The following is a 72,089-nucleotide window of genomic DNA, read 5'->3' on the forward strand; positions in this document are numbered from 1 at the left end:
GCTGGGAGTTTGAGGCTAGTCTGAGCAACACAGTGAGACCCCTCCTCAACAAAAATATGAAAAAAACAGCCAGACATGATGGTGTATACCTCTAGTCCCAGCTACTCAAGAGGCTGAGGTGGGAGGATCACTTGAGTCCAGGAGTTCGAGGCTACAGTGAGCCATGATCACGCTACTGCATTCCAGCCTGGGTGACAGAGCAAGACTGTTAAAAAAAAAAAAAAAAAAAAGAGAGAGAGAATGGCGATTGCGGACATGAAAAATGCTTTGAATGTCAAGCAGGAAAGCACTCTGCAAATATGAGCTGGGTGTTTTGGGGAGACGACATATCTGTGGCCAGGTATGTAGATGACCTTTGTTCCTTACACTTCATGGACTCTTATTTCCTAAATGAAAGTCAGGAAGTAACCTCATTTCCTCATCAAATTCACCCAGGTCCTTGTATATGAACAGGCCACAAAGTCTATACACTCAAGTGTTTTCATGCCAGGGGTAGACCTGCCCCACCTTGTCCCAGATGTGCTTAGCCAACTAGCTGCAGAGCATGCGCATGGGGCTTAACAGTGACCTTGACTGGGAACAGGACCCCAAGGCTGATGGTCGGACCCATGCTCTCCATGCAGGTCCTTTGTATCGACTAGGCTTTGATCCTGGAAGGTGGCCAGTTATCTTGTACCTTATACTGTCATCTTATACCTTAGTAATCGCAGCCTCTCCTGATGGACGGTCCTGTTTCCTTTCCTTATAAAATCCATTGTCCACGCAGTAGAGAGAGTGACATCAGATCACGTCACATTCTAGAGTGGCCATTTCCCTCTTCCCTCCTTAATAATCCTCCTGCATGCTAACGAGTGCCCTCGGAGTCTGTTTTCTGGGACTCTTACTTGTGACAACACCACATTCTCTATGTCATTACTCACTCCATCTCTTTCATAACGTGGACCACCTCCTGATACTGTGTTGTTCATTGACTGCCTTATACGTTTGTCGTCTAACTTCCTCCATCTGCTCTGTGAGGGAGGGCCCCTCTTGATCTTATTTGTTGGGTGCCTAGCACTGTGCCTGGCACACGGCAGGTGTTCAATAAATGTCAGTTGGAAGGAAAGAAGGAAGAGAGGGAGGGAGGAAGAGAAGAAGGGAGGAAGAGAGGGAGGGAGGGAGGGAGGGAAGGACTCTGATATGGTGACTTTCTTCAGAAATGCTGATATCCAGTGAGTGGGACTAGAATTCACCACTATCATCTCCAGTCTGCAGTTTCAAAGGAAGCTACATGGGGCTGGGTGAGATGGGAGGGCCACAGCTGGATGGATCAATCACTGTCTAGATGTAGATACTGTCCTCGGTATCTTTATCTGGGCATTTTTTTTTTCATTAAAACTTTTTTAAAGTAATGTATTTATTCTAGGAAATTCAGGTGTAGTTTTCTGTCCTTTCTCTATGCATGCATTAAAAAAATCTACCTATTTGACATTGAAGCACAGTGTAGTTTTTAAGTTTTTCACATCCATGCACACATTTCTGCAGCATCATGTTTAAGGGCTGCACAGCCCCTCTGCTGTGTGGCTGTGTCGTATTTTTTCACTGGTCCTATCATTTCATCATCGTGATTAAGAGAAGAGCATAAATGCCTGAGTTCAAGCCCTGGCCCTTCCGCTTACTCACCGGGGGACCTTGAGCAAGTCATTTAATTCCTTCGTGTTACAGTTATACCATCTCTAAAAATATGATAGCAATAGTATCTACCTCAGGGTTTAAAAAAATTTTTTTTTGAGAATGGGAAGACTTAAAATACATAAAGAGTTATAAGAGGGGCCGGCAGATGATCCCCTAAGCTCTGGCCCCAGATGCTCCTCTCCTCCCTCTCTGTCTTCCTTCTCTAGGTGCTGGTCTATGCCTGAGACCCCAGTGACCACTGCTGCCTCCCTGACTCCCAAAGAGGCACTTCCAGTTGTTCTCCCTTATCTGAGTTTCAGACCCATGTATTCAACTGCATAGTTTGGTTTTCCCTCTGGTTGCCTCTAGTTTATTAACTCTTCCTTTCACCCATCTACCCATCCACCCACCCATCCACCACCCACCATCCACCCACCCCTTCACCCTTCTACTCACTCACCCCTCCATCCACTCATTCATGCACCTGCCTATCGCCCCATTCTGCCCTTCCGTCTGCCCATTCATCCATCCATTCACCAGATTAACCACCATGCTCTACAGCCTCTTGTTGGAAGAAGTTGTATGCCAGCATTCTTTGAATAGATTACAAGAGCCCACATGATCAGCTCCCAATATTTCCTGACTTCATCTCTTGCTACTCTTCTCCCTCACTTGCTTAGTTTCAGCCACGCCAGCTTCCTTGAGGATCCTCAACCACTGTCAGGCACCCAACTGCTGCAGGGACTTTGTTCTTGCCTTTTCCTTGTTTCCTTGCCTGGAATATTTTGCCTAAATTATCTACATAATCATCTGCTCTCTTCCTATAATGCTTTGCTCAAATGTCAAGTTCTCACAGAAGCTTTCCTGACACCCTTCCCCACTTTTTTAAGAAGCAGGGTCTCTCTATGTTGCCCAGGCTGGAGTACAGTGGCATCATCACAGCTCACTGTAGCCTTGACCTCCTGGGCTCAGGTGATCCTCCCACCTCAGCCTCCAGAGTAGAGGTGTGCACCATCATGCCCAGCTAACGTTCCTATGTTTTGTGGAGATGATGTCTTGTTATGTTGCCCAGGGTGGTGTCGAACTCCTGGCCTCAAGCAATCATCTCTCCTTGGCCTCCTGAGTAGCCGGGACTATAGGTGTGTGCTGCCATGCCTGGCTAATTTTACAAAAATATTTGTAGAGATGGGATCTCACTATGTTGCCCAGGCTGATCTCAATCTCCTGGGCTCAAAAAATCCTCCTTCTTTGACCTCCCAAAATGCCAGGAGTACAGGTATGAGCCACCATGCCCAGCCTGACCTCTCTTTTCAAAATTGCAAAGTACTCCCCGCAAACCATATCTCCATTTCTTCCCTTATTGTTCTTCATAAACCCAAACACAATCTGACATGTTGTGTATGTCACTTATGTATCCTGTTCCTACTCTGTCTGCCCTGCTAGAAGGCAAGCCTCATAAGGACCAGGAGTTTTGCCCTTTTTAAAAACTGTTGTTTTTCTGGCACCAGGAACAATATCTGTCATATAGTAGTCACTCAATGAACGAAGGAATGAATGAATTCAGGCAAGAAATGATACCTTAGAGTAAGTTTATGAAACTGAAAAATGAATAAATTTCAGAGATATGAAAAGAAAAGTTTCCCATTGTTGTTTCTTATATTCAATAAACTTTGTCTTTGTGCTTTCCATATTTATGTTTACAAATCCCCCAATATTATGTAAAATTCATTTTTTCCTTCCAGGACTCATATGTTTTCTACACTTAATTTACCAACACATTCGGAGTATATTTTGATGTACAAATGAGATACACATCAGATTTAATATTTTTATCTAGATCATTAAGCACCTTCAAAATAATCTGAATAGCATTTATTGAATAATTCATCTTCCTCCAAACAATGGAATTGCAACCTTTATCACATTGCAGCGTTTTATATCTGCAGGTCTTTTTCTGAACTTTCTATTGAGTTTTCTTGCTTTGCTTCCAATCAGCCTGACTCTTCAGTTATTACAATTCTATGTGTGAGAATACCTGGTACAGCTAAATCCATAATTTCTTTTCTTTTCTGAAAAGCATTTTTTTATGACTTAAGTTTTCAAATTCACTATAGACCATTTCCCTCATGATAATTTCCTGGAATTTCACATTTTATAGATTGAGAAGAAGGAAATAGGTATCAAGTCAATATTAACTACCTATCAAAGAATGTGCTATGCATGTTATTTGATTTTTTGTTTTATGATTTTATTCATATGGATCCCAAAGAGCTGCTATAATGATATCAAAATGTTGTATGTTGTAATTTAAAATTGGATTTGTTTCTCTTAGAGGTTTAACTATCATTCTTTTTGTTTTGTTTTTGTTTTTGCTTTTGTTTTGAGACAGGGTCTGGCTCTGTCACCCAGGCTGGAGTGCAGTGGCACGATCTCAGTTCACTGCAACCTCTGCTTCCTGTGCTCAGGCAGGCTTCCCGTCTCAGCTTCCCGAGTATCTGGGACTACAGGCACGTGCCACCATGTCTGGATAATTTTTGTGTTTTTTGTAGAGATAAGGTTTCACCATGTAGCCCAGGCTGGTCTTGAACTCCAGGACTCAAGCAATCTGCCTGCCTCTGACTCCTAAATTGCTAGGATTACAGGCATGAGCCATGACACCTGGCCACATGCTAATTTTATAGCCCATTGGAATTCTGGACACAATTACAAGCTCCAAAACTTCTTGTAGATTTTCTTGGGTTTTCCTAGTAGATCATCTGCTAATACTCTGCTCAAATTCCCACACCTCTCACTCTCTGCCTGGGCATCCGGGTACTAACCATGTACTGACCTGTGACACTTTTCCCATCACTATCCTGAACGTCACTTGGTGCCACTCTTTCTGTTCAGCAAGTTACAAGTTTGTGTCTTGGATCTCCATCTTGATTTTAAGGTTCTGTACATCCAGCCCAGAGCTGCCCACACTGCAGCCATCTATTCAATAACTACTGGTTTATCTGATTAAAGAGTAAGACTAGAGGTAAGAAATTCATGAGCTGAGTTCTTCCTCTCATGTAATGAGAGCACTCTGAGTACAGATGTGTCACAGGCGATTTTTCAAATAGTAGGCAAAATTTGGAATCTGGCTAAGGGTTCAGTCCTTAGGAACAGCAAGCCTTGCGTAATACTCATGGTGTTCCAGGTATTGGTCCATGGATGTTACATATATTAACTCATTTAATCATCAGAACAACCTGATGGAATAGGTACCATTATCGTACCCATTTTTCATGTGAAGCTTTTAAACACAGAGAAGTTAAATCACTTGTCCTAGGTGACACAGGTAGAAAAAGACAGCCAGGATTCCAACCGAGGCAGTGTGCCTCCCGAATTCACGTTCCTAACTGTGAATTCTCCCGAATTCACACCTACTGTCTCTCGGAGGGACACATGTACAAGTTTTCATGTTAGTCTCGTCAGTACAACCTGTTAGGCAACCTCCTGACTCTGACCTTTTGGGTGCCAGGCAGTTTTCAGTCCCACCCAACATACCTCTTCAATCTATTCTAGTCCCCATTTTATTCTCTCTCTCCACAAACAGCCTAGCCTACCTGGGATGGAAACAAAGACTTTCTCCCGTTTTTACGGGGCCCCATTTCTAAGGCACCAATTGGAGCTGTTGTGTAATTAGAGCAGAAGTTTACCCCGCCCCCACAGAGCTTGGGTCATCCTGTAAAATCATTACTAAATGGCTGCCTTTATAGGGCCCTGGGCAGGAAGCAAGAATTACAGGGTCCTTGTTTATAGGGAAGGGGATGCCAAGCAGCATGGCCTGCCTGCATGTGCAGCACTTGCTTTCATCACCAGCTGATCAACAGGTTGCCAGTGACATTTCTGGTGATGTGATTGATCACAGAGGTGGTGAGTCTCATGGGGAAAGACAGCTGAAATTCCCAGCTGGACTGGTTTGGCTAATGGTTCTGATTTCCTGTTGTAGAAAACAGGAGCTAATCAAAGGCTTGGCTGTTGATGCTTCCAGTTAAGCAGCTTGAAGCACTGGGGAGCATCCCATGTCTCACTCCACCTGCATCAGGGTCTGTCAACCTGGTGATAATCCATGTATATTCAGGTCTTCACCCTGATGCAGATAAACACTGATCTGTGGGTAGCACCCACTTCATCAGCCTGGCTCAGTCAATCCTGAGGACCCTCTTCTATTTTAGAACAATGGAGTAGGACAGGATATTGGAGATCAAGTTCTTCAATCCATATTTTTACCGACAAGCAAAAAGTTGGACCAAATAAGCAGGGATGACGGTAGAGGGAGGGGTATAGAGCCAAACCAAGTTTCTACAATAAGAAATTGGAATATGTAATGCCCAGAGCTGCCCTTCCCAGTCTTTTCCTAAACACATTGGTATTTTCTTTTCTTTCTTTCTTTCTTTTTTTTTTGAGATGGAGTTTTGCTCTTGTTGCCCAGGCTGCTTCAAGCAAAAGGTTCAAGAGGTGGAGGGATAGTCCCAAGATCACACAGTAAACCCATCTGAGAAGATCAGATCCTCTCTCCCTGGGGGATCTTCTCCAAGATAAAGACTTTAAACATCTCCTTTATGCTGACAGCTCCCACATTTGTATCTCTGGCCTGAAATTCCCCTGGATTCAGAACTCATGCACTCAGCTGTCCAGACATATCATGACTTAATCTGTTCAAAATGAAACTCTTTATTTCTGTGCCACAATCTGAATGATTATGTCCACTCCCCCCCACCCAAATTTATATGTTCCAATTTGAACTCCCAAGGTGATGGTATAGAAGGTGGGCCTTTGGGAGGTGAGTAGGACTTGTGAATAGCACTAATGCCCTTATAAAAGAAACTTCAAGGGAGTTCATTCACCCCCTTCCACCAGGTGAGGATACTGAGATAAGGTGCCAACTGTGAACCAGGAGGCCCTGGGGCCCTGTCATACACTGAATCTGATGACACTTTGATCTTGGACTTCCCAGCCTCCAGGATTGTGTGGAAGAAAGTTCTGCTGTTGACAAGCTACCCAGCCCATGGAATTTTGTTATAGAAGCCTGAGCAGACTGAGACTAAATTCTCTGTCTAAATCTACTTCTTCTGCAGCCTTTCCCATCTCGGCCCAAGCAAGTCCATCCTTCCAGGTGCTCAGAACAAAAACCTGGGCTCCATCTTTCTCTTCTTCCTTTCTTTCATATGCCACATCCAGTCCATCTGGAAATTGTGTAGGCTCTATCTTCAGAATATATCGTGAGTCCAGTCACTTCTCACCACCTCCACTGCTCCCACTCTGGTCCAAGCTATTATGAGCTCTCATCCAGTTTTTGCAGCAACCCCCTCACTGGACTCTCACCTCCTGTCCTCCACCTGCCACACCCATCCTGACCTCTTCACCTTGTCAGAGCATTCTGTGTGATACATTTATACACAGAGCAGACTCATGATTCCTCTGCTTATAATGTTCTGCTGATTTCACATCCCATTCTGAAGGAAAGGTGACAGGGGAGAGGAAGAGAGCAATGGGCAAGAGTTCAGAGAACTGGCTCCCATGCCAACTTCATCCTTGACTCTGGAAAAGTGGGCATCTGTCTCCATGACCCAGTTTCCTCTTGATATGGTTTGGCTCTGTGTCCCCATCCAAATCTCATCTTGAGTTGTAATCCCCACATGTCAAGGGAGGGCCCTGGTGGGAGGTGATTGGATCATGGGGACCATTTCCCCCATGCTGTTCTCGTGATAGTGAGTGAGTGCTTACGAGATCTGATGGTTTAAAAGTGTGGCACCTCCTCTCTTGCTCTCTCTCTCCTGCCACCATGTAACGTGTGACTTGCTTTTCCATTGTCTTCTGCCATGATTGTAAGTTTCCTGAGGCCTTTCCAGCCATGTGGAATTGTGAGTCAATTAAACCTCTTTTGTTTATAAATTACCCAGTCTCAGGTAGTATCTTTACAGCAGTGTGAAAACAGAGTAATACACTTCTCATCTAAGATCCCCTCCTGTTTTAAGTTGTTAAATGTGGATATTTTAAGAGGTGGAGGAGTCAGCAGTCTGTGTACCCCCAAAACTCTCCTGCACCCCTCCCTGACTCTGCTTTTACAGGCATGAGCCACTGTGCTCAGCCTGTGAATTTATTTATTTATTTATTTATTTATTTATATTTGTTTATTTTTTTGAGACAGAATCTCGCTCTGTTACCCAGGCTGGAGTTCAGTGGTGTGATCTCAGCTCACTGCAACCTCCACCTCCCAGGTTCACGCCATTCTCCTGCCTCAACCTCCCGAGTAGCTGGGACCACAGGTGCCCGCCACCACGCCCGGGTAATTTTTTGTATTTTTAGTAGAGATGGGGTTTCGCCGTGTCAGCCAGGATGGTCTCGATCTCCTGACCTCGTAATCTGTCCGACTTGGCCTCCCAAAGTGCCAGATTACAGGCATGAGCCGTCGCGCCCGGCCGTGAATTTATTTTCTAACCAGGCTATGCAAGTGCAAAAACCAAGCCAGGCAATGAGTTCACAACATCCTAAAAGTAATATCTGACTATGTGGAAAAGGATTAAAGTCTATATTTACCCAGGATTCCCCAAAACAGATCTGAGGCAGATCTCTGAACCATTACCTCTGGATCCCTCCCACCTGCTATCTACTTAAGTTCTAGCCTCTCTCGCAAGCTCCAGACTTTATTTGCTGTCCATTTAAACCTAGAAGATTCAAACAAAATTACTTTTTCTTTCCCGTCTCGGATACAGCTTCTCCCCAGACTTTCCTATTTCCATGCAGGCCCCACTATCCTGTGAGTTGTCCAGGTTCAAAGACATTCCTGTCATCTGTGGCCCCCCCTGGGGGTTGATTAGCATGCTTTGGGCAGCTGGGAACAGCACCTCCAACCATCAGAGGTCAAAAAATACCAATGCTGACTGGGCACGGTGGCTCAAGCCTGTAATCCCAGCACTTTGGGAGGCCGCGGTGGGTGTATCATCTGAGGTCACGAGTTAGAGACCAACCTGACCAACATGGTGAAACCCTGTCTCTACTAAAAAGGCAAAAAATTAGCTGGATGCAATGGCGTGCGCCTGTAATCCCAGCTACTCCAGAGACTGAGACAGGAGAATCGCTTGAACCTGGGAGGTGGAGGTTGCAATGAGCCGACATCGCACCATTGCATTCAAGCCTGGGCAACAGAGTGAGACTCTGAATCAAAAAAGAAAACAAAACAGTTTTGTTTACACTAAACAATATTTTGTGTCCATATTTATACATTGATAACAACAGTTCACTATCATTCTTGGTATGGCCATATGTAGATGTAAATATTAAATCAATTTCCTACTTTTTATCCAGTTACGGTTATATCACCTATCAGTGATGTTACTTCAAGGTAGAAGTTTATCTCACAAAAACCAAGACTGGGCAGGGCACAGTGGCTTATGTCTGTAATCCCAGCACTGTGGGAGGCTGAGGCGAGTGGATTACTTGAAGTCATGATTTTGAAACTAGCTTGGTCAACATGGTGAAGCCCTGTCTCTACTAAAAATTTAAAAATTAGCTGAATATGGAGGCATGCACCTGTAATCCCAGCTACTCGGGAGCCTGAGGCATGAGAATCACTTGAACCCAGGAAGCAGAGGTTGCAATGAGCTGAGATCACGCCACTATACTCCAGCCTGGGCAACACAGCAAGATTCTATCTCAAAAAACAAAAAAGTAAAAAGAAAACGAGGTTGTCAGTCTAGGGTGGCGTTAGGGACTTTCATTTCCTTCCAGAGGACATTCTGCTGTCCACAGGGTAGAAGCCTAATCCTCAAGGTTCGAGGTGACAAGAATAGCTCCAATTATCATATGCTTATCCCAGGAAGCAGGTCAAAGGATGGAACAACTAAGAAATGACAGTAAAGATATATGTCAGCCCATCTGTGTTGCCTAAAGGAATACCTGAGGCGGGGTTCTTTATAGAAAAGAGGTTTAATTGGCTCAGAGTTCTGCAGGCTGTACAAGCAAGACACCAGCATCTGCTCCTGGGGAGGCCTCAGGAAGCTTCCAATCATGGCAGAAGGTGAAAAGGAAGCAGGTATGTCACATGGCGAGAGAAAGCAAGAGAGGGAGGAGGACGTGCCAGGCCCTTTAAACAACCAGATCTCCCATAAACTCAGAGCAAGAACTCAGTCATTGCCATTGGGACGGCACCAAGTCATTGTGAGAGGGATCTGCCCACATCACCAAAACGCCTCCCACCATGCCCCACCTCCAACATCAGGGATCACATTTCAACATGAGATTTGGAGGGGACCAACATCCAAACCATATCAAGACAGAGGTTATAGAAGAGAGTTTCCAAAAATGCTACCCAACAATTTTATTACCTCCCATTGGCCAGAACCTGGTCACATGGCCACAACTCACTGCAAGGAAGCCTGGGAAAATGTAGCCTGTGTGAGAGGGGAGCACTGGTGCCAGGGTGCGAGACCACCAGTGGGCATTCATGCTTCCAACTTCTTTCTTCTTAGAAAAATCCTTAGAGTTTCATCTTTGCATATTTTTCTGACTATTTCCTAGGGATAAATGCCTATGAATGAAATCTGGGACCAAAAGTTATGCACTTTCATTGGTCAGTTGCCAAATTGTCCTCTAGAAAGGTTGTACCAATGAACTCCCCAAGAGGTGCGGTTCTATTGCATGAAATGTTTCTCCACCCCACATTTCCTTTTAATTTACACCCTTTGGCCTTTATTAGGCTTACACATCTCTTCAGAATCCCCGCTTCCTACATCATAACCTTGGGATTTAATACATGATTTTCGTTCAGGTTATTACTGATATCAGATTTACCTGGCTATGCGTGAACTCAGCCACAGCTTTAGGGAAAGGGATGTACCTTTCAGCGGTGAAGAGAATAAAAATTAATAATCCTCAGACACTTTGAAACTGAAGTGGGCAGGAAAGGGTGGAAAGAACCGATCTCATTCTATGAAGAGCACGGAGGGATTTTCACGGCGCATGTAGTGCTGACTGAGTACAGCAGACCAGGCTCCCAGGGGCACCCAGAGAGCAGCGTTTCCTCAACAGAAGAGGAGTGAGCACTGCACAGAGTTGCGGAAACGGAATCAGCAGATGCAAAGGCCCCACGGCGGGCCCTGGCTTGGCCTGCTGGAGGAGCAGAAAGGAAGCCAGTGTCTGGAGTAGAGGGGACCGACTTGTCCAGGATTACCCAGAACTTTCCTAGTTTTAACACTAGAAATCCCAAGTCCCAGGAAACTCTGAGTCTCAGCCAAGCTGGGATGCTTTGCCTGGAACTGCCCTTGTTATAAAACTGAAAGGTCTGTGCCCCATGGCCCCCCTCAGTCCTGAGCAAGCTGAGGCAGTGGGTCACCCTAGACTGGAGCAACGTGCATGACAGTGCGAAAAGTCAGTTACTCTCTTTCATTTCCTGTCTCCCCTCGATCTCAGGAGTCACCCAGGTGGGCACTGGCATCCAGGATGAAAACTTCCCAGCATCCCTTGCAGCAAGCAGTGGCCACGTGACCAGACAGTGGTCAATGCACATGAGGCCAGTGCACAGCAACTGCCTTTACAGGAAGGGAGGTTTGTGTCCTCTTGTTCTCTTCTCCCCTCCCTGCTGGCTGGTGGTAGATAGGATGGACACTGTGGGGAAGCTACACCCTAAGGAAGCCAGAGCAGCAAGATGGAAGTAGCCTAAGACCCTGAAACATGCACAGAGAAGAATCACCCGACTGGCTTGGACTTTCATGTGAAAGGAATGAACCTCTGTCTCAGTAAAGCCACCGTGATTCAGGGTCCTTGTCACATTCACTGAGGCTGTAACATAATTGTTAGAAAGAACAGGAGCGGGAGGGGAGATGGAGTCGGAGACGCAGGCAGAGGTAGATCATATCGGAACTGTAGACCAAGGCGGAGGAAGAAACAGGCGACACAGGACTCAAGGACCACACCTGCTCCCAGGCGAAGGGAGTTTGCTGTGGGTGCTCCTCCCTGTCCATGTGTCCAGTGTGTGGATATTCTTTATACCTTACCCATATTGTACAAATACTTTTTTCTATTCAATATTTAGAAGACATTGCATTAAATAGCAAGATGGCAGATGAACATCAGGAAGGAACATTAGGAACATCCACAGTGTTCCATCCAGGAACCTTCACCATGGAAACCCTTGTGCTCATGGGCCTGGTCTCAAGACGCAGTCAGCTGTTGGGGATCAGAGGCCATACTCATCGTAGCAGAGAGGCAGGACCAGCTGGGAGAGGGTCCTTCTGTGACACCGACAGCATCACCGGGCTGTGGGAAGTGACTCAGCTGCCAGAACTCACACAATATCATTCTGCACCAAAACCTCACGGGAAAAATGGTAAGTTCTCAGTTTCTCCATTAATAGCACCTCTCAGATGAATCTCTCTCCTCCATCGCTTCTCTATGAAACAAATTTTTATAGCTTTGCTTGGGTCTATTTTCCAATGTATTTTTTATTTTACTAACTGTTTGAAAGATATATATTGTGTGTGTGTAATTTCGTCTCTGCCAGTCAGGATAGTCATAGTTTAATTATTGTTATTATTATCACCAATATCCTTTAGTTTTTTTAAGCTTTTCAATTCCTAAGGGTATCAGTCAGGATCTTTCTGCCTCATGAGACAGAAAACAAATCCAAACTGTGTAAGAGGAAAAAGAACACTCATCACTAGCATTTAGAAGTTCCCAAGCTTAGCTTGCTTGGGGTACAGCTTCATCTACAGTTTTCAGGGTCATCCTGTAACTCTCTCTCTCTACTTCCCCAACTTTGGCTCCATGTTTAGCTCCACGACCCTCAGACTTAAACAGCAGCACTGGCTCCTCCCCAGATCTCCAGCTCCCTGACCCTCAAACTCCAACTCCAGCACCAGCTCCACCCGGGTCTCCAGCTCCACCATCCTCAAACTCCAACAGCAGCACCAGCTCCCGCGTGGATCTCCAGCTCAATGACTCTCAGACTTAGGAGGCAGCACCGGTTCCCCACCAAGACTCCAGCTCCACAACACTCAAACTAGAACAGCAGCACCGGCTACTCCCTGGCTCTCCAGCTCCCTCAAACTTCAACGATAGCACTGGCTGTTCCCCGGGACCACCAGCTCCACAACCCCCAACTTACACGGTTGTAGCACCAGCTCCTCCCTAGGTCTCCAGCTCCACGCCCATCAAACATGAACTGCAATACCAGCTCCTCTTCGGCCTCCAGCTCCACAATCCGCAAACAACAACAGCAACACCTGCGCCTCCCTGAATCTCCAGCTCAACAACTCTCAGACTTGAGAGGCAGCACCGACACCTCCCCAAGGCTCCAGCTCCACAACCCTCAGATTTGAACAGCAGTAGCACCACCTCCTGTCTGGGTCTCCAGCTTCACGATCCTTAAACTGGAACAGCAGCACCGCCGCCTCCCTGGGTTTCCAGCTCCACGACCCTAAAACATGAATGACAGAACCAGGTCACCCCCAGGGCTCCAGCTCCAAGAACCACAGATTTAAACGGCAGCCCCGGCTCTTCCCAGGATCTCCAACTCCATGGCCCTCAGACTAGATCAGCAGCACCGGTTCCTCCCTGGGTCTCCCTCCAGCTCCACAATCCTCAGACATGAACAATAGCACCGGCTCCTCCCTGGGTCTCCAGCTCCACAATCCTCAGACATGAATAATAGCACCGGCTCCTCCTTGGGTCTCCAGCTTCACGACCCTCAGACTAGACCAGCAACACCGGTTCCTCCCTGGGTCTCCAGCTCTACAACCCTCAGACATGAACAGCAGCAGCACCGGCTCCTCTCCCTGTCTCCAGTTCCACCAACCTCAAACTACAACAGCAGTACCAGCCTCTCCCCAGGTCTCCAGATCCACGGCCCTCAAAATACAATGGCAAGACCGGCTCCTCCCTGGGTCTCCTGCTCCCAAACCCTCAAACTTCAAGTGACACACCGGATCCTCCCCACAGTTAAACAGCAGCACAGGCTCTTCCCCAAAGCTCCAGATCCACGACACTCTGACTTAAATGCTGGTAGCACCGGCTCCTCCCTAGGTCTCCAGTTCCACGACAATCAAACTACACAGCAGCACCGGCTCCTCCCCAGGTCTACAGCTCCACCACCCTCACACTAGACACCAAGACTACCTCCTCCCCGCGCTCCAGCTACACGACCCTTAGACTTGAACAGCAGCAGCGGCTCCTCCCTGTACCTCAAGCCCCATGACCCTCAGACTTCAACAACAGCAACACCAGCAACCACACAGGGCTCCAGCTCCACAACCCTCAGCTTTAAACAACAGCAGCACCAGCTCCCCCCGGTGTCTCCAGCTCCACCACCCTCATACTAGAACAGCACCAGTCCTCCCTGAGTCTCCAGCTCCATTACCCTCAGACTACAACGGCAACACCAGCTCCTCCCTGGATCTCCAGCTCAACAACTCTCAGACTTGAGAGGTGGCACCGGCAACTCCCCAAGGCTCCAGCTCCACGACTCTCAGATTTGAACAGCGGTAGCACCACCTCCTATCCAGGTCTCCAGCTTCACGATCCTTAAACTAGAACAGCAGCATCACCGCCTCCCTGGGTTTTCAGCTCCAAGAACCTAAGACACGAATGGCAGAACTGGCTCCCCGCCAGGGCTCCAGCTCCAGGACCTACAGATTTGAACGATAGCACCAGCTCCTCCCAGGATCTTCAGCTCCACGACCCTCAAACTAGAAGAGTAGCACCGGCTCCTCCCCCTGTCTCCACTTCCATGACCCTCAAACTACAACAACAGTACCGGCCTCTCCCCAGGTCTCCAGATCCATAACCTTCAAAATACAATAGCATGACCGGCTCCTCACTGGTTCTCCAGCTCCCAAACCCTCAAATTTCAATTGACACACCGGATCCTCCCCACAGTTAAACAACAGCACGGGCTGTTCCCCAAAACTCCAGATCCACGACCTTCTGACTTAAATGGCGGTAGCATTGGTTCCTCCCTAGGTCTCCAGTTCCATGACCCTCAAATTCCACAGCAGCACCGGCTCCTCCCCAGGTCTGCAGCTCCACCACCCTCACACTAGACACCGAGACTACCTCCTCCCCGCGCTCCAGCTACACGACCCTCAGACTTGAACAGCAGCAGCGGCTCCTCCCTGTACCTCAAGCCCCGTGACCCTCAGACAACAGCAACACCATCTGCCCCCCAGGACTCCAGCTCCAGAACCCACAGATTTAAACACCAGCACCAGCTCCTCTCTGGTTCTCCAGCTCCACAAGCCTCAGGCATGAACAACAGCACCCGCTCCTCCCTGTGTCTCCATATTCACTGCCCTCACTAGAACAGCAACACCGGGTCCTCCGTGGATCTCCAGCTCAATGACTCTCAGACTTGAAAGGAAGCACCGGCTCCTCTGTGGGTCTCCGGAACCACAACACTCAAAACAACACGGATCCTCCCTGGGTCTGCAGCTCCAGCAACCTCAAACTAGAACAAGACCCTTCCTCCCGGGGTCGCCAGCTTCCAGACCCTCGAATTACAACAACGTAACTCCTCCCTGGGTCAGCGGCTCCATGACACTCAAACTAGAATAAGACCTCTCCTCCCGGGGACGCCAGCTTCCAGACCCTCTTACTACAACAACATTGCCCCTCCCTGGGTCTGCAGCTCCACGACCGTCAAACTAGAACGAGACCTCTCCTCCCTGGGTCGCCAGGTTCCCAACCCTTGAACTTCAACGACATTGCTCCTGCCTGGGTCTGTAGCTCCACGACCCCCAAATTACAACAAAACTTCTCCTCCCTGGGTCGCCAGCTTCTAGACCCTTGAACTTCAACAATATTGCTACTGCCTGGGCCTGAAGCTCCACGACCCTCAAACTAGAACTTGACCTCTCCTTCCTGGGTCGCCACGTTCCCAAATCTCTTACTACAACAACATTGCTCCTCCCTGGGTCTGCAGCTCCACCATCCTCAAACTACAAGACCTCTCCTCCCTGGGTTGCCAGCTTACAGGCCCTCGAACTACAACGACGTAGCTCCCCCCTGGGTCTGCAGCTCCACGACCCTGAAACTAGAACATGACTTCTCCTCCCTGGGTCGACAGCTTCCAGACCCTCCTACTACAACAACATTGCTCCTCCCTGGGTCTGCAGCTCCATGACCCTGAAAGTAGAACAAGACTCCTCCTTCCTGGGTCGCCAGGTTCCAGACCCTCGAACTTCAACAACATTGCTCCTGCCTGGGTCTGTAGCTCCACGACCCTCAAACTAGAACATGACGTCTCCTCCCTGGGTCGCCAGCTTCCAGACCCTCGAACGTCAACAACATTGCTCCTCCCTGGGTCTGCAGCTCCGTGACCCTCAAACTACAACGTAACCTCTCCTCCCTGGGTCGCCAGCTTCCCAACTCTCAAACTAAAACAACGTTGCTCCTCCTTGGGTCTGTAGCTCCACAACCCTCATCCTAGAAAAGCAGTACCAGCTCCTTCCTGGACCTCCGCTCAATGACTCTCAGACTACAAAGGTAGCACCGGCTCCACCCCCGGCTGCAGCTCCAACACAATCAGATTTGAGCAGTGGCAGCACCAGCTCCTGTCTGGCTCTTCCGCTTCATTATCCTTAAATTAGAACAGCAACACCATCTTCTCCCTGGGTCTCCAGCTCCACGATCCTCAAACTGGAACAGCAGCACCAGCTCCTGTGGGATCTTCAGCTCCACGACCCTAAGGCATCAGTGGCAGCACCGGCTCCTCCCGTGGGCTCCAGCTCCAGGACCCTCAGACCGGAACAAAAACACCAGCTCCTCCCCATGCCTCCGGCTCCTTGACCCTCATAAACCATCCCTTCTCCTGAAATGTAGCAGTCAGGAAAACTGCAGAGGAAGTAAATAAATAAATGTTTTCCTTTCAAATTGATGTTTCTTTTCTGTTCACACAAGTCAGGAAATTTTCTACTTTCCATCAACCTTGCAGTCTACTTATATTCAATTGTAAGATGGAAATCCACCCTTTGAAATGACCTTTAGAAACTTAGTCATTCTTTTTTTACTATGATCTTATCTCACCGCTCTAGAAACCATCTTTCACTTTGCCTGTGCAGAAGTCTTATGAACATTCAAACTATGAATTTACCTGGTTGAGATTCCTAAAATACACATTATCCCCAAATGTTCCTGCCCTCCTTAAAATCTTCTAACATGTTCCCCTCACCCAAGAATAAATGCCAGGTCCCATCCATAGCCCACAGTGCCCAGCACGGCCCTGCCCTCTGCCCTGGCCTTATGGTCTCCCCTCTGCAGTTACTTTCCTGCCAGACAGGCCTCTGCCACTTCCTCAAACCACATGGACTCAGGCCTGACTCCGGGCCTTTTCCCCTGCTGTGCCCTCTGCGTGGAGTGCCTTTCCCCAGCTCCCCACCCTCCTCTCAACCCGCTCCGCTCCAGCCTGCTGGCCACCCCTCAGGTCAATGAACACACGATGTCCTCCCACCATAGGCCTTTGCACATGCTGTTCTCTGTGCCTGAAACACTTTCCCCAACCATCTGGGCTCACTTTTCTAATTACCATTCATCCTTGGAGTCTCCACTGAAATATTGCTCCCTGCCTGTCCCCACCAGTTGGACTTCACCTTGGTTAGGTTGAAAACCCCCATCTCTTGACTCCAGGAAGCTGGTTGATATCCTGGCACTTGGAACTTTCCCATTACAGTGTTTTGCACACTTGTAATTGTTCTATTAGGTTGGCGTAAAAGTCATCTCAGTTTTTGCCATTACTTTTACCGAACTGCAGAGCCAGCTCCTCCCTGCTTTTGATTTCCATTACTTTGAATGGCAAAAACCGGGATTGCTGCTGCTCCAACCTAATAGTATAATTTATATTTATTCATCCATCATCTGTCTTCCCCTCTAGAAAGTAAGCTCCATGAGAATAGGGACCAAATCTACTCCGATCACTCCACCTTCCTGGCTTGTTGTCAATAATTATTTACCGACTGACTGATAGAGAAATATCTTCATTGTTGCTGGGATGAGCCACATAACATGACGCATCCCTTTGAAAGTCAATGTCATGGACAGTTAGCATTTGCTTTTCATTCTTGCACCCGTGGCTTGGCTGGGCTTAGGCTGATCTAGTCTAGGCTTGACTCCAGGCTGAGGGTTGGAACTCTGAGTGCTCCACACACCTCTCATCCTGCAGCCAGAGCTGAAGTTCCCTGCGGCACGCTCATCTCGTGGGAAAAATCAAGAGCATTAGAGGGCAGGCCTGGCAGTGCCAACACATTCCAGGCTTCTGCCTGTGCCATGTCTATGAAAATCTCGTTGGCATAAGCAAGTCACTCAGACACGAGCAATACCTCCATCTTAAAAGAAAGAAGAAGGAAATAGCAATGTTTTTAGGAAAAGACTCGGAGGGGGCGGTGCAGATCTAGGCATTACACATTCCAGTTGCCTATAGTAGAAAATGGGAGCTAATCCAAGGCTTGACTTCGATGTTTCCAGTTTAGGATCAAAGCCAAAACAAGGAAATAGGGGCATTTCAAGGGAACGCCCTCTTTACATTTGTTCTTTGTATAAGAAAAGAAAACTTTTCTCAGGAGCCCTGTCGTAATCCTCTTAGGTCTTGTGGGCCAGAATGAGTCATAGGGAAGTCCTCACTGCAAAGGGAGCTGGGAAGTATCTGGCAAAGGTGACTGGCATAGCCAAGACTGGTTTTGACCAATTATGATCCATTTCCATTTTGCCTAGAAAAAAATCCTGTTAGCAAGTAGGGTGAAGATGGCTGTTGGGTGAGCAAACATCAGCACCTCCTACTTTATCTTCTTCCACTGCCAGCATCCAATCCAGGGGACAGCCTGTTGTTCCCTCCCTCAGATGCCTCCTCCATTGGTCAGCCTGTTTCCTTCCTACGCCTGGTACCTTTATTGATATTGCACCTTCTCTAGCCTGGACCATAATTGCCCCTAATATCCTATCTCCTGTCCTTTCTCTTCCAAAAGACTGACAGATACCTGATCTCTCAAGTACTATTCTAATTTGATTACTCCAGCACCCAAGTATCTTTGATAACTCTGTCTCATCTACCAAGTTAGATACAAACCTCCTTAGGATGAAAACCAAGGCCTTCCATAATATGATCATTGGTAAGGAAAACAAAACAAAACAAAACAAAACAAAACAAAAACAGGCCTGTTTGCCTCTAGCTTGTGGAGGGAACTGAGAAACACAACCCTCCAGGCCATGATGTTCCTGAGTCGACATGAACCATGCTCAAAGAATATGAACCCGTTCAGACAAGGCCACAAGTTGACTGTGTTTAGAGGTAGGCAGAGACAAGACCACTCTGCAGTCACAGAAATGACTGAACATGCCCCTTTTCTAACATGAGTGACAGCTGCCTCTTTACCAATGACAACTCTAACCTGCTTCAAGCTGGAGATAAAGTATTTAAGATACGCAATCACCAAGTTGCCCTCACTTCTTGACCTTGCCTCCTTAATCCCTTTTTGGAATCGTTCAGTAGAAGCCTAAGTCCTCTTAGAAGCACTGCCCTTCCCTCTTACTGAGATGCCCCCAGGTGGCCATGGGTGTGGAATCTCCATGACTGCAGCAAGCTAAATAAACTGACTGTGACTGCAGGGAAGGTCCTGGGAGTCTTAGGTGGGTGGGCTTTAACATCATGGTCTAACTTTACAACTTTACAACTGTTCCCCAATAGCTTCTTTATAGTTCAGACTTTTTTTTTTTTTTTTCCACAATCACACTTAATTCTGAACAAGTTGCTGGATCCAGCTGCTATTTTGCAAGAAATACACAGGACAGAGAGAGGAATGTGCTGACTGCACCATAAATTCGGAATCGCCAAAATCCAGACTGTGAAAATCTCTATAGGTCACAGGGCTCAGGCACTGTGACAAAGAAGTTCTAAGAAAAAGACAGGCATGGAAGGGAAATCTGGAAATTTAAGAGACTTACCAAGATTTACCAAATGGGTAACATGAACTGTGCTGTTTAGGGAGGCACATGGGGGTGATTAAGCCATGCAGATTGTAGGGAGGTAGTTGACTATGAGAATCAGCATGAGGGTTACTTTTGGAGGGAGGGAGGGAGAGACTGTGATTGGGATGCAGCCGTGGAGTGGACTCCAGCTAGGTGCTTTTTTTTTTTAACTTAGTCATGGTGATAAGAACTTTGTTTATGATATCTCACTAAGCTATACATTTTTTTGTGTTTTTTTTTTTGTACCTGTGTCTGATTTTAAAATTAAAAGGCTAAAAAGAATATCCTTGAAGTTTCATTTCTGTACATAGGAGTCTATAGATGAGGGAAGCAAGAAGTCCAGTGAGAGGGCTGTCGGCAAACCAGGAGAAGGATGAGGGAGCTTGACCCAAGATGGCGGAGGCAGAGACCAGGAGTTGCGTTCAGATTCCAGATGTTTTGGAGGGAAGAACCAGCGAGAGCCTCTGACACATTGAATTGAGCATGGCAGAAGAAGGAGAGGCAATGTCATGCTGTCACCTCTTTTTGACATTATTGTGCACCTGGTGAACATGATGGCCAATCAAAGACATTGGAGTGGATGAGATGAAGGTTTCACAAAAGTGCTAAAGAAACAGCTGTTGTCTGTGGGCAGATGACGCCAGTCCAGGGAGGAAAAAAACGGTATCGAGTAGATGTCCTTTTCCACCAAAATGTATCATTCCTGTTGCGGAAGCTCCTGGTAGATATTAGATGGAAACAACACAGCCCAGAGACATTGGAATACATTTTAGTTGTCTTGAAACTATAATACCCAAATCTGACTATCTGTTCAGTGCTGCAATCTGACTATCTGTCATATTTGGGTATTATAGTGTCATAAGTGAGTGTCATAAAATGAGTTAGGAAGTGTTTCTTCTGCCTGTATTTTCTGAAGGCATTTATGGTCGATGTTATTTCTTAACGACGGCTGAGGTTGTCAACCCAACACTTCAGATATGCATTGTCCCGGGAACTGGGGCATCAAGACCCCGCATCTATTTCACTTCCGAAATTCAATATAAACAAAGCAACCTTTTGTTGGAGCTCACGGCCCATTTGTTGAATGGAGTAATCCATCTCGCCTCCTTAAAAATGTCAGGTTTGGGCACGGTGTCTCACGCCTGTAATCCCAGCCCTCTGGGAGGCCGAGGCGAGCGGATCACGAGATCAGGAGATCGAGACCATCCTGGCTAACATGGTGAAACCCCATCTCTACTAAAAAATACAAAAAATTAGCCGGGAGTGGTGGCGGGCGCCTGTAGTCCCAGCTACTCTGGAGGCTGAGGCAGGAGAATGGCGTGAACCTGGGAGGCGGAGCTTGAAGTGAGCCGAGATCGCACCACTGCACTCCAGCCTGGGGGACAGAGCAAGACGCTGTCTCCAAAAAAAAAAAAAAAAAAAAAAAAGTCAAGTTCATAAAATAAGGAACCAAGACTTTTAAATATTTTATGGGAAAAGATTGTCAATAGCCAACTCTTTTACATTATTTTTATAGGTCACACTTAAATTGGCAAAATAGCAATGTGCAGATATGTGTCTTATGAATGTCTGCTTTTTAGCAATGAGAATCCTATTTTCCTACTGGCTTTTGTTACTATTTCTGACACGTCTTAACTTATTTTTTGCTCTCTCACTAGCTATAGGGTTTTCCAGGTCTGCCCCCCAATATGTAATACAATTTGTATTTATTTATTTATTTTTATTATAGACAAAGCCTCACGCTGTTGCTCAGGCTGGAGTTCAGTGCCACAATCACAGCTGCCTGTCACTTTGAACTCCTGGGCTTAAGCAGTCCTCACACCTCAACCTACCAAGTGCCTGTAGTAGCTACAGGCATGCACCACCACTCCTGGTTAATTTTTTTGTTTTTTTTTTTTATAGAGTTGGGGGTTTCGCCATGTTGCTCAGGCTGGTTTTGAACTCCCGGCCTCAAGTGATCCTCCTGCCTTGGCCTCCCAAAGTGCTGGGATAACAAATATGAGTTACCACACCCAGTCTGTGGTAATGCAATTTTTAAGCCAACATTTTCCTAGACTAAAGGAGCTGTTGAAGTCTAGACTCCTAGGAAAATCCTGATGTCCTGCTTATAAATAGACATCCTATCTGAGCTGAGTTTTTTTGCGGAAGAGCTGCCTGCAGTTTTAAATGGGCTCCCAACCTCGGATTCTGGGAAGTTGGCAGCCAGCTGCACTAGGAGTGAGTTATGATGTCAGCTTTCCAGAATTCCTAATGAACTCCAGAGCAAAAAATGCTGTTGCTCTGCCTCCCCTAGGTCACATTTCTAGTTGATTAATGAGCAAAGGAATAGAAAAATCTATGGCTTTGGAGAAGGAGGAAGAGTGAAATGATTTCTGCTTTAAGAAAGTACAGTGCCCTGATTATTTTATTTGTTAAGAAAAAGGAATTTCATTTTCTATTTATTTCCTCCTTTAAATCTCGATTCAGACCCCCTCTTCCCTATTCCCAGCCATAAAAAGCAGATTCAGCTCTATACCCCTCCCTCTTCCTTCATCCCTGTTTATTTGGTCCAAGATAGAAAATCCAGCCCTGCCCTTTTTGGGGCCGTTGTCTTAGCTCCTTGAGGTCTGGTTAAAATCTCATCTAGTATACATAAAATAAATCTGCAACCCTCCATTAAAAGTCATGGCCTTCTGGCTGCAAAGAGATACATCCAGGTGAAAGTTGTGGTTGGTTATGTCCAGCTCAGCCCTTCTGTGGCCCTGCCCCAGCATGGGCCGCACATCCTCCCACCGGCTGGGACATCCAGGGCAGCTGATCCTTCAGGGGAAAATCGCTCTGTACAATTGCCATGTTCCATATCAACACCTTCTGCGAGGCTGCTTAGGCTAATTAAAAGTCATGCTTCTTTGGAGAAATGTCTATTGAAGTCCTTAGCCATTTTTTAATTGGGTTATTAGGGATTTTTTTTTTTTGCTATAAAGTTGTAGGAGTTCCTTATATATTTTAGAAATTAACCCTTATCAGATACATAGTTTGCAAATATTTTCTCCCATTCTGTAGGCTGCCTTTTTACTCTACTGATTGTTTCCTTTGCTGTGCAGAAGCTGTTTAGTTTGATGTAGTCCTACTTGTCTATTTTTGCTTTAGTTGCCCTTGCTTTTGGTGTTGTATCCATGAAACCATTGCCAAGACCAATGTCGTGAAGCTTTTCCCCTATGCTTTCCTCTAGGAGCTTTATAGTTTTAGGTCTTACATTTAAGCCTTGAATCCATTTTTAGGTGATGTTTGTAAATGGTGTAAGACAAAGACAAGGGTCTAATTTCATTCTTTTGCATATATATATCTAATTTTCCCACCACTATTTGTTGAAGAGGCTATCCTTTCCCTATCATGTATTCTTGGCACCCATGTTCAAAATCATCCTACCACATATTTGGGTATTTATTTCTGGGCCCTCTATTTATTATAATTCCATTCATCTACAGGTCTGTCTTTATGCCAGTACCATATTCTTTTAATGACTATAACTTTGTAATATATTTTGTGATCAGGAAATGTTATGCCTCTAGTTTTATTCTTCTTTTTCAAGATTATTTTGGCTATTCGGGGTCTTTTGTGATTCCACAAAAATTTCTGAATTTTTTTTTGTTTCTGTGAAAATAAAATTCCATGGGATTTTGATAGGGGTTACTTTGAATCTGTAGATTGCTTAGGGTAGTATGGACATTTTAACAGAATTAAGTCTTCCAATCCATGAACATGAGACATCTCTGCCTTTGTTTGTGTCTTCTTTAATTTCTCTCATCAATATTTTGTAGTTTTCAGGGTACAGATCTTTCACTTCCTTAGTTAAGTTTGTTTCTAAGTATTTTTTGATGCTATTGCAAACTGGATTGATTTTCTAATTTCCTTTTCAGATAGGTTGTTGTTAGTATATAGAAACACAACTGATATTGACTTTGTATCCTGCAACTTTACTGAATTTGTTTATTAATTCTAACAGGTTTTTTTTTAAAGAGTTTTTAGGGTTTTCCATATATAAGATCATGTCATCTGCAAAAGGGAAAGCTTAACTTCTTCTTTTCCAATTTAGATGCCTTTTCCTTGACTTGTTGTGTTGGCTAGGACGTCCAGTACTATGTTGAATAGAAGCGGTGAGAGTAAGCATCCTTGTCTTTTTCCTGTTCTTGGCGGAAAAGCTTCCAGTTTTTTATCATTGAGTGTAAGCTGTGAGCTTTTCATATATGGCCTTTATTATGTTGAGTTAGTAATTTTTCTCTATGCCTAGTTTTTGAGTGTTTTTATAACAAGAGTGTTGAGTTTCATGAAATGCTCTTTTTGTATCACTTGACGTGATCATGAGATTTTTCTCCTTCATTCTGTTAATGAGGTGTATCACATACAACAGCTATATGAAAAGATGCTCAGCATCCCTAATCATCAGGTGAATGCATATTAAAACCAAAATGAGATATCACCTCACATCATTTTTTAGGATGTCTATTATTAAAAAAACAAAAGACAACAAGTGTTGGTGAGAATGTGGAGAAATTGGAACCCTGCTACACTGTTGGTAGGAATGCAAAATGGTGCAGCTACTGTGGAAAAAAGCGTAAAGATTCCTCAAAAAACTAAAAATAGAACTATCATATGAACTAGCAATCTCTGGGTATTTATTCAAAAGAACTGAAATTAGGACCTTGAAGAGATCTCAGCACTCCCATCTTCATTGTTTGTAGTAGCCAAGATGTGAAACCAATCTTGATTGATGGATGAATGGATTTTTAAAATGTGATGTAATATATACATATAATAAAATATTATTCAGCTTAAACAAAAAAAGAAATCTTGCAATCTATGACAACATGGATGACCCTTGAAAGCATGATGGCAAAGCTCTGAGAGGGAGGAGAAACCAAGAGCTGGGCATTACTAAGGTGGGGGTGGCAGGGAGGGTGGGGGGCAGTTATTGATAACCTCCCTGCTGTACATACACTGTGGAGGGCAACAGACACATGTCCGCATTCTGAAAAATAGAGGAGCTGGGAAGTTGGAAGTCCCATTTGGCTGGTTGGCTCAAGTATCCATTAGCTGGGGATTCTGGAATTTTCCCTCATTGCAGCTTTGATGACAGGAGTCTGCACACCCCACCCATTAAAGACAAGAAAGACTCAGAGACTCAGGCTCCCATCCACCCCCAGACTGAGAAGTCACACCCTTGGAATTTTGCTTTTAGGCTTATACTGGGCCCAGGGTTGGCTACTGCCGACCTGGCAGAAGCAGAATGGCTACTGCCCAGCAAGGCATGTGCTATTCCACTCAGCTTTGACCACCCAGAATCAAGTGAGTTAGCACAGTGCTTGACACATCCTGAGGATAGCTATTATGAATAGGACAATTTTGTGTTTCCTGTCCTATGTTTTCAGTTTTTGTGAGATCAGAAACTAGGTTTATCTTTGTATTCTAAGGGCCTAGAAAATTTTTGTCCTATAATTTTGGCTCAGTGAACATGTTTGTTGATTTCCTCATGAATGAGATATTCAACAGAGCCCTCTGTAAGCAGGAAAATATTTACATCATTTGGAATGTACTGGGCTGCAGTTTCAGAACACCTGACTAGCTCCATCTTGTGCTCTTTTTGGATAGCATCTTGTCTCATATGAACAAGACATCTGAAGCCTGGAGATCCCAGGGCTGAAGTGGCAACAGTGCGATGCTGCCCATGGATACAGGGTCGTTCCATGTTTCTTCCCTGCCTTCCTCAGCATGTTAACTTTTCATCTGCACGTCTGCATCCTCATGGTCACAAGATGACTGCCAAGCTCCAGCTCTCCCATCCCTGGAAAGGAAAAAGAATCAGGGTTAAAAAGCTCTGTCATGAGATTTTGTCAATTTTTATTTCAAAGTGGGCAACTCCCCAACATACTTCTCTTTACACCTCATTAGCCAGAACAGATTCACATGGCAACTCCTGCACCAGTCACTGGCAAAAGTAAAGGTGAACCACGGTGGTTTTAAGCCAGATTAATCCTCTGTGACTGAAGATGGGCTAGCTTCTCTGAGATCCTGAGATCCCCATCTCTTTTCTTGACACAAAGTTGGGGATCTGTGTGCAGAGAAGAAGTGGGAGGTGATGGCTGTTGTGTAGACAACCAAGAGTGTCAATGACTACTATGACTGCTGTAATTGTTCCTAGAAGATCTTGCTAACCCTATGGAAATTTGACCCTTATGATCAGCTCTACTGTAATAAAGTGGATGATGGTAGGACCAGGAGCAATAGAAGACCTGGGGTATAGTCCTGGCTCTCCCCAGGCTGCAACACAGACGATGGCATTTCTAGAATGTGCTCTTGATCAGAAAGGCTGGACTCCCAGCTAAACCCTACCCTTAAGCCTGGAATCATGGCCCTAAGTGAAAACAGCTGACCTCCTTTTTCCACCCAAATGTTGCCTTTTTGACCTGCCCTACCCCATCCTGTGCCCATTAAAGACTTCAGCTGGCAAAGCAATATAAATGGCCGAGGTCGAGGATAGAAGCAGCTGAGCATCGGAGGTTACGGACAGATGCCACTAACTTCAGACAGTGTGGTTTCAGAGAGGGGCCTGGCCAGAGATGTCGGGGCTTCAGGGACAGATCACTTTCCCTTCCCCTTTCCAGCCTCCCTTTCCGCTGAGAGCCACTCACTGCTCAATAGTCTTCCACATTCATCACTCTTCCAACAGTTCATGTGACCTGGTTCTTCCTGGTTCGCCGGACAAGAACCCGGGTGCCAAGAGGGCAGGGGCTGCTACCCTGACCCTCCACTGAGTCAGTTGGTACTTGGCCATCCCTGGACAGCAGAGCTGAAAGAGCATCGGTTGTAACACGCTTGGACTCTGCTGTGGGGTCTGCACAGAGTCTGCTCCCGCCAGAGAGGAGCGAACAGCCGGTTCCAGCACAGAGAGTGGCCAGTAGTGAGCTGAATAAAACGAGCTGCTCCAGTTCCTGCCTGCGAAAGGAAGAGGTAGGGGCTATCCCAACTCGCTATCCCAACTCACTCTCCCATCTTGCCCTCACTTATAAAATCGATGGACGGTGTGTAGGCCAGAAGAGACCCACCTTCTCAGGGGCTTGTGGAAACATAAGGTGATGTTTTTGTTGTCACAATAACTGAAGGGCACTGCTGGCATTCCAGGGGATGGGGTCAAGGACACTAAGTCTCTTGCAATGCTTTCAAATGCCAATAGCACCTGCTGATGCTCTCTGACGTTTGTTTCAGTTCAGAAAGACTCCTCCATTCCTCCTTCCTCCCCATTCCTCCTTCCTCTCCATTCCTCCTTCCTCTGTGGTCCCAGCTTACACCAGTCATCGCCAGCCACTTGCCCAGCTAGGTTTCTGTGGCAGTCAAAACACCATCTTCATGCCTAGAACCTGCTGAGACTTACCAGAGGCCACCAGGACCGAGAGGAGCTGTGGATATTCTCAGGAAGATGAGGACAATGTCATACCATGTCCTAGCCTGTGACCACCCTCTCTGCTGCTGGACTCAGCTCCTGGCACAGCGGTCACTGGGGTGTTCCCAGCATCTGCCTGTACTATTCAAGGGTTGCAGCAACCAGTTCCAAGCTAGGGCTCATAATTCAGGTCTACGGAGGTGGAAATTCAGTCCTCTGCCTCTCCCTGCTTCTTTCCACTTCCAGGACGCTGAGCACATTCTTACTTATGAACTTTACTCCAAGGTGTGATCATGTAGAAGTTGATCATTTATTCATGAGAGCATATTATTTTTTTCCTTTTTGTTTAGAGACGGAGTCTCGCTCTGTTTCCCAGGCTGGAGTGCAGTGGCGTGATCTCAGCTCACTGCAAGCTCCGCCTCCCGGGTTCACACCATTTTCCTGTCTCAGCCTCCCGAGTAGCTGGGACTACAGGCGCCCACCACCATGCCTGGCTAATTTTTGTGTTTTTAGTAGAGACGGGATTTCACCGTGTTAAGCCAGGACAGTCTCAGTCTCCTGACCTCGTGATCCACCTGCCTCGGCCTCCCAAAGTGTTGAGATTACAGGCGTGAGCCACCGCGCCTAGTGAGAGCAGATTTTTTTAAACATGAAATTTCAAAATCACATTTGAAATATATTACAAATAAAGTTTACCATTTCTTGGTGTTTGCAGAGGCAGCAGGATGATCTTCAAGTACATAGCTAGGGTGTGGAGGGAGGGGGATGCCCCAGTGCAGAACCAAACTAGGGGATTCAGCATCCACCAGCACAGGAGCACCATGCGCCCCAGTTCCTGACCAGTGTTCTGGCTGGTCATGACTGTGTTGTGTGGATATTTGAACACTGTCCCTGCAGACATCTCCGTGTATTCCAGGGTGTACAGGTGATACTGTGTACCCGTCACTACCCCCAATCTCTGTGCTTTTGCCTGGCATTACTAAACCCTGCCTGAGATGGTGAGTGTGATCTGGGGGAGGGGGTTGCTGGGCATTGTCACCTTGTCCCACCAGGCCCACTCACCCATCCTCCATCCTGCTGCCTGCCCTGGGAGGCTGATACATATGTCCCACAGCATGGCCCTTCTGGCCTCTGGCTTCTGGGTGTGGCTGGTGGGGGCTTTGCAGGTGGTTGCAGGAGGGGCACAGAGTTCACTTCCCAGACTCTGTGCCTGTGGAGTAAATATGGCCTGGCTATGTCCCTTGATTAGAGACCCCAGCTGCCTCCCAGGCCAGCTTCTCCACTTGACTCTCCTCTCCCAGCCTACATCACCTACCCATTCCTGGGATCCTTTGCACCCAAGCGAGCAACAGCCCCTACCTCTCCTATTCCTGGTCCCAGGCGCTTGTGCTCCCCCTCCTGCTGAACCCCTTACCACTCGCTAAGCAATCCCCATGGGCCTGTGCCCTCCGCTTCCAGCTGGAGTCCTGGTACGAAGGGGAGTTCGATACTGACTGAGACTGAGCGTCCACCAGAGACAAATGGGGACCTAAAGTGAAAATTCAGTTGAGTCACAGAAAAGCTGAGGAGTGGGGTTTCCAACGGGCCCAGGGTTGGGGTTGGATTCACGCCCACTGCAGCGGTGTCGCTGTAGAGGCTCTGAAGACCAGCATCCATTCCTTTATTTGGAGCACATCTAGTGGGCAACTTGACTGCACCTTGTCATCTCTGGGAAGCTTTAAAAATGCTGATGCCTGCGCCCCACCGCAGAGAGTGTGGGCTGCAGCCTGGGTGTGGGATCAGGGGCCCCCAAGTGGTGCTAAGGAGTATCCAGGGCTGAGTCTACCAAGCCAGACGCTGGGGCTCTAGAGGCAAACACAGCCTGGCCTGTGCTTAAGGACCCCACAGTCTGAGGAGGGAGGCCAAGAAGTCACTCATCGAAACATAACGTTACCAGAAAGGGGTCCCAATGCCCCAAGAAAGGGTCTGTGGACCTCATGCAAGAAAGAATTTGGGGCCTGTCCATAGAATAAAGTAAAAGCAAGTGTATTAAGAAAGTAAAGATATAAAAGAAGGGCTACTCCATAGGCAGAGCTGTGACGTGGCTGCTGGGCTGAGTATACTCATAGTTATTTCTTGATCATATGCTAAACAAGGGGGTGGGTTATTCATGAGTTTTCTGAGAAAGGGGTGGAGATTTCCTGGAACTGAGGGTTCCTCCCATTTTTAGACTGTATAGGGTAACTTCTGGATGTTGCCATGGCATTTGTAAACTGTCATGGTGCTGGTGGGAGTGTCTTTTAGCATGCTAATGCATTATAATTAGCATATAATGAGCAATGAGGATGACCAGAGGTCACTTTTTGTCCCCATCTTGGATTTGGTGGGTTTTGGCCAGCTCCTTTACCACATCCAGTTTTATCAGTGGGGTCTCTGTGTCCTGTATCTTGTGCCAACCTTCTATCTTATCCTGTAACTAAGAACGTGTAAACTCCTGGGAATGCAGCCCAGTAGGTCTCAGCTTTATTTTACCCAGCCTCTATTCAAGATGGAGTTGCTCTGGTTCAAAGCCTCTGACAATCATGGGGCAGGTGTCCAAGTGGAAGGAGGCTCTGGGGCCTCTGAGAGCCCTGAGAGGTGCTGGCCCTGTGACATGGAGAATGGGGTAGGCAAAGCTTCTTGGAAGGAATGGCATCAAGCCCCGTAAGCCAGGTGAAAGGGGGAATGGGGAAAGGCACTTCAGGCAGAGGAGACAGGAAAGGCAGAGGCCCCCAGGGCTGGGTGAGAACTTTCTGGAATATCCGTAGACTCTGCTTAAAATCCTGCTGGGCCTTCCCAGAGTTCTTAGAAAAAAAAAAATCCCAGCCACAGACAGCCACGGCGTGGCCATTGCCCACCTCTGGACCTCCTCCCCAGCCACAGAGCTCCACCATGCACACCTTGTGTGTGTTAAACACATCCCAGCCTCAGGGCCTTTGCACCTGCTGTTCCCTCTGCCTGGAGTGCGGTCCCCTCCTGTACCCCCACCTCACTCCAGCTAATTTTCAACATTCAGACTGGTCTCAGTGTCTTCCCTCACTGAAGGACACCACCCCACCGCCTCACCACTAAACTCCTCCCCAATATTTTTTTTTAAGTTTTGAGACAAAATCTCAGTCTGTCACCCAGGCTGGAGTGCAGTGGCACAATCTTGGCTCACTGTAACCTACGCCTCCTGGGTTTAAGTGATTCTCATGCCTCAGCCTCCCGAGTAGCTGGGACTATAGGTGTGCCCCATCACACCTGGCTACTTTTCCTGCCCAGTCTGAAAGTGCCTCCCCACCACCCCCACCCTGTTACCGTTGGCCACATCTCCTTGATTATGTCCTTCAGAGCATGAATGTCTCATAATGCAAAGTCACGCTCTCCAAAACAAAAGAGCATCCAGGGAGTATCTCCCTAATCCAAAGGGATGCTTTGTGAAGGTAAGTTTTGAACGGTGTGGCTTTGTCAGGGGCATTCTGAGAGCCTGAGAGCTCTTCTGCAGCACCGCCTGAGGGTCTCTGGTCATTGTGAGGCTGTTCTTTACTGGACAGCAGATCGTATGATATGACAAAGAAGGATTTTGTTTTTTAACAATGTGCAGTGACAGGTTTGTCTAGTGGGTAAAATAAAGGCCAAGTTTTGCACTTGACTTTGTCATTGTTCCAATTCATGGTTGTTTGGCTGCCAGTGAGAGAAATCTAAACAATGGCCAAGACAATGAGGGTTTCACTTTGTCTTCCAAAAAGAGAAATCTGCAGTCATCATCCAGGGGTGGTATGTAGACTCCATGTTGCCAAAAGGAAGATGGGCACCTGCTCTTGTTCCACTCAGCCTTGCTATGGGCGTGTTCCTCATGAGTGTAGGTGGCTGCTGGTGCGCATGCAGCTGAGTCTGCCCACTTCACTTGGTAACACTCACTTATGTTTCCTCAGTCACCTGCTTTGACTTCAAAGACAGCAAGGCTCTTTACAAGCATGCCACTAAAACCACCTTTGCAAAAATTGAGACAGTGAGAAAATGTTGACAGTGAAAGAGATCTGACCTAACCAACCTCATTGTTAACCTCCAAACTGCTCTTGGTCATTCCTGGATGTGGGACAAGCTAACTTTGGGAGAAATTTAGTTTGTAGTTTAACCTTAAAGCCAGGATGATAATAGCCCTTCCCAAAACTCAATCATCAGGTTAGGATTACGAGAGGAGCCTGAATCCTGCTAAGATGTAGGCATGGTTAAAGGATACCCACCCTTGTTCCAGAGGTCGCAAGATTCGTAACTTCCCCAGTTACTCCTACAGATAACATGACTATTGTAGAATCTAAGATTGGCCTTTTGAGACATCTTTTCAGACTTGTGCATTTCTGAAGACCTGATGACTCTGCCTGGACCCAAGACTTGTGACCCACTGGGTCCTGTGGCCCCACCCACAAGCACTCAGCGCACCAGGACCGTTTCCCACGCCCCTATGATTGCATCCCCAACCAATCAGCAGCACCCATTCCCTAACCCTCTCCCCACAAACTATCCTTGAAAATCCCTAACCTCGGAATTTTCAGGGAGGCTGATGTGGGTCATAATACAACTCCAGTCTCAGCTGGCTCTGCATGAATTAAACATTCTCTATTGCCATTCTCCTGTCTTGATAAATCAGCTCTATCTGGGCAGCCAGCAAGATGAACCTGTTGGGTGGTTACAATACTTAGATTTAAATATCAACATATTCAGCTAAAAGAGTTGAAAGCAACTGCCTGAGTGTGGGAAAAAAGGCGGGGAGGGCAAAGAGAGTGTGAAAATGCTTTTTTAGTAACAAACCTTATAGAAGTATTTGCTAATTTAATCTGTTTGTTCATCCCTTGGATTAAAGAAACAGAAAAAAAAAAAAGATTGAAGTCATCTGTGAAGTGGCTCTGCAGCCAGCCTTGTCCCTTCCTCCTAGGGGATGGCAGCAGCTCAGATCCAGGGCCCTCTTCCCCACCTTCCTCCCCCTCCTCCCTCCTCATACACAGTCTGACTGCAGCTTCCCAGCTGGAGCAGAAAGCAAAAGAGAAGTGATTGTACCTAATCACCTGGGTCATTTTCTCAGAAATTGCTTTCTTTTTCACCTTTTTTCATGAGGAACAAAAAGGAACAGGAGAGGCAGCCCAATTGCTGTTCCTGTGAGCTCTGGCTCTCCGCAGGGGGCTGGCCTGAAAGGGCAAATGCCTTTGGAGCAGGCTTCAATCTTCTCTCCCTCTGGAGAGAAGCCCGCCTCAATGTCACTCTACAAAATGAAATGGCCACTTGGGGGGAGGCAGATAAGTCCAGGCAAAATGCTTTTCACATAAGCATGAGAGAGAAAGAGAGCGCGAGCAAGAAAGCGCACAGCTGCTAACCCGGGTGAGAAGCCCAGATCAACTTCCATTAACTCCTGTGGCTCAAAGTCTTTGAAAGTGTATCCAAGCTGGACTCACATGGTGAAGCCGAAAGATGACTCTGAGGACTGGAGTTTGAGCCCAACTGGGGTCTGACTTGCTGTGCGGTCAGGGAAAAGTCACTTAACCTCTCTGGACTTCATTTCTGCATCTGTCGAAGGAGGTGGAAGGATTTCTACCCTGAATGCTGAAAGGGGCAATAGGAAAAACAGATGAGACCATTGTAATCCACCCCCATTTGTAAATTTTGTTAGGGGATATTTCTTGGGCTTTCTGTCTCAGACAACTGTTCTTTATGTCAGCTCTTAAATGAGGCTGATCTGCTATAATCATTCCCTTCTTGTCGGTGGTGTACATGGGGTGATAACCGTGTAACTGAGCATGGTGGCTACTCCTTGGGGAAGGAGGGACATGCACTTGGGCGCAGGCACTCCGAGGGTTCGGCAGCACACACACGGAGGGCTTCAACCCTCTCCTCATGTCTGGAAGCTAGAAACATGGATATTCATGATAATATTTTTCATGCCTTTTGTATGTCTACACTGGAGTCGTCTACACTGCAGTCTACCAACCTCAGCACTGTTGACATTTTGGGCTGGTCGATTCTCTGTGGTGGGGTTGTCCTGGGCATTGTAGGATGTTTATCGGCATCCCTGGCCTCTACCCACTAGATGCCAGTAGCACCCTCCCCTTCTCAATTGTGACAAGCCAGAAAGATGTCTCCAGACGTTGCCAAGTGTCCTCTAAGGGTAAAATTACCCCCAGTTGAGAACCACTAGTCTAGAGAAAAGATGACCTATGGCTCAGAAATATTAGATGACTTCTCCAAAGTCACAGAGTCAGTAAATGAAAGAGACGGCTCCAGCAGGCAGGCTTTTCAGTCTCAGCTAGCGCTCTTTCAGATCTCTCCGAGTGCCCTCAAGAGCAGATCGTTTTATTGTTGGGATTACAGTGGAGTTGCCTCAGACGTAAATACAACGGAATACACTTGACAGAAAATAAAACATGGGAAGATTATCTTTAGTTTTATAACAAAGAGGATAGTAAATATATGCTAATAATGAAACATAGAATATGTAAATGTATGTAAATAATCCAGCCGAGGCGTGCCCCTCTTTGGGCACCTGCTGGTGGGAGGGGGTGGTGGCAGATGGAGCTGCAATTCTGTCATTGTGTCTCCGTTGCCAAGGGCCACTCGAATGTGCTCATTTACCCATATTGAGGATGATCCTGGGGTTTGAATATCTTCAGCTGTTTCTACATCTGATGTTGGCCTTGATTAGTAATTTGAGATCCCGAGCCAACATCAGGTGCTACCCTACCGTTTTTCAAAGAGGTGGAGGCTGCTGGCACCATGTCCTCATAGCAGAGCAGGGTGGCAACTGGTTGGTTGGAACCCACAGGCCCATTGTGGGTAAGAGGAAATGAAAATCCTGGAAAGGTGAATAAATTGTAAGCAAGTACCTCATGGCTTACATAACGTAATTGAAATTTCAAGAAGCAGATGGGTGATGCCCTAGATCCAAAGGCGCAGTAACTAGATGGTTTTATGACAAGGGCGGCTCATCAAGTGTCAGGGACGTTCTGATGCAGAGGTGCAGATGTCAGGGCTCGGGGGGGCAGCTGGGTGATGGGGACTCTAATACCTCTTCCAACTCATTGCTTTTCATTAAGTTATTAGATATGAAAAAAAATACTTTTAGTCCAGACTGTCGTTTGGCCTTTTAGTGGACCTCTGACTATGTCTCTGACTGCATTTGAAACTGATGGTCAGCAAGTGCATCCCAGGTATGCGCCCTGGGAGGAAACAGTGGGTAATCGTGCCACACTGCATTTAACTCACCAACAAATTCCCCTGCACATTGAGGAGGTGGTGAGATGCAGAGATGGGCTTGACACAGGGCAGGAATTCAGCTAGTCTTTGGGCTCAGTAGAGGGAGGCCCCGGGCACTGAATGCTGTGATGTCTGAAAGTCCAGAAAGCTTGGAAAACCTATAGAAAGAATGTGAGAATGATTCGAAGGGGCTTCCCAGGCATAAAACAGGGGGGAAATACTGCTCATTGAAGTGGCCCCTGCAAGCTTCCTCAGTATCCTTGAGGAATCATTGGCTAAAGAGCCTTGGCTACCCGGTGGTTAGGAGGACATACGGTTATGGGCTAGAGCCAGGCTGCCTGGGAGTGAGGTGTAGCAACCTCACATGGTGCTGTGCAACACTGAACAGGTTAATTAATCTCTCTGTTGTTTTGTAATTTGTGTGTGTGTGTGTACAAAATGGAATTACCATGAAGATAAATATTAAGTTCAGCTATGTGAAATTGCTATTCCCCACAGGAAATTGTCAACTATAGGCAATTTCATATGATTCAACCTAATATTCCATAGGGAATGAAGTTAAGAGTTGAAAAGTTCTGACCACAGTGCCTGGCACCGAGTAAGCCCCAGGTAAATGCTGGTATCTTACTTACAAAGGTTTAGAGAAATGTACAGCATCTTCTCTATGTGTTTGTGTGGCGTGCTTCACACTAGTGATCTTCAAACTCTATCACGACCCACCTCTATTAGTCAGGGCTCCCCAAAGAGACAGAACTAACAGGATATATGTATACATGAAGGGGAGTTTATCAGGAGAATTGATTCACATAATCGCAAGGTGAAGTCCCACAACAGGCCATCTGCAAGCTGAGGAACAACAGAGCCAGTCTGAGTCCCAAAACTCAAAAGTAGGGAAGCCGACAGTGCAGCCTCCAGTCTGTGGCCCGAGAGTCCCTGGCAAACCGCTGGTTCAAGAGTCCAAAAGCTGAAGAACTTGGAGTCCGATGTTCGAGGGCAGGAAGCATTTAGCACGGGAGAAAGGTGGAGGCCAGGAGACTCCGTCAGTCTACTCCTTCCACGCTCCTCTTCCTGCTTTTATCCTAGCCATGCTGGCAGCTGATTCGATGGTGCCCACCCAGACTGAGGGTGGGTCTGCTTCTCCCAGTCCACTGACTCAAATGTTAATCTCCTTTGGCAACACGCTCGCAGACACATCCAGAGACAATACTTTACATCCTTCAATCCAATCAAATTGACACTTAATATAACGATCTCACCATCAGAGGGTTGTGAGCTGTTAATAGATTAAGAAATAAAATCAGTGGGTCAGAATTTTTCCCAAGAGGATGGAATAGGGGAGAAGACAGTAGGATATTTTACGCATCATAAAATAAATATTGCTTTAAGAGGCTTGTCAATTCCATCACGTGTGTCTGTCCACGTGTGTGTGCCTATGCACGAGTGGGTACCAGATCACAGGGAAAGATACATTTCATGCTGCGCGTCAGAGTTAAAGTTTTAAAGTCAGTGCACTCGACCATATATACCGGACCTTATGAGTACTTGAGGGAATTTTTAAGACTAATTTTGACGGTGCTACTCACTGATCTGTGGTCTTGAGCGAGTTACTGGGCCTCTCTGTGTCTCAGTTTCTTAATCTAGAAAATGGTGAAGACTCTTGCACCGGCCCCCCAGTACTGAGGTGAAAAAAGAGAGTAAGAGGCTTGGCGTATTTCCTGGCATGTAATGAAGAGTCCAATAGATGCTAGCCGCTGCTGTTTTGTTTGTTCTTTAATTTCCATGGCACGAATGGCATTGCAGAAGGTGAGGCTCTACTGCTACAGGAAGAAATTGATTTATCCCTGATTTTGGGGAAAGTTCACAAGGCAGAACATTCTTGGATAAAATAACCTAAGAACATCAAACAGCAAACAATTACCCTCACGTAAACAATTACACTGCACTAAGTAACTCTGATATAGAAAGATGGCATCACTGTAGTGAGAGATCAATCCAGGAGGACTTCCTGGAGGAAGAAGTTCTCAGCTGATCTCAAAAAAGATTCGGGGGTGGGATTGGAGGAAGGTTGGGTCAAGGACATCTGGGGAGAAAAAAAGATTATGGAAAGTTCAAGATGTGATCGATAAATCATGCACTAATGCCGGGATCAAGAGCTGGGCCCACCTCCTGGAGAGGGACCATGGTCAGACAAAGCTCTCTGGGGTCCACAGGAAAGGGACAAATCAGATATCACGGGAGCTCACTGTTGCTGACATATTATGATCATGTCAGGGCCGGGCATCTGCCTAAGTGCTACAAATGTTTATGAATATTAATAAGCATTTTGTTCCCAAAGGACCACAAATCAGTTAATTAGGGCCCTGTCAACCTGTTTATATTATCTATAAATGAAAACCCGTCAGCAGCCAAACATGAAATTAAGTGAGCCGTGTGTGGGCTGCCACCATCTCTGGATAAACGACACTGCCAGTTCCCGTGTGAGCCCCACCCTCGGCACAAAGGAGGATATTCTCACCACCCTCATTTTAATCAAGGCAGTGGTTACAGGAGGCCCATGATAGACGGTGCCTCGGGTTTCACCACTGCCTGTTGGGGGATGATTTAAGACTGTCGGTAAATTAGCTGCAATCTGGAGTCTTGGAGGAGAAGAAGAATTACCTATAAATCAATGTTCCATGGACAGGTAATCAGGCCCCCATTCCAAGCCCTGATTACGCTGGGCCCAGTGGTCCATCTGTCTCGTCTTCCTGGTGTGATGGGGCTGGGATGGGGGCACTGAGTCATTGGCCCACCTGGATCGTGTTCACGTCTGGACAGGTCACTGTCCTTGAGCCCAGGTGTCTTAAGTGTGTTTCCTGGAACAATCCTCAAGAAGTCGCAGGGCCCTAGAGGCAGAAGCAGAGAGAGAGGGATGGAGGGATGGAGAGAGCGGCATGGACTGAGGAAGACAGAGATTCATTCAACAACAGTGTGTGCCGAGCACTAGGCTCGCAGCCCGAGATAGACACATCAGTGAGCAACGAAACAGACAAGAGAGGTGGCAGGCGACAGAGGAGACCAGAGTATGCCCTGAACTAACCAAGGCGTGATGCCCTGTCCTCCACCTCATGACACGGGTAACTCCTTCCCGAAAACCTCCTTCCCAAAAACTCCTTCTGGGGCAAATCTTTGTTAATATTTTTTCCTCTGGGCAAAATACTATGGTTTCTTAACCATATTTATGCTGAAACAACAGTAAATTCCAACAAGTTGCGTGAAAATGGGCACAATGGCTTGAAGAATTAGGATTAACGATCAAAATTCAACCTAACAAGACACGGTCCCTGCGGTAGAGAACTGGGGTAGAAAATACAGATCCTGGAGCCATCTCCCTGGTTCGAATCCAGGCTCTGCCACTTGCCGGCTGTGTGACCTAGGGTAAGTTACTTACACTCTTTGTGCCTCAGTTTCCTCATCTGTAATATGAAGATAATAACAGGATTGACCATGTGGCAGGATTGAAGGAGTTAATATATGTGAAGTGGAACATATCAGCTCTCTAGTAATTGCCTGCTTGAGGGGAAATAGGTAAAAACATTTAGGGCCCGCAGCCTAGTTGTAGCACAAACCAGCTGTGCAACCTTGAGAGGTTACTTAACCTCTCTGTTCTCTCATACTCTCTGTTTCCCCTTCCTGTGAGAGTAAAGTGGATCTACTTAGCCGGGTTTGCTCATGAGGATGAGAACCGTGCATCTGTGTTGTAGGTTTGGTTACTTGGTTCTTGCCGCTCTCCCACCAAAAGGTAAGCTCTGGGGTAGGGATGTGGTATGACGTGTTCCCTGCTCCCTGCTGGGTCTCCAGGCCCGGCGTCACGGGCGTGTGACCTGTGCAGTCTCCCATGCTCAGAAGAGCCTCCCACTTGGCTTAGTGCTCTATTGTCACCATCTTAAAATTCTTAAATGTCTTTGAACAAGGGTCCTCATATTTCCGTTTTGCACTGGGCCTGCATAGCAGGGATCTGGTCCAGCCCACACACATGTACTAGGTGCGATTCTGGTGGATGAATTGGGTCGAAGCAGGAAGGCTCTTGCATCTCTTCCTAAACATGTGAACATCATTTTCTCCCTTGAACCCGCTGCTGCTCTGTGCCTTTCTGTGGGGATAGGGGAACCCCCTCCCCCAGCCCTGGAACTCCAGGTCCCGGCACTGCTTGCCCTAAAAAGGGCCCCTCTATCTCTCACAGGTGTGCTGGGAGGTGTAAATACAGTTTCCCAATTGAGAAGTGTTCCAGAGTCACCCCGACATCATGCCCAGCACTGAGCTGGGTCAGGCTGGAGAGAAATGGTATTGGCCACAGAATCTGCCATCCCATTGCTATTAGTGTCCTGTGGCTGCTGTGACAAATCACTGCAAACTGCAGGGCTTGCAACAACAGGAATTTATTCTCTCGAAGTTCTGAAGGCCAGGAGTCTGGAATCAAGGTGTCTGCAGGGCCTCGCTTTATCCAGTGTCTCTCAGGGAGACGCCTTCCCAGCCTCTGTCGGCTTTGGGTGGCCCCAGGTGTTCTTGGCTTGTGGTGGCCTCACTCTAGTCCCATCCTTCATTTTCACAGGTCTTCCCCTCTGTGCCATTGGCTCCCTCTTCTGTCTCATAAAAACACTTGTCAAGGTTGTAGGACCTACCCGACTAATCCAGGATAGTCTCCCCTCAAGAGTCTTCACTTCATTATATCTGCAAAGACTCATTTTCTAAATAAGGTCCCATTCACAGGCACCAGAGGTGGAGGCCTTGGACATATCTTCTTGGGGGCCACAGTGCAATGCACGCCATATCCAAGATAGGGCAGAGAATGCCATGAGGGCAAAGGAGGGCAGGAGCATGGCAGTAGCAGCTTATCCGCGCATAGCTCTTCTGTGTGCCGGGAGAGGTTCCAGTTGCCTCGCGTGTTCATTAACTCATTTGCTCTGCATATCAACCGGTGCTATGACTGTACCCATTTTACAAATGAGGAAAGTGATGCACACGCAAAACCAAGTCATTGCTTCAAGACATCCAGCAAGGACAGGTCAGAGCTGGCAGTGGAAGCTGGCAAGTCATCTGTCTATAGAGTCTGAGCGCCAACCCACCTGCTCCACTGTGGGCTGGGCTCTCACATGTGGGCTGGGCTCTCAGATGTAGGTGGTCTGGGGCCAGGCAGGTGACATAAAGAGTGAAGGGGCCTCCAGAAAGTGGCGAGGGCTGGGGCGAACTGGCGAGGTAGGTGGGACGTCGTTCCTCAGCACCAGCCAAATGCAGTGCTTTCAACTCTCCCTCTTTTTTAAAAAGGGAGTAAAAATCCAGACTTTTATGTGGAAATTCCCAACGATCAGATTTGGTGATTGATTTATTTTTTAAAAGCAAAATGAAACTCAACAGTAGTCTGTAAATGAGCAGTCAGCTACCACCTCCAGGGTAAAGGAGAGAGTCATTAATTCTGACTTTGGGAGTCAAGAATACAAGAATGGCCAGCGCTGATTTAGGGGACACAGGGTCCTTCCGTGGGCACAGCCACGCTTGGCAGAGCCGCGGGCCCTTGTGGCTCCCTGCGATTGCTGACTCTTAAGTCCTGCTCTCATCTGGCCCTAAAGAAGCCATCAGCAGGAGGTGACAGTGACCGTAATTCTGTTTTTATGATTACCGAGCGATGGTCTTTTCAGGCTGAGTGGTGCTGAGTGATGGGTGGTGATTTAGGCGCCTTACAGAGGGATTAGGGAGGTGAAGCTAAATGCATTTTCCTCCGAGGCCCAGACTGGCTGCAAACAAGTTTCCATGGAGGATGCTGATAAAAAGCAAATTATTTTATTCTGTTCACAATCAATTCCAACTCCAGACTGCAGACTCCCCCAAGAAATAAAGTATTAACACTTATCGTATGGAGCTGAATTCTTTGAGGAATAGTAATCCTTAAACAGACAGAGGCAACATAGTTTTAAACCATTAAAATCCAGTGTGTGCACTCGCTCATCCTTCTTCTTAATGAGCCTTGCACTGTCTCCATGTATTTGGTGTAAGAAATGAATTCAAGTCACATTTCATTGACAGGGAAAGGGGTGCCCTCAGGGGCATTTACTAGAAATAGACATTTTTGCAATGGGATCGTTGTCTTGTGTGGTGGGCGCTGGGTCTTTCTGACTGTTCAGCAGCCATTCCCCCATTCTCTGGCCCTAGGTGTTCTTGGCTCACAAGCTCAATCCTTGTGCTTTGGGTGGATCCAGGGCCAGCCACGTGACCCAGGCCTGGCCCTTCCATTGTCCAGCCTCAATCACTGGTAGGGGTGGGGATGGGGCTGAAGATGTAACCCTGGTTGGTCCAATCAGAGCCGATCCTGGATCGTTGCTGGCACAACAGGGACTGAGGCCTCTCCTGATGTCACAGTTGCCGTGAGGGCAGGATAGCGGCCTGAGTTTGCTGCTCATCATGACTTTTATTCCTGCCAGCTGAGAGTGGAGCCAACTTAGAGAACAGAGGAACTGAGAGAGAGAAATGGATGAGTGTTTCCAGAGTCCAGAATCCAAGTCACTTAAACCCTGGATCCAGCTGCATCTCAGGCCATAAACCCTTCAAGCTTTCATTTACAGAAGTGATCATACTCCTCTTTACTTTAATCCATCCAATTTGGATTTCTGTCACTTGCAACCAAAGAAGTCCTGGCACACACCTCCTTGTGAGACACCATCTTCTCCAGAGCACTGGTCTCGCCCATGGTTTTCCCCAAAGGTGACAGCACAGAGACAATGCTGCTCTCTCTGCTCGGTCAGACATGCACTGGCCTGGGGTCCTCTGATCATTTTCATTCCTTCTCTTAAGGCCCTGTTCCAAACACGCAAATCACGGATCCTTCCTTGGTTAATCTCTCCTGGGCAGAGGTTGAGGGCAGGTAGAGGTCACTGGCACATCGTTCATTTGCAACTATGTGCCCATGATATCTACCTTCCCTCAACCAATGCACGCTCAGGTTGGGCCCTGGCTATCTAACACTGCAAAGAGCCTTCGCCTGCCTAGAGTGATTCCGGAAACACCAAGAAGCATGCCCTCCCCCTTTCCCCAAATCCTTCCCACACCATCGCTGCTGCCTGGAATGCCAGCATTAGAGAGTCTCGTTTTGAATTTCCAGATGAAGAAAATCACCCTGGAGAAAAGTAACACTTTAAACCTCACATTAAAGCTTCTCTGATGAGAACATGAGAATCCGTTTTCCACGAGCAATTGTTGATAAGAAAGAGGTAGAATTTGTGGCACGGTCCAATCTTAGTCCCAGCATTTACGATATTTTGGGAGCATGAAAATCTCTGGAGATGCGACCTAGTGGAGTAGAAAGATAACAGGAGGCCCGGTTTCTAATCCTGCTGGAGATTCATTTACCCAGCAAATACTTACTGAACATTATTACATGACAAGCTCTGTGTAAAGCACCAGAACATTGTGAGTTGTGAGTTGTGTGACTTTGGGCAGTTTTCTGAGTTGCAGGGGTGAGGCCAGAAACTGTGAAGATGCGGACATTTGGACACTTTCCCTTCCTGCACCATGGCAGGCGTTACTAAATGATCAGGACACTCCATCCCACTGGGGGTTTGGGTGGGTTCTTAACGGGTGCCAGGTGGCTGCATCAGTCAGAATGGGCTAGATTATGCTGTGTAAGAAACACACAAGCTGTTTCATGGCTCACAAGAGCAAAACTGACTTTTTCACAGGGCTGCAGGTCCTCCACAGCTGGACTGCCACTCAACTCCAAGCCACCCGCCATCCAGAACCCCAAGCTCTGTCACAGGGCTTCCCAACCTCAGCACTCCTGGCACTGTCTATCGTGGGGGCTGTTCTGTGCATGGAAGGATGTTTAGCAGCATCTGTGGCCTCCGCCTATGTCAGGGGTTGAACTGTGCCCCCCAACCCATTTCATATGTTAAAGGCCTAACCCCGGATACTTCAGAATGTGGCCTTATTTGGAAATGGGGTTGCTGCAGGTGTAATTAGCTAAGATGAAGTCACACTGGAGTAGGGTGGGGCCGTAATCCAAAATGACTAGCGTCCCTAGGAAAAGGGGAAAACTGGATGCAGACATGCGCCCGGGGAGAACGGCATGTGAAGATGAAGGCAGAGGTCAGGGTGATGCTTCCACGAGCTAAGAAGCACCAAAGATGGACAGTGACACACCGGAAACTACAGGAGAGGCACGGAACAGATTCTCCTCACAGCCCTCAGATCTTGATGTGGGACTCCGGAACGGTGAGCCTGTCTGTGTCTGTTGCTGAAGCTGCCCGGTCTGTAGACCGTGTTACCGCAGCCCTAGCAAACAAATTCAACCCACAAGGTGCCCGTAGCACCCTCCCCCCAAGTCATGGCACCCACAAATGTCTCCAGACATTGTGAACAGTCCCCGGGGTGTCAGATTCCTCCTGGGCTGAGGACCATGCTCTACCAGGAGCATTTCCGGGGACTGGTGGGGCAGGCACAGGTGGAGCTTCAGCTCAGAAGTAGCCCGTGTCACTTCCACTCACTCCATTGGCTGAAGCCAGTCACCAAGGCACGCCTGAGTCCACAGGGTAGGGGTTATGGCCTTCCCACGGAGCGGGGCATTGTACGGTGAACAGTCACCCATTCTCCCCAAAATCACCACCTAAGGGGAAGAAGTGGTAGGTGAGCCCATGGCCTCTCCCTCCCCTCCACTGGGCCTTTGCTCACTTGCCTCCTTCTCCAGGCGGCTTGCCGGGGCTGCGCCCTCTACCACCCTCTCGTCCACTTTCCTGCTGTACATTCCTCTGGTTCTTGCCCCTGTGCAGCACATGGATTCCCTCTGGACACATTCTGAGTGTCCTCTGGTCCCCTCCCAAATGCCAGCCCACAAGGACAGGCCATTTTTGGTGTTACTCACAGCTCAGCCCCTAGCAGGTCTCCTGCCCAGCGCAGATGCTCCATGGATGTTGGTTGAGAGAGTGAGTGAATCCAAGAGCGAATAAAACTGTTTCAGGACTAGGTGATCTCCAAGGACATGCTGCAATTCTGCCATTCCAGCAAGAATTGGAGGCTGTTCTTTCCTGTCCCTAAGCCTACCCACCCCATGGTATCACTTCCTGCCAGAATAACAGATCCTGTCACTTATGCCAAGGGAGTAAATGTCTGTCCCTTCCTCATAGTTGGCTAGTTTTGCGCCTAGTCAGTAGCCCGCAGGAGCAGGGTGTTTGGTAACCAGGAGCTCCCAGCTGTAATGAGGACACCTGCCGAAGCCAGGGCCTCTGCTGGTTGCTATGGAAACTCTGCAAAGGGAAAGTCAGCCTTTCTTCATTAGAGCTATGTGGAGACAGATGCACGTTGGTGATCTCATTAGCCCTTCCAACCAGTGGCCCCTGGAAGTTTCCTGCTTGCACCCTCTCTGGCCCATCCACTCTCTCCCTGAGCTCTGGAGATGAGAGCAAAGGTTGTCTTGGGGTCCTTGGCCTTGTGGGATTTTACAGTCTATGCAATATAATCTACAAGCATTTATTGAGCATCTGTTATGTGCTTGGGCCCAAGTGCAGCCTTTTCCCCCCAAAGAGAAGACATTGAAAAACCCACAGCAGAATGGCCAAGGCACACGTTCTGGAGCCTGACTCTCTGGTTCAAGTCCCAGCCCTGCCATTCTCTTGCTATGGGTGGTGCCTTTAAAATACATCTACATTTCTTTGACAGTCCTTCCACTAGATTTATTTGTGTTTCTCTGCTGTTGACAAGGAATGAGTCGTCCTCACGGACAGCATGTGGGGGAAGTGGAAACTGCAAATTCCCAAGGCTTGGTCATAAAAGGCAGTTCAGATCTTGCCCCTTTCTCTCTCTCTCTTTCTCTCTCTCTCTCTCTCTCTCTCCCTTGACTTGTTTCTTATGAGCTCTGGCCCAAGGTGTCAGAACTTTGACCACCCTGAAGCAAGGCTGGAATGTCACGATGAGAGATTGCACAGAGACAGACAGAGATGATGGGGGAGCCTTAGCTCCTGGCCTCAGCATCGCTGTGGGTATGAGGCTCAGGGGGGTAGACATGCCCCAAGGCTACCAGGCAATGCCTTATCTGCAGGGGTCCCAGAATGTGAACTTGAGCCTCCTCCAGCTAACACAGGCTCCCTGCTCCCACGGGGTGGGAGGGAGGAGGCAGAGCCCAGAGGGGAGACAATCTGGTTGTGCAGAGAGGAACACTGAGGGCCGTGCTCTGAGTGGCAAGGCTAGGGGCAAGGCCAGCCATGGGCAGAAGTTGGGGCTGAGCACCATTTGCACAGCTCTAGCAAGTTCTAACTTCTTCTTCTATAGTTTTTTCTATAGCTCCCGAGACACTGCTCTTTGTGAGTGGTGGTACCAAGAAAGAGACAGAAGCAAGACACAGGCAGAGAAAGGTAGAGACACAGAGAGACAGGGAAGTGCCCAGAGGAAGATGGACTGAAACAAAAAGAAAAAGAGAGAGCGAGAGAAACTGAGAGAGAGAGCAAGGGAAAGACAGAAAGAGAAACAGAGGCTGGATGGATTCCAAGAGCTACAGAAAGCGGGGAGGCATTAAGCTCCAGGTATTGAGAACCCCGAGTCTGACCTCATGGAAATCACTGCTTCTGCCTCCAGGGAACAGGCTGGCAACTGTTCTTGCTGGACCCCTACTCCTCCATTCCTGGTCCCTCCACCCCCAGACGCACAGGACAGGAGCTCCGTGTGCTGCCGCAGGCCTTTGTTTCCCCGAAGGTCCACTCTGCGCCCGGCCCCGTCTCTGCCCTGACTCCCAAGCTGCCCACCTCCTGGCGTGAACAGATGCTCCCTTCTTCTTGTTTTCCCTGTGGACAGAGGGGACCCAGCCTGGGCTTCTCCAGGCCTGGGCATTGTGGATTCAGGGCAGACGCCCTCCCTGGGAAGTCAGAGGGAACAGATGTGCTTCTGCGGTCTCCATGGAGACCTGCCAGCCGGGCAACATCGATGGGCAGCCAGGCCTCCAAGCTTTTGTCTTTGCAAAGCCTTTGCTGAATGCGAACATTAAAAGCAAATCTGCCAGGCATCCAGAGAGACTGGAGCTTCCCTCCTGGCCTCTCAGGGCCTGGCTGACTAGGACACCCCAAAGCAGGAACAGACGCATGGGAGCACTTGGTGAACTCTCAGAGGACCCCAGGCACAGGCTCTGGTTAAATAATGCTCGGCTCCACCTGCTGTTGTTGAGACATGCCAATGCCCACTCCAGTTGCAGTACAATGGCCCCACAGATCTGCCCTGGAAGAAAGAAAAGAACAACCCTGGCCTGTCTTGAATGGATATAAAAAAGCGTGTTTAAGAGGTGGAGGCAGATGACTAGAATATTTCGTGGCCAATTGTTTATTCATTCGGCAATGGACTAGGGTACAGGCAGTGAGCACCCCAGACACAGATTGTCCTCTCATGGAGCTGATAGGAAGTAGAGGAGGTGGACACTCAACACAGTGACAAATAAAGAAGAAGATTCTAGCCAAGGAAACAAGAGCAGATCGAGGGCTAGAGAGTGAAGAGAGTGGGTGAGGCCTATATCATGGGGCACACAGGGAACGTGGTTCCAAGCAGGTGACATGAGAGCACAGACCTGAATAAGATGAGAAAAAGTGGCCCAGAAGGAGGGCTCAGAGTCCAGTGCAAAGGCTCCGAGTCCACCTTATTCAGAGGCTAAGGCACTCGCTAATCAGAATTATTCCCACCCACTCAGGATGCTTCCTGGCTTCATGAAGATGGAGGTGCAGCCTCTGCCCCAGCAAGACCTTGTACGATCTTCTTCCTCTCCCAGAGGGCAGGTCAGGTAGGGGGTGCAGGGAGCTCCAGGGGGCTCCCCTTTTCAGGTTACCCTGTACGTGAGGCTGATGATTAGGTGCTGTGGGACCTTGAAACCACAGAGCTGGAAGGTTCCTTTGGGGTCACATAACCACCCACTGGGTTCTCCTTGCTTGCTGCCCAGACGGAGCCAATTTATCAAGAGAGGAAAATTACAATAGAGAAAGAGTTTAATTCACACAGTACTGGCTGAATGAGACAGCAGAGTTTTATTACTCAAATCAATCTCTCTGAAAATTCAGAGGCCAGGGTTTTTCAAGGATAGTTTGACATGCAGGAGGCTAGGGAATGGGCACTGCTGATTGGTTGGGGATGCAAACATAGGGGTGTGGAAAACAGTCCTTGCACTCTGAATTCACTTCTGGGTGGGGCCACAAGGACCAGTTGAGTCAAAAGTCACAGGTCCAGGTAGAGTCATCCAGGGGGTTTTCAGGAATGCAAAAGTCTGAGGAGAGATCTCTAAAGGACACTCCTAGGTTCTACAACAGTCATGGTATCTGCAGGAGTAATTGGGGAAGTTGCAAATCTTGTGACCTCCAGAATAATGACTGGCAATCCTTTTTGCCTACATCTTAGTAGAATTTGGCCTCTCATCCTTCTAACCCGGTGTCTTTCATTAGGAGGTTTAGTTCGTGGGAAGGGATATTATCATTTAAACTATACACTAAATTTCTCCCAAGGTTAGCTTGCCAAGCCCTGGAATGACCAAGGGAAGTTTGGGGGCTGAAGGCAAGACAGGGGCTGGTTAGTTCAGATGTCTTTCACTGCCATAATTTTCTCACTGTTATAATTTTTGCAAAGGTGGTACTGTCAGAGGGGAACCAGGTGATTCCATTTTGAATAGGGGCTAGATAAAATGAGGCTGAGACCTGCTGGGCTGCATTCCCAGGAGGTTAGGCATTCTTAGTCACAGGATGAGATAGGAGGTCAGCACAAGATACAGGTCACAAAGACCCCACTGATAAAACAGGATGTGATAAAGAAGCCGGCCAAAACCCACCAAAACCAAGATGGTGACCAAAGTGATCTCTGGTCATCCTCAATGCTCACTATACACCTATTATAGTGCATTAGCATGCTAAAAGACACTTCCACTAGTGCCATGGCAGTTTACAAATGCCATGACAACATCAAGAAGTTACCCTATATGCTCTAAAATGGTGAGGTAACCTCAGTTCCAGGAATTGCCTGTCCCTTTCCTAGAAAACTCATGAATAATCTACCCAGTGTTTAGCATATGATCAAGAAATAACTCTAAGTATACTCAGTCAAGCAGCCCATGCTGCTCCTCTGCCTGTGGAGTAGCCATTCTTTTATTCCTTTACTTTCTTAATAAACTTGCTTTCACTTTACTGTATGGACTCGCCCCAAATTCTTTCTTGCATGAGGTCCAAGAACCTTCTCTTGGGGTCTGGATCAGGACCCCTTTCTGGTAATGTTTCCAGTCACTTAGGCCAGCATTTCCCAAACATCAGCTTCACGTCCACCAGCACCATCTTGTACCTGCATCTCACCTGGGCAAAATTACATATGTCCCTTCAAACCTGCTTTCCATCCACTCTCTTGTAAGAATCAACCTCATCCTTGGGAATAGCAATTATCACAATATTTCTTGTTCTTTCTATTTCTTGATAAACAGTTATTAAAATAGAAACATGCATGTCTGGGTACCAGCTGAAATCTGCCCACTGATGCCACTTTGGGCAGCACTGTTCTAGTCCAGTCTCTGAGTTTATGCACAGCGGAGGCCCAGAGACATGAGAGGATTTGTACAAAACCGCAGGATTAGCAAGCTCTTCATTTCCAACTCCCTGTCTGTCCTCTGGGCTGGCTCATTCCCAGCTGACATTCAGAAAACAAGCCCAGTGACCCAGGTCACCCAGTTCTCAGAGGATGCCAGGTCTCAGCGCTCTTTGGTTTCTTTCTGAATAAGCTGTCTCTTTCCTCCTTAATCTCTCCCTTCCATCCTTCCTTCCCTCCCTCCTTTCCTCCTTCTTTCTCCCTCCCTCTCCACTCTTCATAGTTCTGAAGTCACCAAGAAGATTGTGGAACCTTAACTCTTCCTAACTCACTGATTCCAAGCTACTCTTTCCAGAGAAAGCACCACTCATTTCACCCTCTTCTCCATAAAGGGGCAAAAAGATCCTTATTCCTCATAAACATTTTGAAACAACCTATCACATGAAATAGGAGTCCAATCACCCCCAACAGAATCCTTCAGGGGGGATTAATGGATACATTCACTGATTCAACAATTTGTATTCTTATTTATTTATTTTGCTACTTTTAAAATATGACATTTATTGGTTAGATGGTTTGATACAGAACAGCTTTCCTTTCACTCTGATTTTGAAAGTTCTATACAACTGAATACAAAGGGGAACAAGAAGCACCAAAATCAAACTTGTGATTCCCTGTCCATGTGGCATTGACCCATTCTGTGTGTAACAGATAGCGGCAGTTTTTAAGTTTCCTTTAGAAAAACACGAATTCCACACATTTGCTATTGTTTCCTGTCTAATGCATGGGCTGAAATCACTGGGATCAGCTTCCTTCTTGAAGAAAAAAAGGAGAGGAAAGAGACCACCATAGGGTCAGAACGCATGGCAAATCTTTCTGAAGCTGGCATCTGACTGTCGTGTAGCTTCCCCAGAGCTGCTGGAAAACAGCCCTCTGTTTTTTTGAAAAACAGGTATTTCGTGTAGCAATTGAATCTCAGCGTTTCAACAAATATTTATTAAGAGTTCAAATGTGAGTCAGACCCTGTTCAAATCACTGGAAGCAAAGCAATGGGCAACAGAAAAATCCTGCCCTGGTGGAGCTTCTATTCTGCTTGCGGAAAACAGGTAATTAACCCACAAATAAATAAAGGTATCCCTGAAACAAAAATGAGTGAATGAATGAATCGTTAGTCTTCATGCGAATTCCTTTCCATCCGTCAAGACCTGGCTTAACTCTGGTTTCTCCTGGCAGCCCTCCCAGCTCCAGAGCATCTGGACGCTCTGTCCTCTGCCCCCCACGGCACACGACACGTGGCCCTGCAGCGAGCCACCTGCAGCTCAGGGGATGTTCAATGAATGAAAACAGATGAATGAGCACGTGCTTATGTGCAGAAAGCATAACTGCCGATGTGCTTGTGTTTACATGCATTGGATGACAGGTGGGTGTGTGTGTGCATGTGTGCTAATGGAGGAGGCTAGGTATGTGGGCGTGTGTTTGGGTGCAGTGAATTGTATTTTGTAGATTGGAATGAGGTTGTATTCAGCACGAACAAAGATATATTATATAATATCTGAGCAGGAGGTTTTGTGGTTCACAAGAGTGTGTGTATTTATCATATATGTACAAGAATGTGTGAGTGTGTGTTTTATAAGTGCATGTGTATGTGTGTAACAGAGTGTGTGGGAATGTGTGTGTGTTTGCAAGTGCATGTATATGAGTGTGGGTAAGAGAGTGAGTATATTTGTGTGTGTGTTTGTAAGTGTGTGTATGTGTGTAAGAGTGAGTATATTTGTGTGTGTTTGCAAGTTTGTGTGTGTTAGTGTGCGTGTTTGCATGCGTGTGGTAGGCACAGACACATGCCTAACAGTTCCTGCCTGACTGGCAAGTGTGGATCACAGACCACACTGACTTCCTGGCAATCCAGAAATGCAGAGCAGGGATGGATTTCTGTCCAGGACTCAGGAAGAGAGAAGAGGAGAATGACAGCGGGGTTAGGCACAGTGGCTCACGCCTGTAATCCCAGCATTTTGGGAGGCTGAGGTGGGTGGATCACCTGAGGTCAGGAGTTTGAGACCAGCCTGGCCAACATGGTGAAACCCCGTCTCTACTAAAAATACAAAAATTAGCCGGGTGTGGTGATGTGCGCCTGTAATCCCAGCTACTCAGGAGGCTGAGGCAGGAGAATCACTTGAACCTGGGAGGCAGAGACTGCAGTGAGCTGAGATTATACCATTGCACTCCAGCCTGGGCAACAAGAGTGAAACTCCATCTCAAAAAAAAAAAAAAAAAAAGGAAGCTGGTAGAGATGCCCAGGAGCTTGCATCCCGTCTTCCAGGTCTTCTGTACCATCAAGAAGGGAAGCGAAGGGCCAGGCCTATGTGCGATCACCTGTGTATGCCAAGGGTGCACCTAAGGCTGCCCAGGCTTGGTTGCTTCCATGTTCCCTCTAAATCCCCTTCTCTGTGACGACAGAGACCATGGAGCCTCTGCCTTTGAAGAGCCCATGCCTGTCTGAGCTGAGCTCCTCTGTAAGAGGTGGCCTGAGTGTGGGAAGAGCCATCAGACCACTGGGCCCACACCGACTCCATTGCTATGAGCTCCATGGTGCTGGATAAATGGCTCCATTCCTCTGCTGCCTCATCCACATCGCAGGCATAAAAAACCCACCGGGCTCAGGGGACGGAGGAATAAAGAAGGATGGTTCCCACACAGTACATAACCAATGCCATTCTCGGTGGCATTGCCTGTTCCTCTCATGGGGCAAAGCTTCCGCACAGGACCCAGGCCAGCAAACACCAGAACTGCCCCTCCACAGTCACCCACCCTCATGGCTCCTGCCTGGCTGCTTGGGAGCTGCCCCTGGGGTTCCCCAGGGCTGTCCCTTCTCCTCCCAGGCCTCCTGACCATTTCCTTGGTCAGGTCTCTGTTCCCCCACCCCTGCCGCCACTGAGGACTGACTTTGGCCTCTTCTTGGAGATCCCAGAGACTCCCCAGGGACCACCTGTTTCCCCCAACCCAACCTGGACACCCTGCCTGGCTGTGATCCTGTGCCTTTCTCCTCTCCCTTTACCCTCCTACTTATCCAGCAGGAGCAAAGCTCTACCTGCTGTCTTCTGACTCCCCGGCCCGCATCACTGCACGCAGGAGCCCTGGCCACACTAAAGTGGCCTCACATTCCTGCCCCCCCACTCACTCCCAAACAAACTCCCACTCCCTCCAGAGAGAAGGCAGGTGTAGGAAGCAAGGGTCTAGAACTGGGTCTGCACAGCTGAGTTCCCCTCAGGACCCTCCCAAGCACCTCAGAGGGTCCTGGCTTGCTCGGCTCCACGTGCCACCCATGAGCCACGCTGGGCAGCTTACCTTTCCAGCCACCCAAAGCCCAGGACTCCAAATCTCCCAGATGGCTTGTCAGCCAGAAAAGCCCTCCTGTTGACTTCTTCGCTCCCCTCGCTGTTCCAGGGAACGGTAGGCCATGTGGATTTATTCTCCATTAAATGATACATGCTGATCTACGCACCCTCGCTGTAGCCAGAGCCGCTGCCGCAGTGCAGAGCTGTCAGTGTGGCTGGGTGGTCGGAGCCAGGGCCTCAGGCTGGGAGGACTCAACCCCTGTCTCAAGGTCCACCTGGGTCCCAGCCACAGCTCAATGGAGCTTCTGACTCCTGTGCCCTTGGAGGAATGGGATGGGGCTTAACCAGAGAGGCCTGATGCTGCCGACCCCCCATAGCAAGGACACCAGATGCCTTCCAGGAAGCCAAAGGCCCTGCCACCTCCAACTTCATCCTCAGGTCTCCTGCAGATATCTGTCACAGAATTCAGCCCACGGAGACCAAGAGCTTCAAGGGTGGTCGATCAGGCCTGACTGTGCCAGGGAGCCCAACCCCATCTACCGCTTGATGACAAAATCTTCAACTGCTCAAGATGCCTGCACAGAAGATGCAACATGCGGTCAGCATCCACTGGGAAACCATCACTCATGCTGGGGGTGGCCTTAGAGCAGAGCGCTTAGAGCAGAGCCCGGCCCGTAGTAAATTCTCAGCAAATGCTGCTTATTTTTAATATCCTCCCAAAAATGCAACCACCAACTGATGGTTTGCCAAACTTCAGTCATTTACACCTTAGCTTCGTGTTTTTTTGTTTTTGTTTTTGTTTTTTTGTTTGTTTATTTTTGAGACAGGGTCTCTCTGTCACCCAGGCTGGAGTGCAGTGGCTCGATCTTGGCTCACCGCAGCCTCAATCTCCCCAGGCTCAGACTCCTGAGTAGCTGGGACTACAGGCGTGAGCCACCATAGCTGGCTAATTTTGTATTTTTTGTAGAGACAGGGTTTCATCATATTACCCAGGCTGGTCTCAAACTCTTGGGCTCAAACGATCCACCTGCCTCGGGCTCCCAAAGTCCTGGGATTACAGACATGAGCCACTGCACCCAGCCAGTTTCCTGGTTTTCATGATAGCAACACCTGTCTCTAGTTTTTCCTAGATTTTTCAAAGGGAGACATATTCTACTTAGGCACAGCTATTTATTACAGACATCACACACTCTCTCTCTTTGTATTTTGACATTTAAAACCAGTGCCATAAATAGAAGATGCTAATAAAAGGAAATACAGTGTGAGTAGTATCACAGTGGCTTCCAGGCTCTGAGCCTGAGGCCTGCTCCACCACAGAAGGATGAGCAAGTGATGGTGAAGCATTCAAGGCAGGTTTTCGAAGGGCGGAGATCTGGCCGGGGGAAAACAGAGGGATAGAAAGAGATTTGCACCTGCGAGTCCATGTTGTTGCATGTGATATATCAACCTGCCACTGAAACGCCTTGCATTTGTCTGAACCCCCCACCCCCGCCGCTTTCTGTGTGGCTCACACGTCCTGCACTGTGGGAAACACGGAGCCCCCCAAGCAGCCGGGCACCATGGCTGGAAGATCAGGCCTGAGCCCGGTCAGCCCATGCGCTCCCATCTGGCTCAAGTCAGTTTGTTTACCTGCGAATGGGAGGAGATATTAGACTGATTTCCCTAAGGTCCCTGCAGCTCTGATCTGCTGAGAATTCTAACACAACACATCCCTGTGATTTTCCAGAATGTTTAAGAACATCAGGAGACCATCAGTTAAGACAATCTGGGGTCATCACCCAGTCACCCCTGGTTGCTCTATTGAGCACTACCCGTGTCCAGAGCATGGCATAGCATAAATGAGGTGGGTTAGATGATGTGGTCACAGCCTCTCTTAATGGAGAGCAAACTTGCTAAATAGATGGAGAGAACGCACCGCCCAATTGTGAGCAAGCTACCTCCTGGGCCAATCATTCCAGCCCAGCCCGGCATTGCACAGCCTGCTCTCAGCCCTTATGTGTCTCCCCAGCCCTCATCACTACCTGGTATTCCCTGTACATTTCTTGTCAGTCTCCCTGAGTGTAATTCCATAAATTCCGTAAGGGAAGGGATAATGCTCACCGTGTATCCTTGGAGCCTAGAACGGTGCCCGACATGTAGTAGGATCTCCATGCATGTTTGTTGAATGAATGATAGCCCTTATCACATTGCCTTGTGATTATTTACATTGCAATATGATTAATACATTCGTTTGTGACTCATCTCTTTTTCTTTCTTTCGATAGCCCCTGTGGACCTCTCAGCCAAAAAAGAATGGCAAGGTGACTTTCTGTCCTTTGGGAAGCAAACCAGGCCTGGGGGCTCTGAGTTCTGAGCCCCTTTCTGTCTGAGTTTCAAAGCTGACACCTTGTGACCACCAAGTAATGATGGTAGCCAGGTGACATGGGAGGGAATGAAGGTTGACTGGGGGTTACAGAGAGGAAGGAGTTACAGAGAGGAAGGAGTGGGTCCTGCCCGTTGGTTCCTAAAGATGGGCAGAAAGGGTGGGGTTTGGTGACTCGAGTCACATGGAAGGAAGGACCTTTGGGGGGATGGCTCTGGGTGGGTTTGTGGGAAGCCAGGCTGAGCGCACAGAGGGAGGAATGTTTCTGCCGCCCAGCGCCGCAGCAGAACTCGGCCTTGACAATTGCCTGGAGGGCGGGAGGAAGGGCTGGAAGGGTTCTAATAGCAACAGCTATTATTGTTTCCAGCGTTATTAGGCTAGCTGGTGCGTATCGAGTGCTTACTATGCCAGCAATGTCCTCAGTGTGTCCCACATATTGAGAGATTTAGTGACCACAACAGCTCTGTGAACAGGGACTGTTATTCCCCTTTTACAGATGAAGAAACTGAGGCAAAGAGTGAGGCAGTGACTTTCCGAAAGCCACACAGCTGCTAAGTGACAGAGCCAGGGTTCAACTCAGGTGGTCTGGCTCCAGAGACACAGTTCAACCAGTCTCACCTGAGGACAGGGGGCCCTTTTTCTCGGGCTGGGTCACCCCCTCCCCATCCACCCTAAATCATGGATGGGCAAGAAACCCCCAAAATAATGAAGATTCAATTTAAAAATGAGGAGTTGACACATCTTGGGGGAACAAGTCCCATTTGAGCGTTTCTACCTCCCTTCCCACAAAGGTGCAGACATTGTACCTGCTCCCCCCGGAACGATGACAATACGTAAGCAAACCTCTAACCATGAAACGCAAGTCCTGGGCATCCTGGTGGGCAAGGTCTTTGGTCCTCCACAGGGACAGGTCCTGTGAGAGGGTGGCATTCTCCTGGGTAGGAACATCCTCTGTAAATGCAACTCCCAGAGTATCCCCCCAGCCACTGACTGTGCCTTGACTCTGGGATGGGAAGACCCATCCATGGGAAGAAGCAATAGTTCAGGGTAAAGCCCTGGAGGCAGTCAGGGTTCCAGTCCCAGCTCTGCCAGTAAGTAGCTGTGTGACCTTGGGCAAGTTGCTTGGCCTCTCTGTGCCTCAGTGTCCTCCTATGTAAAATGGGCATGAAGGTAATGGCCCCTCCCACAGAGAGGACTTGGGGATGAGCTTGGTCAGCAGGCATAATGGAGCAGTGCTGGACACAAGGTAGGCATCCTGCAAAGTCAGATGTTGTTTCTACTTGTTTGTTTCAGGCTTCTAATCCTATCCCAGCCAGAGCCTGGGAAGAAGGAGATGAAACCAAACCAAAAAGAATGTGGCTGCTAACCAGAAACAGAAATGCTCCTCCAAAGCAGCATTGACCATCTGTGGTCCTCTCTGCAAGGTGAGGGAGCCGAGTTCTCTTCCAACAGGACAACCACCCAGGCCATAAACAAGCCGCGAAGATCAAAACCTGGTCTTAACCTCAGACCAGAACGAGGATGAGCAAATCTCACTAAGCAAACGAAATTAAACCCCCAACCACTGCAAGTACAAACACATGGCACTTCCCTCTGTGGAGTGGGGTCAGGGCTCATCATTGGACGCTGAGAAGAAAACGATTCTCTTTTCTCATTTTAAGGGTGATGGAGAGAGGCTGGGGGCTTGAGAAACATCTTTGGGAGCAGATTTCAGTGGGCAGCTGCAGGAACACAGCTTTCCCTGGGATTCAGAGTAAGTTTTCCTTGCTTTGAACTTTCATTTACAAAGTGCAAAAAAAAATCACGTTCAAGAACTGAGGCTAGACAGCTGGCTCTGGGGCGTGGACCCCTGGGAAAATGGGAGAATCGACCTCCCTTCCTTCGCCTTCCCTCAGCAGCCACCCTGCTGGGGTTGCTTGGCACAGGCCAGGGACAATCTTGCAGTTATGGAGAAAGTTTTAGTCTCAAGCGTGAGCGTGTGGTCACACAGTCATTGGAGGGAAATCAGGGATCAAGGTTGAAGAGCGAGGCCACCACTCTGTCGGTGGAACCGTTGTTTTGTGAAATGGAACGCATATTCAGAAAAGTGCGTAATACGTATTTGTTATTATTAGCAGATTGTTGTAAATTGAACATTCAGGTACCCCTTCCACTGCATCATGATACAGAAAGACACTCTGGAAACTTTCTATGTCTCCCTGTCCAATCACAGCCTCCTTTGCTTCTTAAAAGTCATCGTTCTTCTGACTTAGGGCACTAGCCTCCTTCTTCTCCTCTGTTTTTACACTGCCTAAGCCTGATCCCCTGAACACACAGAAGTTTAGTTCTCCCTGATTTTGGACTTTTGTGTCTGGTTTCTTTTGCTCAGTGGCATGTTGGATGCAGCCTCATTCTTCCTTGCGCTGCTGATGTTCTGCCTTGGGGTGAGCCCACCGTGAGGTGCTTATCCTTCTGCTGCTGATGGCCGCGGGGGTCATCACCAGGGCACAGGGGCTGTTCCCCATGCTGCTTCGGTGGACGACTTGGACATGTGTCCCACTGCACACGTAAAATGCATTTCTGCTGGGGATCTACCAAGTGTGCAACTGCCAGGGCCAGAGAGCCTTCACATCTTCGTCTCCATTAGACAATGCCAAACTTTCCAAAGGGCTGGTGTCAGTGTCTACGGCCCCCAGCAGCGTGCGTGAGTTCTGGTTGCTCCGTGTCCTTGCTGGCACGTGGCACTGTGGGAACATCACACTCTTGCTTGGGTGCCTGCCCCCGGCCAGAGCCTGGACCTTTATCGGAGGAGGCCAGTGCACGGTAAGAGCCTCCAAAGCAGAGTGGGGACCGTTCACACCTGGACATGACTCCTTTCTGTCCTGTGGGCAACGACTCAAGATGGCAAAGGGACACAGACCCTGGAGCTCATGGCCCAGCTGCCCTTCTTGGCAGCTCTGTTATCTCAGGTAATGTCAGTAGCCTCCTGAGCCTCACGTTATTGGATATTGAATGTGGGCAATCACATGAACCTCATTGGGCTATTGTGAGCATTAATGAGTCAATGCCTGCAAAGCATTTAGATGTGGCAGGCCCACAGTGAGTGCTCAACAGCTGCCAGCCAGAACTGAAGCCGTCCCACGGTTCCCTGCCTCAGGCCCCCAGCACACAGTGAGGATTATGTTGGATTCTGAGGATGGAGTATAAGACACAAACGGCACAAGAGCACCATTGCTGGTTGAGTTTGGTATATCTGGACACATCATTTCTTGGTGAGTCTGACATAGCGTTTCCCTCCAGCGCTGAGACACGGCATCCATTTTTTCTAGTTCAGTCCCAGATGAACGAGTTGGCTGACTTTAGGGGCCAGTCATACGGTAGGAAAAATTAAAGAGCACAGTTGCATTTGCCTGGGTGAGATGTTCAGGCAGGAGCAGAGCAGGGAAGAGCACGGAGACCAGGAGGCTGGGCATGGGCTCCCATTCCATGCTTGTGTGGGGCCCAGCGCTTGGAGAGGGCTGAGATGGCCGGTGCTGTGTCCACACAGATGAGATTGTCCAGGGTTAAAGTGCAGCGGAGGACTTCATTGTCTTCAAGACAGGGTCGGGGGGTCCAGGAAACAGCACTGGATATATTGTAGCCCACCCAGAAATGGGCCTTTTAAAATTCATTTTCAACCTTCTGATTGCATCGAGGAGAAAGTTTCAAGTTCCTCATAGGGAGGTCCTTAAGCACTAACGAGTGCTAATCTCTCTCTATTCTATTTTATTTTATGTTATGTTATTTTATTTTATGTTATGTTATGTTATGTTATGTTATTTTATTTTATTTTGAGACAAGGTCTGGCTCTGTCACACAGGTTGAAGTGTGATGGCATGATCTCAGCTCACTGCAGTCTGGAACTTCCAGGCTCAAGCAAACCTCTTACCTCAGCCTCCCAAGTAGCTGGGACTACAGGACAGTGCCAACACACTCCACTCATTTATTTTTTGTAGAGATGGGGTCTTGTTATGTTGCCCAGGCTGGTCTCAAACTCCTGGTGTCAAGCAATCCTCCTGCTTTGTACTCCCAAGGTACTGGGATTATAGGCAGGAGGCTCTGTGCACAGTCAAAAATCTTTTCTTTTCTTTTTTTTTTTTTTTGAGATACAGTCTTGCTCTGTCACCCAGGCTGGAGCGCAGTGGCACAGTCTCAGCTCACTGCAACTTCTACCTCCTGGGTTTAAGCAATTCTCCTGCCTCAGCCTCCTAAGTAGCTTGGATTACAGGTGTCTGCCACCATGCCTGGCTAATTTTTATATTTTTAGTAGAGACGGAGTTTCACCATGTTGGCCAGGCTGGTCTTGAACCCCTGACCTCAAGTGATCCACCGGCCTCAGCCTCCCAAAATGCTGGGATTACAGGTGTGAGCCACCGTGCCAGGCCAAAAATCTCTCTTCTGAGAAAAAGGAAAGCCAGCCTCACGGACAGCCTCCAGGGCTCTGTATCTTCCCGGAAGGTACACATCGTGTTTGTTTTTTATGTTTAGGATTCCTGGCTCTTTCTTCTGGCCAGCACTGGTGAGCTGGTGGCCAAGTATCCTACCTGGGGCATGAGCCTCTGCTGCTACTCTGAAGGTGAAATCTTATGGAGTCAAAATCCACCTTGAAAACCCTGTAAACGTCCCGTAGGACAGTGCCCATGACCTTGTGTATTTACCCTGTGCATCCATCGCATGTGCACCTGCACAGCAGACGCAGGAGTGCTCAGCGTCTAACAGAGTATATGTGCCAAGCCACGTGATGGTGCTTCTTAATAACGTCTTTATTGCCATATAACCCACACACCATAAAATCTATCCTTTTAGAAACAATTCCTTCTTCTACCTCAGGATGCACGCCTTGTGCATGGGCCTTAGAGGTTTCAGAAGAAGCACAAAGTTATGAAACCATCGCCGCGATCTAATTCCACAGCATTTTCATCATTCCCCAAATAAGCCCCACACCTGTTAGCTGTCAGGGCTCTTCACTCTTCACAATCACTAATCTACTTCTGTCTCTAGGGATGTGCTTATTCTGGACATTTCATATAAATGGAATCATACAAACATACAAAATGTGGCCTTTTTTTTTTTTTTTTTTTTTTTAAAGAAATGGGTCTCATTCTGTTGTTTAGGCTGGAGTACAGTGGTGCAATCATAGTTCACTGCAACCTCGAGCTCCTGGGCTCAAGCCATCCTCCTGCCTCTGCTTCCCCAGTAGCTAAGACTACCAGTGTGAACCACCACATCTGGCTAATTTGAAAAAACATTGTAGAGACAGATTCTTACTATGTCGGCCAGGCTGGTCTCAAACTTCTGGTGTCAAGCAGTCCTCCCACCTTGGCCTCCCAAAGCGCTGAGATTACAGGTGCGAGCTACTCTTCCCTGCCTGGCTTTTTTGACTTAGTATATTTTTAAGGTTTTTCCATGCTGTAGCATGTATCAATATTTCATTGATTTTTATGTCCAAATACTATTACATTGTACAAGTATCCCACATTTTGTTCATCTGTTCATTATGTGATGATATACTTGAAGGAGAGAGAGAAGCAAAAAGAGATGGAGACAGAAAGAGTCAGAGGCAGAGCGACAGAGATAGGCAGAGAGAGAGAGAGAGAACCCAGGGGATCCTGATACTGGAATTGGTAGGGTCAAGAGCATGTCTGGGGTAACACAGTAGCCAAATGGGAACCTGGGTCAGAGCGCCAGGCTTCTTGCCCTCACTTGCTGTGTGACTCCAGGCCAACCCCTTACCCTCTCTGAGTATCAATTTGCTGATAGAGAAGAATGCTGTGGATCCCCCAAAACTCTAAGCTCCCTTTCTTGGACTTTCTACCTTATTGGCAATGCTGCGCTGAGGGGTGACACAGGAAGGCTTATCAGCTGTTGCCACCTGGCTGGAAGAAGTTTACAGCGTCATTTCCTGAAATCCGATTTTGACGTGGTGGGGGTAGGGTGCTGCCTAAAGAGTCCATAGGAGCCTTTTAGTTTGACAATGCAGTAGCACAATTCAAAATGGCTTAAGGGAAAAAGAAACAAAGAATTGATGGCTCAGTCACTGAAAAGATACAGGGAATGTCTAGCTGCCAGCCTGGGATGGGGACAGCCACTACCACTCTCATCTCTGAGGTGCACGGAGTGAGTGCATGTGCCTCACTGCAGCTGCCCCTGCATCTGCCGCCATGTTGCCATCTGATGGCAGTGATTGGAATCAGGGAGACGGAGATCACATGGGGCCCGGGGGTCCGGAGGACTTGTCCAGGGAGGGGAGGGGCAGGACCAAGCATGTGCCATTGTCTCACTGGAGTTCGCCAACAAATCACAAGCTCAAAGATAAAACTATTAAGAATTTCAAGACAGCGATGGCAGGGTATGAAACGCCTTCTGAACTTGTGCCCGTCCTGACTGTTCTTCACAGGCAATGACAGGTTGTCAAGGGTAATTTTAAGCAGGCACCCTGTTTACCTTCATGTACCATCTTTAGAACATAATCCTCTTTGCGCCCTCAGAGATCCAGAAGAAGGTGGGGTCCGTGTCCGGGTGCCAGCAGAGCTGGCATTCACATTTTCAATTATGATTTCCTTTTTCTCTGTATATCGTTCTTTCTTTTCATCTCTGTGTGTCTTCAGTTTTGCTGAGCACAGGCAGATGGGGTCTTGGAGGTTAACCCTGCCTATTGTGTGAGTCCACAGAGTGGGCCCCGAAGCCCTCCTGCTGGACCCAATCCCAACTGTGGCTCAACAAATGCATGGCCTTGAACCATCCAGCCACCAGCTGTTTCTTCATCTGTGAAACAAGAGGGCAGGGCTGAAGTGGGGCTGGCTCCTCTACTTTTCAGAGTCTGAGAATTGCAGGATATCCTCTGATTAATTTCCCCTACCTCCTACCCCACCCCTGCACAGTCCTGACCCCCATATCCATCCCATTCTCTTCTCCTTCTCCTTCTACATCCTGCTGCCCAGAATCTTCTCTCTTGTCCTAGCCCTGAGTTCTAACAGAACCCTGTGGCAGGATCTCTGGGAAGGGCCACCCAAAGGCCCCATTCCAAACCCTGCAGATCCTCTGGGCAGGGAGTGGGGAGCAGATCCTCTGGGCAGGGAGTGGGGAGCAGTGGGGAGCTGACCACCCCAGAGACAGCAGAGAGGGACACATGCTGGGAGACACATGCTCCATCCGTGTGACTTTCGCTTCTCGGACCACGTGACGCTGAAATGTGATTCATCAATATTTTGTGCCCAGAAGCCATCTGCAGAGTCTAACAGCGAGGAGCTTGGTGCAACGTGTGACTTCGGTGTCTGCTGAATGTGTGCTAACTCCCTTTGTACCCAACACCTCTCCAAAAAGAAGGTGTCAGGTGGGGGTGAGAGCTAAGGGCTGGGAGGCAGCTTCCTGGGAGACTGCAGCAGAGGCTGGCCACACCACGGGCATGGAATGAGTGAAATTGCAGTCTGGATGAGTGAACTTGCCAGGACTCCCGGGGATCCCTGGAAATGGAAATTGGATAGGAGCTCCAGAGAGGGAGGGAGGAGCTGGGATCAAGGGGATCAGCGGAGACTGCAGACTGAAAAACACCAAACAGAATGAGCCAGGCAGAGAAGGAGAGGCTTTGGTGTGAAAGGCCCAGCCCCAGTCTTCAGATGCCTTCAATATATATGTACCAAGAACCTACTGTATGCCAGGCACAGTGCCCAGGCCTGGGCATACAAGATTCCCAAGGCCCCTGCTCTACTGGGGCTGATGCTCTAGCTGGGGAGGGGTGATGGATAGTAAGCAAGAAAACAATAGTAAACAAGAAATCCATATTATGATTGTGTGTTGTCAAGATGATTAAACAAGGGCATTAAGTAGAGAGTGTGCTGGGAGTGGAGGGGCTGCTTTTGCTTGGGTGGTCAGGGAAGGCCTCATCATAAGAATGCATCACATCAAAACAAAACATGCTGGTCACTGTCCTCAGCTCGTTTACTGTTGTAGCAGACACCAGTATGTCCTTATTAAAGCAGCTTCCTCTCCCTCCTGGTCAAACAAAACGACCACATTTCCCAGTCTCCTTTGCATTTAGGTGCTTCCATGTGACTTAGATTCAACCAAGCATGTGTGGCTGGAGGTAATGCAAGCTTCTTATAGGCCTGGCCCAAAGAACTGCCATATCAACATCCTCTTGTTCCACGTGCCAGCCAGAATTACAGAAGCCAATGGAGAAGGTGGTGGAGCCAAAAGAAAATAGGAGCCTGGATCCCTGAGTCACTGCATGGAAGGCAGCTGCTCAACAACCATGTGAGCCGGAAATCAACTTCTATTATGTTAGCCATGGAGATTTAGCAGGGTAACTGTCAGTTCCAGTTTGCCTGTAATTGCCCTGGTTTTAACACTGAAAGTCCTGCATCCTGAGGAACTCCTCAGTCTTAGGCAAACCTAAATCTAATCACCCTAGATTTGGAGCTCATTGGTATAGCAATGAGCTGCCCTGACTGGTAGATTTATCACACACCAATCTTATAAGATGGGTATTATTATTATCCTCATTGTGTAGATGAATAAACTGAGGCTGGGAAGAAGTTATTTTTCAAGGTCCTCTTCCAGAAGGCTACTTAGCTTGTAGGGAAGCCAGGAATTACCAAGAAAGTCTGTTCCTGAGTTTGCACTTCAAACCATAAGGCTGCACTTTCTTTTCAGGGTCCTAGTGAAAAATGAGAATGGAAAAATCTGGTGGAAATGCTTCTCAAAGGCAACCTGAAAACTCCTACTCATACTTCAGAATCCACCCATCACTTCTGTGTCTATTCATGGTTCCCTGATTATCCAAGGTTGAGAGAAGCATATCCCTCTCTGGGGAATTCTCAGAACATCCTCTCCCTATAATATCTGCAAGCTGTATCTTAAATGAACTTTTCCACGGTGGAGGGTGGATTCCACAAAGATGGAGATGCTGTTGTTTCAGATTTATATTCCCTGGAATCCAACATTACCTCCAGCCTATAGTAGATGTTTAAGAAACGTTTATTGTGAGACCCAAACGTTTAACAAGAGCTGAAGGACAGTGCAAAGGAGAGTAACAGAGAGACGTACAAACCAGAACAAAGCAGAAGAGATGAGTGGAGAGGCAGAGACAGACGTGGCAGAGAGCCATGGTCATCCCAACCCCTCCGCGTCCTTATCTGTAAAGCGAGGATCATGATCTGGCTCTCTGCGGTCTAACAGACCAGCCTGTGAGTTCTTCCCTGTCGGGTCTACCGTGGTCAGAGACAGCTCTGAGCCAAGTGCTGCTGTTCTTGGTGGGAGAGTGACGACGGACATCTCTAACGAGACTTGGTGAGCTCAGTGTTCTAATTTGGATTCTTCAGGAAACATCTGATTACTTGGCACAGGGAGAGGCACCGCCCAGCCCAAACCGATGTTTTTCCTTTTGAACAAAGGTATAAGTCACCGTGATCCCCTGTTAACTGCCTGGCAGGATTCCTTGGGTGTCCCAGGGAGTTCTCCATGCAACTTGGGTATCACTGGGAACTCCCCACCTTCCTGGTTGGAATGAGTCCCTTTATTTCCCCTGGGAAAGGATCCCAGAAAAGGAGAACCTGAGCTGACTGGACATGAGGAGGAGAAGGGACGGGCTTCATCATCAGACGCAGAGACCCCTTTCATTTCTGGAGGTGCAATTCAATGTGGCAGACTGTGGTATGGGATAGGGGTCTGGCTTAGCCCTCTCTTCCATTTCTCCCAGTCCACTGACTGGTTCATGGGTGAGCACTGGACCCAGGCTGATCCAATCTGCGAATCCTGAGACTTTTGTAGATTCTTGCTGTCAATACTGATCTGGTAGGATTTCACCCTTGAGGTGTTGGGTACATCTTTATCAGCACAAAGGCAGAGCCTGCCAGACAATGAAGCCAATACAGAGGGAAGCCAAGAGCTGGAGGGCTTCCTGAGCACATTAAGCCCTTGGATCTAGCTGTACCTGAAGCTGGAATTCCTTGGGCTTTTTTGTTACGTGAGTCCCCATTTGTAGTTCAAGTCAGTTTGAGTTGGAATTCTTTTATTTCTCACATAATGAACTGGACTGTATATTTTTTCTGTTAATCAACACTACCAAGAAGCTAGCATAACTGGGGAAAAAATAGCTTATTCTAAGGTGGGTTACTGGGAGAATTATATCAGACAGTAGAATTCAGAAATGCACCTGAGAAACCTTCTGCTTAGTCAAAGTCCAGCTTCTAGGAAGGCCCATTATTTAAACTGTCTCGAGCTCTCTCTGTGCTGGTCTCTGGTTAATGGTGCATTTGTCCTCAGGCCCACTGCCTGCCCTTTTGCTGGGCTCTGTCCCAAGGAGCCTGGCCTCAGCTTCCCCAGACTCCCTTGTCTTTGGGCTAGGTTTGGCCAATCCAAGCCACTGCTGGGGCCATGGAGCATGGAAGAAGGGAGAAGTCAGGGTTTTTCTCACCCTTTTTTCTGCCAGGGGCCAAGGCTGTGCCTTTTCTGTGGCTCTGGCACCCTCTGTGGTCTCTTAGGCCAACCTCAGGCTTGCTGGCTCGCTCCACACCAGTCTTCAGCCTGGCTCGCCAGCCGGCCGCTACAGGGTGATGAATTACTTTCTTCCCTGGGAAAATGAATGTTAAGGTTACCTGTTCATCCTTTGCTGCCAGCTTCAGTGTGGTTAGGAGAAAACAGTTAACCCATTTAAGAGTAAATATTTTGAAGTTGAACTTACCAGAGACAGAGCCAAGCAGGTTTCCACCCCAAGAAAGCAAACATGGTTCAGTAGCGTCCCCACAGACCTGCCATTTCGCTGCTAAATGGGAAAGTATCTGCTAATGATATTGGCATTCTAGTTACTGGAAGAAGTCCTATTCAGGAGAACACCAGGACAAAGTTCCCAGTATTTTGGTTAATATGCACGTAATAGATCAGCCCAGGACAAAGTTTCTAGTATTTCTGTTCATATGCATGTTATAGATCAGTTACAATGATCTATTTACTGGCTGGGATACAAGAAAATGTGTAAAATATGTTGATTTCTTATGCCTGTGTAAGGTTAATGGCCTAAGCCAGAATAACTCAAGGGCTTTTCAGGGAATCTGTGTCCTCATATGCTCTGCTCGCTATGCTTAGATTCCAAAAAGATTAAGTACAAGGAAAGGTGAGGTGAGATGCACAGTTTTTATTCCAGAACAATCCTCTGGTCGTGAATCCCAGTACTTTTTACTGCACTGATAAACTAGATGGGCATTTACTGCCTCCTCTTTGCAGTGTGGGAACACAGGCCTAAGAAGAAAACAATAAAGGAGAGAGGAGGGATGAAGAGGTAAGCGGTAAATGTCAAAGTCGGCCTGGCCCCAACCCTGTGACATGAGACCAGCTTGTGAGCAGCTCCAGGTTTCAGGAGGAATCTGTCATTCATTTCTAGGCATCCCATGTACTTGCAATGTCATTGTCTCTCACCTGTCTGGGGGAGCTGAGCAAGACTGAGGCTCATGTAGGCTCCTCCCTTTCCCCATTCCCTGTCAGCCATTGTCTACCTCTGTCCCCAGCGGAGGAAGGTGACTGAGGGGTGCAGCACCCACTTGACCCTCTCACCCTGCATCAGTCAAGTGGGACGAGAAACAGCTGGATGCCAATGGCCAAAGGGAGCTCTTGTATGGTCCACGTGCCATTGAGGTTTGGCTCTGCCGGGAGAGTGGACAAACCTGGGCTTGGTCCTAGCTGTACCTGCTGCTAGCATGTTCTTTTCTGTGGCAATAAGATTAAGAACGGACTTGGGCAATCTGCTAAGACGGGGACTCATTTCCAAGTCCTCACCTGAAGTGCACTCAGAAAGAAGTGAGGAAGGCATGCTGCAATACTTCAAGGCGATTTCCAGACATGCCACCTGGGTTGGTGCAGACTCCACAAGCCCAGGACATGGTCCCCAGCAAGACTGCCTTCCCTTCACACACCAGCTCCAAGTCTGGCCACCCACACTTTTGACCACCTGGCTACAAATCAGGGATTCCTACAAGTCACTCAGGTTTCATAATTCACTAGAACAATGCACAGAACTCAGGGAAGCGCTACATGGATGGTTACAATCTTATTATAAAAGTTACAAATCAGGACCAGGCAAATGAAGAGGCACAAAGGGTGAGGTCTGAGATGGTCTCAAACAGAGAGTTCCCATATTCTTCCCTCGTGGAATCAGGAGGCGTCACCCTCCATACACATGGAGGTGTTCACCAGTCAGCAAGCTCCCCCTAGGAACCCAGAACAAAAGCCAGACATATTCCTTAACAGGAAAACAGGTGGTGGACACAATCCTATTCCAGCCACACACCAACCCATCCTCCCCTCTCCTACCACCCAGGGGTCTCCTCCCAGGTTAGGGACCAAAATGCATCAGAAGAAAAGCCCAAGTTAATAATTTGAGTGCGCAGAAGTCGTTTTGCCTATGCTTTATCCATTTCTCCTCTCTTTGAGGTCGGAATGTGTGTTTTTCTTGGGAAACCACCCGTCTCTCACTCTCACCCTACTGGGGTGTCCTGGGCTGACCCTAGGTGTGAGCAGGTGACCCAGGCCTGGTCAATCAGAGCATCGGATTCACCAGCTGCCTAGCTTAGCCCCCAGTCGGTCCACCGAAATGCAAGTCTTCAATTGTCACTGAGATTGTGAAACAGAGAGACATTCTTCGTATACTGGATTTTATGTTGAGATGGTTAAACAGAGAGATATTCTTTTTTATGCTGGATTTTACGTTGTGATAACAGAAGCTGAGAAATGCTTGGAGACACCATATAGAGGTAATTTGCCTACATAGGAAGCCACACAATGCAAACAGAGATAAGTGATTACAAAGCCAGGGAGGGCGAGTCCTGATAAAAAGATTTAAGCCCATGGATCTAGCCAGGACTGAAATCCATCTAATCCCCTCTGGACATTTCAATCATGGATCCAAAGAATTTGTGGGGTTTTTTTTTTTTCTTTTCATTTTCTTTAAAGTCCAGCAATTTTACTTGAACTTGGTGTTGGTCATGATGGGTTACTATTCACGGGATGCAGCCTGCTCTGTCAACAAATAATTTCCAAGGTTTTTGTTTTAAGAAGTTATTTTGAATTATTATTTTCAGTATTTGTATTGCTCCCTTGCTACGTTGTCTTTTTTTTTCTTTTAGGGATTCCTTTTATCCGTAAGTTGGTTCTTTTCTCTATCAACACAATTTTTTACCCTCTCTCCTAATTTTTGCTTCATCTGACCCTTCCGTCCACTATTATCTTCTCTGCCTCCTAAAATCTTTTGAGGCAATTACGTTATCAACAGTCCCCCCCTTCTCCCTAACATCTCCAGATGACTCTCCCAGTGCCTCCACCGACCAGCCTTGCCTGTAATCTGACTCTCTCTGAGGACAAGCCGCCCCTCTCCAAGGAAGCTCTCTGTTTCCCTCACAATTCAGGTGCTCCAGGTCTAGAGGCAGGGTCAGTGCCCTCTCTGTTTTTCATGACAATCAATACATCGCTTTCCTTCTTCCTTTTTCAAAAGCACATCTTGCTTGAACCTCTTGCCATGTGTCTTTAACACCTATCCAACATTCTCTGCCCCTTATCTGGAAGCATCCCACTCACTCCCCTTTATTCAGTAAACACTAAAGCTCTTGGCTCACTCTTTTTTTTTTTTTCTCAATCTCATCTAAGGCCCTAACATCCACTCGGGTTCCAATCCTGGCTCCATCCTTTATTAGATGCATTACTGTGAGCCAGGTGCTGAATTTGCTTGTGCCTCAGTTTCCTCACTGGCAAAATAGGACTAAGTGGTCCTTACATAGTTGTCGTAATGATTGAATTAAAGTACAGAAATGCTTAGAACAGTGCATGGCACTAAATGTAGGCTGCTGTTATTATTATCATCATTTAAATTTTTATCTGGCTTGGCTGGAGGAGCATAAGTAGGCCCTTAGCTGAAATGTGAAGACTTTTTTAAAAACTCTGTGATTTGATTTTGGTGTCCCAGAAGGTAGCACCCTAGAGGTATTAACTTATAAACCATTCAAAGGAAATAATGATAAAATGCAACTCCTTGCAAGAGGGCTTATTTATTTATTTTATAAGTAGACTTTACTGCCTCCAACTACTGACCAAACCAGCTCGCCATCAACTCATGATAAAAAGTCCTCACTGCTAACAATAGGGGAGGAAACAGGAGCATTTCCTGCGTCCACCTTGTTGATTAGCAATGTGTGAAACCTTTGCAGCCCCATGGATGTACCAATATCCTCCAAGGGTGTGTTGGCGTGGCCACCTCCTCCCAAGACCTCCCCACCCCACACATCCCCCACCACCGGCATCTCATGACCACACCATCTGATACGGTTTGGCTGTTTCCCCACCCAAATCTCATCTTGAATTGTAGTTCCCATAATTCCCATGCGTCATGGGAGGCACCCAGTGGGAGATAATTAAATCATGGGAGCGGGTCTTTCCCGTGTTGTTCTCATGACGGTGAATAAGTCTCACAAGATTTGATGGTTTTATAAAGGAGAGTTCCCCTACATAAGCTCTCTTGCCTGCCACCATGTAATACGTGACTTCACTACTCATTTGCCTTCCGCCATGATTGTGAGGCCTCCCCAACCATGTGGAACTGTGGGTCCATTAAACCTCTTTCCTTTATAAATTATGCAGTATTGGGTATATCTTTATTAGCAGCATGAGAACAGACTACTACACACCCTCTCATCCTCTCTGAACTTTCCACCAGCATATTCTATCTCTGGATTTCACATAATCACACAAGCCATTTTCTGAAAACTCCTGTCACCTCCTCCTAAAGTGATTTGTCACCAGCAAATAGAGTGATGGGAGGAGCCTCTTTATTAACCAAGAGATGATTCATGGGGCTGCACACAAAGCCTGTGAAAAGCAATGTTTATTTTCTTGAAATGACATAAAACCATCATTAATCATCCTGCCCAAACTGTCCTGAGTGACCTCCTCGCTTGTTTTACTTTCTACAGATTAATGTAAATCACTAGATTCAGGGTACATATCTGGAGTGGAGGGTCAGAAGAGCTGCCCAGAAGACCTTTGCTTCTGTTTCTATAAAACATCATACGCTAAGAAGAAAACACAATTCCATTTCTTTCTTTCCTACAATTGGGCAGGGGTCTTCCAAACTCGAGTCTGCTCTTTGTGAACCAACATAGTGGAATTTAACTTTGTACCCCTTCTCCCTCCATAGCTAAGCCTTGAACTTACTGACTGGAGTGACTAATGAGGCCACCATATGGAGGACAACATCCTGGTCTAGGTAAACAATCTCCATAACGCACTGGCCCATCCCAAAACAGACTGAAATTATATGTTGAAGCACAGTGGAAATTTCCTCCTGCATGTTTTATGTAAACAAGTTCATTTGTTCATTCAATGAATCCACAGTTCTTCAAAGGCTGTGTTTATATTAAAAGAAAGAAGCAGAAAAATTTGGATTGGCGGGCAGCCAGCTCTACACCTACAGAGTTGTCAAGCTGTTAGAGCAACATTCGGGAGCTCCGATGTTTATGTTGAGATGGGCTTTTAAGCCAAAAGTAAAATATTTTTTTTGGATGAAACTGCCAGATATGTGAGCAATGGACTCACATCATCAGAGACAAAAAGACCAGTGTTTTGCAAAAGGGCAGAAGCTGAGCTGGTGACGGGCCTCAGACCTCGCGTGGGGCCCGAGCTCTCTCTCTTCTTGTGTCTATGGAGCAGCATCTCAGGGGCTTTTACATTAGACAGCTTTAAAGTAACAAAGAAGAGCAAGCATCTGAGGCTAAGACCTTAATACACGAAGGTCTCTAGACTACTTACTTAGACCCTCAGGAAAAAATCTACTCACCAAAGGCCTAAAAGTTGGGTTCTTTCCAAGTTTGATATTTTATATTTACTATTTAGAAGACCATGTAGTAATCAAATAGTAGCTTCAAGAGAGGATCTATGAGAAAGAGTATCTTGTATCCATCAGGATTCTGTGGTTGCAAGTGACAGAAAATTCAGCCCCAGTGGGGTTAATCCAACCAAGGGTTTTATTGAATCACAGACTTGAAGCTGGATGGGGATTTTTGCTTTGGCTGTGGCTGGATCCAAGAACTCAAAGGATGTCACCATGTGGCTCTTTTTCTCCATTTTTAAACTCTGCATTCCCCTGAGTTGGCTATATTTTAGGGTAGATGGTCACCCATACGAAGGTGGCTGCTGGCTGCTCCAGCTCAACATTATAACTTCTCAGCAACTGCAGGGGAAAGAGAGCACCACTCCGGCAGTTACTGAGTCTGATACCTGAGAACTGGCCTTTAGTAACTTTAAATGGGTCACATGTGCATAACTTAACCAATCACTGTGGTCATGGGATAGAGACTTCTCATTGGCCAGACCCAGGTCACATCATAGCCCTGGACCCAACCAAATTACCTGCACAGGGAGTGGAGGAGGGGTGGCTCACCTAGGAAAATAGGATTCGTTACAAGAAAAAAGGGAAGTGTATTTGGAGCAACGAATAGTTGGTGTGAAAAACATTTAGTAACAGAAAAAAAACAGAAGCAAATGGGGTATGTTTAGTTTGAGAATGAGAATAATCATGATTATGATGAATCCTGGAATCTTAAAGTTAGCAGCGTCTTCCCAGATTTAGACCAATAGTTTCCGAACACTTTTTTTTAGAGCAACAGACCTATTTTGTCAAATAAAATCTAAAGTCTTTGGGGACATCCATGATGAAAACAGATCAACACTAAGCTATTTGGTTAAAAGAGGAAAAGGGAAAAAGGAGGAAAAACGACCCATGTCCCACCCTCTTAGTTCTTCCAATTCTTCCAACATCAGCTCTTCCTTGGAAATTGAGGGAAGACAATAAAAAAACTGCTGGGGGTTCAAAGATGACTTTAGGGAGTTAGACCCTGGCCTAGAATAACATTGACTCATACCAAGAAAAACTTCTTCCCTGATCAATTCGCTTTCAATCTTGTTGATTTTATCAAGGAGAAAGTCAACGGTTCATGCTAATATATTTTAATAAATTTCCTATCCCTTTCTAACACTCATTTGAAAAATCAGAGGTCAGTTTTTCAGGATCACAGGGCTCTGTGGGTATTCGGCTAGAATTTACTATCAATATTTTCTTCTTACTGCTTTTGTTCTTACTATTTCCTCCTATTTAGGGAAATGATTCTGGTTTTCCATTTTATAATGATGACATTTATATGTGTGTATTTTCTTATTTTTTTCTTTTGAGTCAAAATTTTTTTGTGTTGTGGCAAAATATACGTATCACAGAATTTATCATTTTCACCATTTTTAGGTGGATAGATCAGTGGCATTAGATGCTTTCACACTGTTGTGCAAATATCACTACCATCCATTTCCAGAACTTTTTTATCTTCAAAACGGAAACTGTATACCATCTGCAACTCCTCACTCCCTCCCTGCCCTGAGCCCCTGGCAAGTATATATTTCTTTTAAATCCATGTATATAAGTAAAGCACACAGATGTAGGCAAATAAAAATAATTCATATATTACAGTACAGATGGTGCAAAGGGAAATGGGTAAAATTGTGAGAGATGTTTGGAAAACACTAGAGGAGCTTAGCCCTCCAAAATGATAAAACCCTGTCTACAATATCCCTGCAAACTCACACCCATGGTTGGAACCTTGGGAATAACAGAGCTCCCTCCTTTGCAAGATGGCCTGTTTCATTTTGCACAGGGTTCTAGAAAGTTCTTCCCCCCATTGAGCCTTGGCCTGAGGACTGGCACTGGATTAACGGGTGGTGATCTTTTTCCTTTCCCACTCTAGTGACTTGGATATTCGGGTTTTGTGGCCATGTTAAAGGTCTCCCTTCTCAGCTAAGTATCCCATGTTTGCTTGCAGATTAGCATCAATGGTGCCGTGACATCGAGGGACCTTTTCAGCCTGCCCAGCACTGACATTCCCACCTTCTGGCCACACCTGCCTGGTTTTCTCTTGGGAACTGCCCCAGCTCTGCTGTCATTCATGTTGATTAGCAAGGCGGACACCACCCCATGACCCAGGGCTGACCAATCAGAGCAGTCCATTGCCCAAGCCACAGTGATTGGCTCAAAGGTGAGCATGTGATCATGCAGGGCCATTAAAGCCATGTGAGTGCTCTACCCCTAGCCTTACCAGCCTCCTAGCCGTAGGGGCTGCCATAGATGGCACCTTACCCTCCCTTTAATCAGCGCCTTTAGGCTTTTTAAATTCTGAAAACATGGCTGTGTCCAAAGATAAGGGACACAAGATTTTTACACGTAATTTCTTTACTCAATATTTCTAGCAGCACCTGCCACCAGGCCTGAGCCCCATCCTAAACGAGTTAACTCATTCTAACGAGCTAACACGTGTCACCTTAGAAAGAAGATGACAAATGTTAGCTCATTTAATCTTCAGCACCCTGTGAGGTACCTCCTAGGACTACTTTTATTTTCAGGGGAGGAAACTGAGTCACAAAGGGCTGTAATAACCCACCCAGGGTTCCACCTGGGCAGGAATTTGAACCTGGGCAGCCCAGCCCTGAATCAATCCTCACACCACCCATGATGCAGC

At 47.5% G+C, this 72,089-nt stretch overlaps 1 long non-coding RNA gene across 1 annotated transcript; it reads right to left on the minus strand.

The window, feature by feature from the left end:
* Positions 1-33,331: 33,331 nt before the first annotated feature.
* LOC141407797 (uncharacterized) lies at positions 33,332-37,176 on the minus strand. The gene is made up of 2 exons (XR_012418428.1): positions 36,950-37,176; positions 33,332-35,564 (listed from the first exon to the last, which is right to left on the minus strand). It is a non-coding gene; the product is annotated as an uncharacterized lncRNA (long non-coding RNA).
* Between the last annotated feature and the right edge of the window lie 34,913 nt (positions 37,177-72,089).

The sequence above is a fragment of the Macaca fascicularis genome, chromosome 10 (genome assembly GCF_037993035.2).
Source record: "Macaca fascicularis isolate 582-1 chromosome 10, T2T-MFA8v1.1".
NCBI classification, from domain to species: Eukaryota; Metazoa; Chordata; class Mammalia; order Primates; family Cercopithecidae; genus Macaca; species Macaca fascicularis.